This window comes from Mustelus asterias, chromosome 3 (assembly GCF_964213995.1).
Source record: "Mustelus asterias chromosome 3, sMusAst1.hap1.1, whole genome shotgun sequence".
Classification (NCBI taxonomy): Eukaryota; Metazoa; Chordata; class Chondrichthyes; order Carcharhiniformes; family Triakidae; genus Mustelus; species Mustelus asterias.
In genome coordinates, this window is record NC_135803.1 from 4,981,659 (window position 1) to 5,053,747 (window position 72,089).

At 46.1% G+C, this 72,089-nt stretch overlaps 1 protein-coding gene across 1 annotated transcript; it reads right to left on the reverse strand.

The window, feature by feature from the left end:
• Window positions 1-11,080: 11,080 nt before the first annotated feature.
• On the reverse strand, window positions 11,081-56,328 carry slc2a2 (solute carrier family 2 member 2). Its single transcript, XM_078204364.1, has 11 exons — window positions 56,255-56,328; window positions 50,733-50,828; window positions 45,063-45,256; window positions 42,690-42,814; window positions 41,691-41,806; window positions 37,788-37,950; window positions 24,325-24,512; window positions 19,200-19,304; window positions 16,700-16,801; window positions 15,454-15,657; window positions 11,081-12,158 (listed from the first exon to the last, which is right to left on the reverse strand). The coding sequence occupies exons 1-11, from the start codon at window positions 56,288-56,290 to the stop codon at window positions 11,958-11,960; spliced, it is 1,530 nt and encodes a 509-aa protein (XP_078060490.1). The 5' UTR covers window positions 56,291-56,328; the 3' UTR covers window positions 11,081-11,957.
• Between the last annotated feature and the right edge of the window lie 15,761 nt (window positions 56,329-72,089).

A 72,089-nucleotide genomic window follows, 5' to 3' on the forward strand; every position in this document is an offset into this window, starting at 1 on the left:
TGTTTTTCTCTCCATGGAGGCTGCCAGGCCTGCTGAGTTTTTCCAGCATTTTCTATTTTTATATAGACTAGACTTGCATTTCCTGGAAAAGTTAAGTCATAGTTTGATTGAAATCTTTTGGATTTTGGAATGAATTTGTATCTTAGATTAGAAACACTTTTTTTCCGATGGTGCCGGAGTTTAGGACAAGGGAACATATAAGTCAGAGCAAGGCTATTCAGGAGTGAAGTTAAGAAGCACTTCCTCAGACAAAGAGTTGTAGAAATGTATAACTCTACTCCATGCAAACCACTAGATGCTGGACCTCAGTAAATCCCTTAAATCTGATATCGATAGACTTATATCAAACAGGGGTATAACTCTCCAAGCTGAATGGATGGAGTTAATATCCGGATCAGCGATGAGGTCATTGAGTGGCTGAACAAGCTTGAGGAGCTGGATGACCTCCTCCTGTTCCACGTTTTTTGCGTACCTTAAAGTGTTGAAGATGGGTCATTGTCTGTATGAAGTTTGCACATTCTGCACCCCCCCCCCCCCCCACCCACCTCGTGTCTGTGTGGGTTTCCTCCGGGTGCTCCCATTTCCTCCCACAGTCCAATGATGTGCGGGTTAGGTGGACTGACCATGTGAAATTGCTCCTTAATGTCCAAAGATAAAGTTTTTAAAAAAAGTTTATTTATTAATGTCACAAATAGGCTTACATTAACGCTGCAATGAAGTTACTGTGAAAATCCCCCAGTTGCCACACTCTGGCACCTGTTCGGGTACATTCAGGGAGAATTTAGCATGGCCAATGAACCTAACCAGCACGTCTTTCGGACTATGGGAGGAAACCGGAGCACCCGGAGGAAACCCACGCAGACACGGGGAGAATGTGCAGACTCCACACAGACAGTGACCCAAGCTGGGAATCGAACCCGGGTCCCTGGCACTGTGAGGCTGCAGTGCTAACCACTGTGCCACCGTGTGTGTAAATTAAGGGGATTAGCAGGTTGTGTAGATTAGGGGGATTAGCAGGTTGAATACATGAGGTTATGGGGATAGGGCCTGGGCGGGAATGAGTTGGTGCACACTTGATGGGCTGAAAGGCCTCCTTCTGCACTGTAGGATTCTATCATTCTATGATTATGAAAGACCATCAGAGCAATATGTGGAAACCAGAAAGAAATTCCAAGTTAACCATTGAAAAAAATCTAAAAATAGTGACGTACTGTTTTTATTTAATAGTTTTTCACATTTATTTTCCTTCACTGACTGAAACCAGAGACAATGAACATCTTTAGTTCATGTTTAAAGGGGATTGGTTCTCAGCTGCATGACGTTTTTGTGTGCTGGAAACAGCTGGAAAGTCCTGCCATTGACCAATCCTCTCCTTCTCAGTGTTGATCTTTCATGCAATATATTTATATTTATATATATACATAGTACCTTTCCTCAATATATTCGATATTATCCTTTACAGGAAGTCATGGAGTATGGGGAGAAGGGAAACTAGGCGGACACTTCCAAACTTCTCCTACATCCTGCGATGGAGAGAAGATGAGGGTGATGTGGGAATCCTTTGTGAAATTGCACCGTAGGTTCCCAAAGTTGGATAAAATAAGCACCAGCTGCCAACTCCAGCAGCTCTTGCCTCTCAGGTTCCAGATGGGAAACAGCCTTTTTGTTTCAAGATTGTGTTCAGTTAATGCAAAAGACTAAGGTTATGTTTGCTGATTAGTGGTGAAAGGAAAAGCAATGTATCATCAGGCCAAAGTAGAATGGGCCATTGGTTCTGGGGCGAGCAGGTGATATAGTGGAAGAGGAACACTCAGTCTATTAATGAGCATCATTAGTCATTTGCAGATGTTGTTGTGGAGCTTTTTTTTTGCTGATGAAATGTTTGCAGCTTCATTTGAGGCAGTTACACATTAACAAAACAGAGTCCTTAACCTTTTGCTTTATCCTTACTGTGGAATCTCACCAGTGGCATGAAGCAATAAGATGAATAGCTTGTTGCAGGCCAGACCAATACTCACACTGATTTCACAAGTGCCAGAGTTAATAAATCCTCAGGGTGACCAGGGAAATGTTCAGGGAACACAAATGAATGGAAATAAATACAGTGGCACAGTGGTTAGCACTGCTGCCTCACAACGCCAGGGACCCAGATTCGATTCCCAGCTTGGGTGACTGTCTGTGTGGAGTTTGTATGTTCTCTCTGTGTCTGCATGGGTTTCCTCCAGGTGCTCCGGTTCCCCGCTACAGTCTGAAAGACATGCTGGTTAGGTACATTGACCCAAAGAAGCGCTGGACTGTGGCGACTAGGGGAATTTCACAGTAACTTCATTGCAGTGTTAATGTAAGCCTTGTGACTAATAAATAAACTTTACTTTTCTCAGCCAGATTTCCATGCAAATCGGAAACATGCCCATCAGGATTTTCCATCATTTGAAAAATCTATGTTAAAATCTCCTCCTGCAAGTTATTCACGTTTGGAAACCTCCGGAATTGACGAACATCGCAGCATTTGAGGTTGTGAATGGTGGAGTTGCTTTAAACAATGACCTCAGTTTTGGTCAGTATTTAACCCTCAACTGATATCAATAAAATCCAGATGATCTTCTATCTCATCGCTGTTTGTGAGATCTTGCTGTGGACACGCTTTCTCACATTGCAGCACTGAGTGTGCTTGTTACAGGCCAGTCCAACACTCACACTAATCTCCACTAGCATTCCCACAGAAACAACAGCGAGATGGATAACTGTGCGATCCGGGATACCTGGGATAACTTTCTGTCCCAACAAATATTACCATGGGCTGTTATTTAATATCCAGCTGAACAGCCAATGATACCTCAGTTGACTCAGTCCTCCACAAGCACAGAGACAGATATGCATGCAAACACACACACACACACACACACACACACGCACACACACAGACACACACAGACATGCATATGCACACACACAGAGACATGCATGTGCACACACAAACACGTGCACATACAAAGACACACATGTGCACACACAGACATGCATGCACACATACAGACACACATGCACACACAGACACATGTGCACACACATAGACACACAGGTGCACACACACAGACATGCATGCACACACACGCAGACACACATGCACACACAGATCCATATGCACACACATACACACAGACACACATATGCACACATACACACAGACATGCATGCACACACAGACAGATATGCATGTGCACACACAAACATACATGCACACACAAACATGCATGCACACACAGATATGCATGAGCACATATACAGACATGTATGTGCACACACATGCACACACAGTCATGCATGCACACACACAGACATGCATGTGTATAGACAGACACACATGTGCACACATACAGTCACTCAGTCCTTAGGCTTGATGAGTTGTGATCATTTTTTGATGCCACTTTTAAAGCGTGCAGTCTTAAGGGTCCCAGGGCCCAAAAGCTTCAGCTTTGGGGCCAATCGGTCTTCCAATTGCTAAATGCCATTGCAAATTGCACAAGTTTCTCAAAGCCTTTTTGTTCAGGTTTCTGCTCAAACCCATTTGCATTGCGCAGAACATGAAATCTGGCATTAAGCAGCGCAACCGGAGAGTGTACAGAACATGTGTTGTTTCAAAAATAGGTTCCAATCAAATGTATTCCTTGACAAATTTAAGAGTAGTAACCTGGTACAGTTTAATGAATATAAATGCAAAATACTGCAGATACTGGAAATTTCAAATGAAAACAGAAAGTGCTGGAAAATCTCAGCAGAGTCTTACTTCGGTGGTTGGTAAATTGATGGAAAAGGTCCTTAGGGATGGGATTTACGACCATTTAGAAAGATGCGGATTAATCCGGGATAGTCAGCACGGATTCGTGAAGGGCAAGTCGTGCCTCACAAATTTGATTGAATTTTTTGAGGAGGTAACTAAGTGTGTTGATGAAGGTAGGGCAGTTGATGTCATATACATGGATTTTAGTAAGGCGTTTGATAAGGTCCCCCATGGTCGGCTTATGATGAAAGTAAGGAGGTGTGGGATAGAGGGAATGTTGGCCGATTGGATAGGTAACTGGCTATCTGATCGAAGACAGAGGGTGGTGGTGGATGTAAAATTTTCGGACTGGAGGCAGGTTGCTAGCGGAGTGCCACAGGGATCAGTGCTTGGTCCTCTGCTCTTTGTGATTTTTATTAATGACTTAGAGGAGGGGGCTGAAGGGTGCATCAGTAAATTTGCTGATGACACCAAGATTGGTGGAGTAGTGGATGAGGTGGAGGGGTGTTGTAGGCTGCAAAGAGACATAGATAGGATGCAAAGCTGGGCTGAAAAATGGCAAATGGAGTTTAACCCTGATAAATGTGAGGTGATTCATTTTGGTAGGACTAATTTAAATGTGGATTACAGGGTCAAAGGTAGGGTTCTGAAGACTGTGGAGGAACAGAGAGATCTTGGGGTTCATATCCACAGATCTCTAAAGGTTGCCACTCAAGTGGATAAAGCTGTGAAGAAGGCCTATAGTGTGTTAGCTTTTATTAACAGGGGGTTGGAGTTTAAGAGCCGTGGGGTTATGCTGCAACTGTACAGGACCTTGGTGAGACCACATTTGGAATATTGTATGCAGTTCTGGTCACCTCACTATAAGAAGGATGTGGAAGCGCTGGAAAGAGTGCAGAGGAGATTTACCAGGATGCTGCCTGGTTTGGAGGGTAGGTCTTATGAGGAAAGGTTGAGGGAGCTAGGGCTGTTCTCTCTGGAGTGGAGGAGGCTGAGGGGAGACTTAATAGACGTTTATAAAATGATGAAGGGGATAGATAGAGTGAACGTTCAAAGACTATTTCCTCGGGTGGATGGAGCTATTACAAGGGGGCATAACTATAGGCTTCATGGTGGGAGATATAGGAAGGATATCAGAGGTAGGTTCTTTACGCAGAGAGTGGTTGGGGTGTGGAATGGACTGCCTGCAGTGATAGTGGAGTCAGACACTTTAGGAACATTTAAGTGGTTATTGGATAGGCACATGGAGCACACCAGGATGATAGGGAGTGGGATAGCTTGATCTTGGTTTCAGATAAAGCTCGGCACAACATCGTGGGCCGAAGGGCCTGTTCTGTGCTGTACTGTTCTATGTTCTATGTTCTATTTTCTGTCAGCATCTATGGAGAGAGAAGAGAGCCAACGTTTCCAGTCTGGATAACTCTTCTTCAGAGCTGATGAAAGGGTTAGGGTTAGTCTCCTCTCTTCTACATCATGAGATTAAATACTATGTATTTCAGCACAGTCGGGGGAGGGGATGGGATGTGTGATTACTGGAACATGATTGGGAGGTGAACCATTAGTTTTTATTTACTCTCTTTTGCAAGCCAGAAATGATCGATTCTAACATCTCAATTTGAGAAGAGTCGACCAAAAGAGAAAACACTGGAAAATCTCAGCAGGTCTGGCAGCCTCTGTAAGGAGAGAAAAGAGCTGACGTTTCAAGTGTCGAGCTTTGACAAAGGGTCATCTGGACTCGAAACGTCAGCTCTTTTCTCTCCTTCCAGAGGCTGCCAGATCTGCTGAGATTTTCCAGCGTTTTCTTTTTTAGTTTCAGATTCCAGCATCCGCAATAATTTGCTTTTGTTAAGAGTTGACCCCACACAGATCAGGCAGCGTTCCTTCTCTTAGTGCCAATGGCTTTGAATGAAGTCAGCCTAGCTTTACACGCTAAGCTAAGCCAAATCACCAAGGTGTTGGGGTAAATATCGACTGCACTTGCCTTGCCCCCGCTTCACCAGGAACGAACCTCAAACCCTTGACACTTCCACTTAATCAACATGGAAGAAAAAAGAGCGAAATCATCAGATTCTTTGCAGCGATGAGTCAATTATTCACCCGTCTCATTAACCTTTATGGATATAATAATTGATTGTGGTTTATTTGCCCTCAAGTGATTGAACACCCTTGGCTCTTAATAGAAGCAATTATTAGGCAGGTTAGTTAAAAAGCGATAGGAGGCTGAAAGTTCAGGTCTACATAATCTAAAACATTCTCCCCATTGAAGGCAAAGTCCATCACTAATAAAGGGTCAATTGAACATTTCCACATTTTCTACCTGACCAATGTTTGTGGATGATAGGTAACTGCGAGAAACAGTTTCCAAATTAGACAGAGATGTTCCTTTGAGGATAAAATCAAAGCCAATGAGAATCAGGGGATAAACTCTCCACTAGTTAAAGTCACTGGGCCGGATTCTCCAACCCCGTCAGCAGCTGGTCCCGCCGCAGTGAACGGAGGCTTGGCTGAGCGCCCAATTCGCTGTTATTGAATGGCCAGTTAATTCCGGCCACTGGGTGGAATTTACTCGGTCTGCTGGAGCGGACAAGCTGGCAGATAGTTACAGGGAATTACATGGGATTCCACGCATCTGATTCCCAGTGATGGGAAAACTGTTCCGTGCTGCTTGAATGGGGAGCAGCTGATACAGGGAAGTAACCAGCTATAGTGCGATAGCAATTAAGCTTGTTAATGAAGCATTTAAATGCAATTATCCCACCGGGATCTAATGGTGGCTCAGGGATTAAATAAGACTTGCATGGGTTTCCCGTGTCACCGGGCAAACTCTGTCAGACTTTGTAGAAAATGTGGGAATGGTCAATTGACGCTGTGACCAGTGACGGACTTTGCCTCAACAAGCAGAATTTTTTGAGATTATGTTGATTTGAACTTTGAGTTTTCTATCATTTTTTAACTAATCCGGCTAATAATTGCTTCTTTTAGAGCCAGAGCATTTGAAGACAAATAAAACGCAATCAATTATTATATCCATAAAGATTAATGAGACCACAAAGAATCTGATGATTTGGCTCATTTTTCTTCCACGTTGATTAAGTGGCAGTATCAGAGGATTGAAGTCCCTTTGGGATTCCTGGCAAACGTTGGGCATGGTAGGTGCACGGGCTCAGTGCCTGATCGAGGAACGCAGCATCAGGAAGAGAGGGGGAGAGGAGTGGCACGTACTGTAAACGACTCTGTGTCCATGTATCCAACGCCCTTACACCTCTATCAATGGTGGCCTCTACCTGTATTCCCCAACATGCCCCACTCACCCATCCAGGGATCCAGCGGTGACCCTTGGCGAAGGCCCTAGTCTATTACCGGCAGTGGCCTTCTCCAGCATTGGTGTTGCTGGACACTGATTAGCTGTTAGCTCTCAGGGGTGGGATTTCCTCTCTGCTAGAGAATTAATCTCGTGCTGTCCAGGAATGTGCCTGAATACCTGGTAATTGCACCAGATGTCCTGTTAAAAGATGACGTGGGCACCCCACTGCTTCACCAACTGGTAGGTGGGACCCTTGTCATCACAACTAAGTTACTCTTCTTTAGAATAAAGGAAGATGGTTGTGGTGATTGGAGGTCAATCATCTCAGATCCAGGACATCACTACAGGAGTTCCTCAGGGTTAGTGTCCTAGGCCCAACCATCTTCAGCTGCTTCATCAGTGACCTTCCCTCCATCATAAGGTCAGAAGTGGGGATGTTCACTGATGATTACACAAGGCTCAGCACCATTCACAATTCCTCAGACACTGAAGCAGCCCATACCCACACACAGTAAGATCTGGACAATATTCAAGATTGGGCTGAGAAGTAGCGAGTAACATTCACACCACGTAAGTGCCAGGCAACGACAACCTCCAGCAAGGCAGAAACCATTGCCTCCCCCGTGTCTCTTTGTTAAATGTCACAATATGAAAATCAAAGGTCTTGTAGGAAATTCCAGCGATTGACTGTTCAATATATTGTGATCCTGAACCAGACCCCAGATTTGTGGTACGATCCATTTAGAGACCAGTAACCTTTTGTTTAAAAAAGATAACGTTTGAGATCCCAGGTACTTACTAAGAGAATAAAGCCACAAGATTCCATGGGTTTTGAACAAAAAAAATAAATTTTACAACACAACGTCCGAAAAGCAAAATACTTCACAATATCTATCTTATACTCAAGCAATCAGAACTAACATGAGGAAAATATTAATTAACAGGCAAACCATGGTCAAATGCATCACTCTGCATAATGAATAGCAGATGCCACCAAAAAAGATCGTTTGCATTTATCAGCTATCCACTCAGACATCATTATCCACTGTGAGATACACAATCTCATTAAAACTCTGTCTGCCTCAACAACTGCTTATTTTCAAGGGTTTCACTATGAGGCTAGGTTCCCCTGAATTCCCAAGTCTGCACTCCAGCATTGACTAAAGAGTACAATTCCAGCTTTTCAACCGTGTCAAGCACATCACTGCTTCAAAGTGTTTCCTTTGCCCCCAATGGTCCATAGCACATAATTGCTGATTTTTCAATTCATCTACACTGCCCTCACAACCTATCGCCTATCAACACACCTCCTCACAGCTAACAGCATTACTTTAGCTGTATGGAACTTCTTCTCTTATGCCTGACTCACTCTCTTACTAAAACTGACTGACCCTTGAACTGCAATAAAAACGTAAAGTCCTGGAGAAGTTCAGCAGGTCTGGCAGCACCTTTGGAAAGTTAACATCTTGAGTCCACAATATAACTTCTTCAGAACTGGAGAAAGGTAGAATTGTGATGGGTCTAAGCTATTGAAAATTGGGGCAGGAGAGGTGGAGCAATATAGAAAGTCAAGAATAGGTTAGAGAGCAGGAGAGATTAAATAGCAAAGATGTCATGGAACAACACCTTATCCTCCTAGTCTGAAGATAAGGTGCTGTTCCTCCAGGCAGTTTATAGCCTTCTGGACTCAACAATGAGTTCAATAACTTCAGATCATGAACCTAGTCCTCAATTTTGAATGTGCTCCCCTCAAGTGCCACTCTGTATCTAGTTCTCATATTAGCACTTTCAGACAGTGCTGACTCCTTTTTCTGCTATTAACACTTTCTGCTATTTTGCTTTCAGACAGTGCTGACCTTTATCCTGCTATTAATACCTCCTCTGTACCAAAGCTTTCATCATTGATACTATCATTACCATTCCCTTTGTGTTGTGTTCCGTGAGCTCTTTGTCACTGAATCTCTCCTGCCCTCTGATTTATCCCTGACCTTCTATTCTGCTCCATCTCCCCTTTCCCAACAGAACAAAACCCATCACATTTCTACCTCTCTCCAGTTCCTAAGAAGAGTCATATTGCTCTCGAAACGTTAAATCTGTTTCTCTCTCCACATGAGAATTCCAGCTATTTCTGTTTTTATTTCATACTCTTTGTATTTTGCTTTTAATTTAGACCCTTGAACTTTGAACTGATCTGTGTGACTGGTGAAAAGACTCCAAAAAGGTCCCGGTATCAAATGTTACAAGTATTGGAATATCAGATATGTTACAACCTGTACAGATGCTAGCTTACAAAACACACAGGGACAAAATTGATTTCATGATAATATTAACAATTTAGTTTTTTTTAAATTATGCATTGGTTCTTAAAAAAATACTTGACAGGTTCACGGGATTTCAATCCTTCCTTGTATAATACAAATCTCTGCTCAGCAGATGACATTGATTGAGAGGCAGACAGTCAGCAATATGTTCCTCCATGGATTGGCTTCCATGAATTGTTCACACACAATAACATTTAATTCCACAATGCTGCTTCCTCATCACAAGGGTCCAGGAACCCGGAGCTACCTCTTCACCTTGCCATGCCCTACCCTACCCAATTCCATGCCACGCTCCCTATAAGTGTAACCTTTGGGACTAATTAACCCTAAACATCCCAAAATGGCAAAAAATTGGATGGGAGCGATGATGAACAATGGATTCAGGACTGGTGATTGACACAACTCCAGAGGACAGTATCAGCCTATGCTTCTTTTGATTGCTTCAAGCAACCTGGAACCCCAGGACGTCCTTTGAGTGAAAATTCTGTCAAAATCCTAATTTGCAGTGTTTTCAGCTGTCAGGCAAAAAAATTATTTAAATAAATTAACAAATACCGGTGGTTTATTTAATTCAGAAATATCACATTAGTGATTCTCCACCTATGATCTCCTCCAGCGACTTGCACTGTTTCATTAACTCCCGTTCAGACCACGACAGCAGCAGCTGAATGATCTCAGCTGGGAGGCAGGTGGAAGCAGTTCACATTGCTCTAAATGACCTATATTTGGCAGTCAACGGTAAAGCAAAGATGCTCACCACGGATCTCGAAGCAAGATGCTCACATGGATCCAGCAATATCGCTGACATGGGCTTCCCCCTTTCCCAATATTTACTTGAATTTGGCACCAAGCCCAGGGGATTGCCATGCATTCAGCAAAAGTGATGTAATCAACCAATGGCAAGGAACCAATTTCATTGAAATATTCTCACAGTCGGCAAATCAGGAAGTTAAATTCACCAATTATCCTTCATTGTAACATATTATATTAAAATATTATATTAAAAGCTATGGAATTCTTACCATAAATGTTATCTAATGCAAATATAATACTAGTGTTCTAGGTTGTTCAGCAGTAGTTGTGACTTTTAGCCTTGTTAAAAAGTTATTAGCAAGGTGTAATTTCTTTGTAGGTTAATAACATCAAGATTACAGATTTTAAAAGTGCAGTTTTCATTAATTCAGTGATTTCTAAAGATAACCATTCACCTTTGTGCACGTGCAAATGGCGGGTGTCAGTTTCACAGGGTACTGATGGTACCATTAAAACATACAAAATCTCTGCTAATGTTAATCGTAGGTACAATTTTAGAACAATACTGTTGGGTAGATAACATTGACTTTGAAATTATTTGGTAATAATGCACAGATGGGCATGAAATTCAATTTGGGTGAGGGGGGGATCACAATTTGGGTGGCAGTGAATCATGTGCCCGCTATACATGATGCCAGCATTAGCCATTGTATTGAAATCACTGTAGAAGGACAATCACAGTAAGAAGTTTAAGAACACCAGGTTAAAGTCCAACAGGTTTATTTGGTAGCAAAAGCCACATCAGCTCCGAAAGCTTGTGTGGCTTTTGCTACCAAATAAACCTGTTGGACTTATACCTGGTGTTCTTAAACGTCTTACTGTGTTTACCCCAGTCCAACACCGGCATCTCCACGTGAAGGACAATCAGGCAGCCTGTAACGCTGCTGGTTGCAGTCCCCTTCCCCAGGTTCCATCCCCAAAGACCTTATTGGTGCAAATGAAATGATTCCTTCATTCTAGCAGTATCACTGATCCAGTCAAGGTAAAAGGGTTCATTTCTCCTTTAGTCCAATGGGCTAATTAATGTAATTCATACAAGTATTCATCCGCTAATTCCACACAGAGTAATCTCTTAGCTGTGGCTCAAAATCACCATGAATATCCTCTCCGCATTTCATTGGTGATTTGATAACTGATTGGATTATTCTCGACTTTGCCTCAAAAGGACGTTGAGTTTTCTCCCTGTGTCCAGTGCCTTTAAGTGAAAGTGTTCAAGGAAAACAGAGAAAAAGAAATTGATGATGATCCTGCCAGGCAATTGGCAGTGGTGTGCAGCGGATTCTTATTCAATTCTTCCAGACTCCAGAGCAATCATGGATGGGTGGCAAGGTCGCCTCAATCTTCTCTCCCCGGGCAGGTTAGGATGGGATGTAAAGATAACCCAGACCACATTGGGACCCTGCCCACAATGGAATCCTCTTCACACTGGGATCTAGCTGATACCAGGATCCAGTCCACACTAGGATCCGGTTCACACTGGGATCCAGTCCACACTGGGAAATCTGTTTTACAGTGTGCTTTCACTTAGCTGTTCTTCGAACAATACCAGCATGCATTGCGGATTATTCCGGTTCCCCCTAACAGTGACGAAAGAAAGAAAGCAATTTTCCAACAATGCACGTCTCACTATGAGCACCTTGTTATACATGGTTCCTGTTCCAGTCTTAGCTTGAATACTTTCACCTCAACTTGCACAGCAGCAAGGCTCAGCATCCCCTCTTTCCCCTCATCCACCCAGTTAGGCCTCTGTGCTACCCAAATGTTCAAGTTCAGTAGCAGAAGCTTTCGAAGGCCGTGATGAGGATTTCTTGCGTCGGAATCCTTGCACAATCTGTTCGAACGTCTTGCCTTTTGTCTCGGGCACCTTGAAGTACGTGAACAAGGTGAAACCAAAGAGAAGCCCAGCAAAAATGACAAACACGTAAGGGCCACACAATTCCTGTTGAGAGAATGTGCAAAGAAAGTCTTAAAAAGAGGGGGCGGTCAATCAGCTCAATCACATCAAGTCAAACGCAATTCCAATTTAGTATTTCCGTCACAGACTAACAGGAGTTCCCAACACAATACAGGCCATTCAGCTTATGTCTATGCTAGCTCTTTGCTGGAGTAATTACTACTAATCCCATTGTCCCACTCTTTCCGCAAAGCGCTATATCAATCCCAAACTAATCCCAGTGCGCTGCTCTCTCCCCATAGTAAGAGTTTTAACAACACCAGGCTAAAGTCCAGCAGGTTTATTTGGTAGCAAATGCCATTAGCTTTCGGTTATTTGCCATTTGCTACCAAATAAACCTGTTGGACTTTAACCTGGTGTTGTTAAAACTCTTACTGTGTTTACCCCAGTCCAATGCCAGCATCTCCACATCATGACTCTCCCCATAGCCCTGTATCGACACTGAAACTAATCCCACTGCCCCGCTCTCTCCCCATAGCCCAGTGTCAATCCCAAACTAATCCTACTGCCCCGCTCTCTCCCCATAACCTTGTATCAATCCCAAACCATTTTCCTTGAACTGTTTTCATCCCATTGACCCTTATGTTTCAAACATGAATCCAACTTTTCTTTGCAGGTGCAATAGTTTCTGCTTCGACCACTCGCTGTGACACCTGAGGAGGAATATTTTCTGGGGAGTGGGGGTGAGCTGGGAGTTGGCTCTGGATCGATGGGACCAATTACCTTCCTCAGTGCTGCAATTATTCTAGGATTCCAAAGTATTCCTTGCTCCGACAACCCTCTGTGTAAAGAAATATCTTAACTGCCATCTCACACTGATACAGAGAATTTAATGTTGATGAACCCTCACTACAGAAGCTGCAATTTGAGGAAGGACTTCTTACTCTTTACAACCTGTGACAATCCTTTAATTCTCCTGCCAGCCTTCTCTGCTCCAGACAAAATAATTCTAGTGTCACAAGTCCTTGACGTTGATAGTTTCTGATCTGTGGCTCATTTTGGTGATTGTATGTTTAAGTTTTTAATTGGGTTTGAATGGATTGGTAGTGGCAGAGAGACACTGGCAGATTACACCTGATCACACCCAGTTTTCCACTCATCAGAATCTCCTGCCCAATTGAGTTAGGTCAGACACATGTTACACCTGTCCAATATGGAGCGAGGTGGGGCGGCACAGCGGCACAGTGTTTAGCACTGCTGCCTCACAGCGCCAAGGACCCGGGTTCGATTCCTGGCTTGGGTCACTGTCCGTGTGGAGTCTGCACATTCTCCCCGTGTCTGCGTGGGTTTCCTCCGGGTGCTCCAGTTTCTTCCCGCACTCCAAAGACGTGCTGGTTAGGTGCTAAATTCTCCCTCAGTGTACCCGAACAGGCAGCGGACTGTGGCGACTTGGGGATTTTCACAGTAACTTCATTGCAGCGTTAATGTAAGCCTACTTGTGACACTAATAAATAAACTTTACTTCACTTTTTATTTTACTTTAGGCTGGAATTCCCACATTTGGGGTGAGGGATCTCAGTTAAAGGCATAGTGGATTCTTTGGGCATCATTTCCACCGAACATTTCCAGTGAAAATTGATACAATGAGATCTACCAAAGGCTTCCACAGATGTGAATGGAGAGTAAATCTCAATGGATTATAAAACATTTCAGTTTGATTGTGTCAGAATCCAACCGACAAGATAGATTAAAATTGCACCCTCACTTAAAGTTAAAAGTAAAGTTTATTTATTAGTGTCACAAGTAAGCTTACATTAACACTGCAATGAAGTTACTGTGAAAATCCCCTAGTTGCCACACTCCGGCGCTTGTTCGGGGTACACTGAGGGAGAATTTAGCATGGCCAACGCACCTAACCAGCATGTCTTTCGGAATGTGGGAGGAAACCGGAGCACCCGGAGGAAACACACGCAGACACAGGGAGAACATGCAGACTCCACACAGACAAGACCCAAGCCAGGAATCAAACCCTGGCGCTGTGAGGCAGCAGTGCTAACCACTGTGCCACCATACAGCCCCCTTATTTCAGTTTTGGCAATTATGGTCACTACTGTTCTTGCTTTTCACCCAGTCCACTCAATAAAAGTCATTCTTTGTTTGCTACAGTAATACATCACTACCCCAACTTACACCAACTCTGATGAGTGGTGATTCAGACTCGAAACGTTGGTTCTATTCTCTCTCCACAAATGCTGTCAGACCTGCTGAGATTTTCCAGCATTTTCTGTTTTTGTTTCAGATTCCAGCATCTGCAGTATTTTGCTTTTACCCCAGTTGCTATTCACCCATCATCCCTACACTCATCAACCTACGGAAGTAACACCTTGATTTTAAAATTCACACCTGCTTCTCCTAATCCCTTCACAGTCTGTCCCCTCTCTATCCCTGTATCCGCCTCCAGTCCCACATCCTCTGAGAGTTCTCAGAAATCCAGCCTCTCACACATCCCTGGTTTTAAAGAGAAGCTGCATCTTCAGCTACCTGGACCCTAAACTCAAAATTTCCTCTATAAACATCGCTGCTTCTCCACTTCGCTCCTTTAAGATGCTTGTCTCTGACTAAAGGCGGGATTCGCTCCAATTAAGGGAGGGATTCATTCTGACTAAGGGCAGGATTCGCTCCGAGTAAGGGCGGGATTCACTCTGATTAAGGACGGGATTTGCTCTGACTAAGGTTGGGTTTTCCTCTTCCCCCCTGCGGTGTGTTCCTTGGCAGCGGGAGGGTGGGATCTTCTGGTCCCTCCACTGCTAATGGGATTCCCCACTGATGGGTAACCCACAGCGGGGGTGTGCCGTCGGTGGGACTGGGAGATCCTGGTGGCGGGAATGTCGGCAAAATCCTGCCCTAAGTTTTTGCGCATCTGTCCTAATAGCTGCTTAAGTGGCTCATGTCAATGAGTTTGAGTAACTGCCTTGTGAAGCATTTTGGGACGTTTTTGCTCTGTTTAAACCACTAAATGAATGAAAGTTGTCGGCTGGAATCTTACCAACGTTCACGCCAGTGGGATTGTCCCATGACGCTGCAGGGAACAGAGATTTAGCTGGCTGTCAAATTCTCCGAGTTCGCTGCAGTGGGAGCGTAGCATGAATGGCTGGTAAGATCATGGCTAATGTGTTTGAGTTTAGAAGTGCCAGATTTTAGCGTGGCCTTAAGGGTGTCAGAAAACCTTGACATGTGAAAGTGAGCACTAGAGACCCCCAACCGTGTGAAGAAAGGCACAATCTGAATTATTCCTCACAGGATGGCATTTGGAGCAAAAGCAGCTTGTAAATCTCCTTACCGCGATGTAAGGGAAGCACATTCCCACGATGAAGTTACAGGTCCAGTTACAGAATCCTGCGATGGTTATAGCAGCTGGACGTGCCCCCTGACTGAACAGTTCAGCTACAATAAACCAGGGGATTGGGCCAGGTCCAATCTCAAAGAAGGCTACAAAGGTAAATATGGCCGACATGCTCAGGTAGCTCATCCACACGAATGAATTCTGAGGGAAGGGAGAGAAGACGTTGAGAATTCAGGAGGCAACAAACGGCACATCATCAAGATTTACAAGATTCAAGTTACAACTGAGAAATTAGAACTCACTGGAAAGTCTGAACAAGCTGGGGCTCACCTCTCTGAAAGAAAAAGGCTGAGGGGGTGACCAGATGGAGGTCTCTATGGCAATGATAAGGTTTGCTGATGTAAACACAGTGAAGATGTGCAACCAGAACTAGAGGCCATAAGCTAATCACTAATAGATACAGCAAGAAGTTCAGGAAAAACTTCATTGCCCAGAAGTGGTGACAATGTGGAGGGTGGGGGAAGGGGAGAGGAGACCATGAGGAGGAGGAGGAGGGGCAGGAGGGGGGAGGAGGCAGGAGGAGGGAGAGGAGGGCAGGAGGAGGAGGGGGAGGGGGAGGAGGCAGGAGGAGGAGGGGGAGGAGGCAGGAGGAGGGAGAGGAGGGCAGGAGGAGGAGGGGGAGGAGGCAGGAGGAGGGAGAGGAGGGCAGGAGGAGGAGGGGGAGGGGGGAGGAGGCAGGAGGAGGGAGAGGAGGGCAGGAGGAGGAGGGGGCAGGAGGCAGGAGAAGGGAGAGGAGGGCAGGAGGAGGAGGGGGAGGAGGCAGGAGGAGGGAAGGAGGAAAATTCTGACAAACATTTAGAGCCCCGGGGATGGGAGGTTTCTATCTCATGGAGCCAGGTGTTTAAAGTTAAAGTTTAAAGTTTAAATGTCACGAGTAGGCTTACATTAACACTGCAATGAAGTCCCCTAGTCACCACACTTCGTCGCTTGTTCGGGTACACTGAGGGAGAATTTAGCATGGCCAATCACCCAACCAGCATGTCTTCAGACTGTGGGAAGAAACCGGAGCACCCGGAGAAAACCCACGCAGACATGGGGAGAACGTGCAGACTCCACACAGACAGTGACCCAAGCTGGGAATTGAACCCAGGTCCCTGGTGCTGTGAGGCAGCAGTGCTAACCACTGTGCCACCATGATGTGTTTTGATGTAAATGATGGATTTTGTTTCTCAACCTTACTCACCTGGAAAACCAGCCCAACAGTCATTATAACTGCACAGCAACACATCCCGGCTAGACCCATCATGTACAGCGAGCGGCGCCCAGCACGTTCTACCAGGAAGACCTAAAGAGACACACAGATCAGAGCAATCCCTCCAGTCACCAAGCCCCCAGCTACACTGCTGCTGCTCACACACATTGATTCATCCAGCCACATCCTGGGTGCTGAATGTGGATCTCTTTATCCACCGTGTCCATATATCCGGCAGATCACCTCTCCTCCTACTCAAGCCGATGGCTCATGCTGAGGGATACCTCCCGATATACCAAGACCTGATAAATCCTAGAACAGAGAAATAGTAGGAGGCTATTCAGCCCCTCAAACTCAAATTCAATGATCATACCTGATCTGTCGCTTGATCTATCTATTTACCTATCTTTGCCCCATGTCTCTGTGCAGCCAACAAAAATCCATCTATCTCAGACTTAAAATCTCCAATTTACTTTCCACATCCACAGCCATGTTGGGTGAGGGTTCCAGAATCCCATCACCCTCTGGCTGAAGAATTATTTCCTGATATCATTCCCACAAAGCCTTGTTCGAATTGTAATATCCACACACTCCCAGTCAGAGGAAACAGTTTCTCTACCTACACTTTTGGATCTGTTAGAACTTGACATTTGAGTCCAGATCATTAACATTAGCAAGCTACTCAACATTATTCTTATTCTTTGGTGGAATGTGAGTGTTGCTAATAATTCCAGCATTTATTACTCCTGAGTAATTGTTCTCAAGAAGGTTGTGGTGAGCTGATCTTATAACACAAACACATCTTCTATTTTTCCCTTCCTGCTAATGCTTCCAACTATTGCTGACTCTCAGTCTATTTGTTCAATTCAGCCTTCACAAAATGTTCCGATCTTAAACGCTAAGTGATCAGAATAAACAAGCAATCAGAAATTATTAACTTGCTCCACCCTGAAAGCCAAAAACCACACTGCAAAATACTGCTAAGGCTGAAAATCTTCAAATAAAATTAGAAAACGCTGAGAAAAACTCAGTGTGTCGGCAACATCGATAGAGAGAGGGGAGATAGGTTTAATGTTTCAGCTGCTGTTCTCCCCTGATGTCCACTATCTATAGGGAGTCTTTGATCAGTATTCACCAGGGACAGTCTCAGCTGATCGTGTTTCTCAGGGTCACCGGGATTAACTGTAGATCATTGAACATTGCTCACACTGAGAACAGCAACTTCTGCACAGACTGACAATGAGACCTGGGACATTCCTGATCTGCGCTGGCACCCACTCAACAATTTGATAGTGTCTGTAGCATTAAAATATTGGCTGAGTTGGTCGTGTTCATGCCCGTCATGGGCTGAATCATCTTAGAGGAGCTGCAATGAAGGTTCGCAACATTGATTCCTATGATTAAAGAACAATCTTTTTTTTAAATTAATTCATGGGACATGGGCGTCGCTGGCTGGCCAGCATTTATTGCCCACCCCTAGTTGCCCTTGAGAAGGTGGTGGTGAGCTGCCTTCTTGAATCGCTGCAGTCCAAGTTCTATGGGTTGACCTACAATGCCGTTAGGGAAGGAATTCCAGGATTTTGGCCGAGCGACTACGAAGGAACAGCGATATATTTCCAAATCAGGATGGTGAGTGGCTTGGAGGGGAACTTGCAGGTGGTGGTGTTCCCATGTATCTGCTGCCCTTGTCCTTCGAGATGGAAGTGGTCGTTTCCTATGAGGAAAGTTTGGGTGGAATTTTCCCGTCCCGCCCACCACGGGAATCATAGTGGACGGGACACGGACCATGCAAAGATCTCTTGACCTCGGGCAGAATTTTCCAGTCTTGGAGCGAGTGCGACCGAAAAATTCTGCCCTTAGTGTCTGATGAATATTTAATAATTGGAATTCAAACAGACGATAGTTGTACTCATGGAAACTTACAACATTTTTGGAGGGTTTGATAGAGTAGGTACTCAGAGCCTCTTTCTCCAGACTGGAAAGTCTAGCACTTGGGGTTACAGCTTCAGGATAATGGACCAGCCACTTTGGACTAAGTTATGGAGAAATTTCTTTACTTAGAGAGCCGCAAATTTGTTTGCGAAACATTTGTGAATGTTTCATCGCAGACAACGTTGGATGCTCACTCAGTGGGAAATCCAGTCTGAGGTCCCAGTGGAGTACTGAGGGAGTGCTGCACTGTCAGAGGTGCTGTCTTTCAGATGAGATGTTCAACTGAGACCCATGACACTATTTCAAAGAAGAACAGGGGAGTTCTCCAAAATTAATCCCCCAAACGAGATCACTAAACACAGATTATCTGGTTATTATCACATTGCTGTTTGTGGGATCTTGCTGGGCACTAATTGCCTGTCATGTTTCCTACATTAGAACAATCACTGCGCTGCAAAAGTATTTCACGAACTGTGAAGCCTTTGGTTGTAACAGGGGCTGACAGAAAACCTTGTCTCTCTTTTATTCATAAAGATCCCAAAAGATTCTGACTACTTACAGAAATCATGGTGAAGATGATGTTGACCACTCCAACTCCAATTGTGGCATAGACTGGGTGCAACAGGTTGGCCTGTTTAAAAATAGCTGTGGAATAGAAGAATATCTAAAGAGAATAAGAAGAGAGGATTGTTACAATGTGCAGAGAGCTAGAACATCCAACTGGCTTCCCATGAGTTGAGATTACAATCCTGTGTCCTAGAACAAAGAACAAAGAAAATTACAGCACAGGAACAGGCCCTTCGGCCCTCCAAACCTGCATCGACCATGCTGTCCGACTGAACTAATACCCCCTACTCTTCCGGGGACCACATCCCTCTATTCCCATCCTATTCATGTATTTATCAAGACGCCCCTTAAAAATAAGATCTTAATTTCCTTCGCTTGAACTCACTCACTGGACAGTGAAGTCAGACAGGAATCAAACAGTCATACAGCACAGAAAAAAGCCATTCGGCCCATCATGCTTGTGCCAGCTCTCTGAAAGACGGGGTGGCACGGTGGCACAGTGGCTAGCACTGCTGCCTCACGGCGCCAGGTACCCGGGTTCGATTCCTGGCTTGGGTCATTGTCTGTGTGGAGTTTGCACATTCTCCCCGTGTCCAAAGATGTGCAGATCAGGTTGATTGGCCATGCTAAATTGCCACTTAGTGTCAGGGGGAGAAGAAGGGTAAGGGGATAGGGTCTGGGTGGGATTGTGGTTAGTGCAGACTCAATGGGCCAAATGGCCTCCTTCTGCAGTGTAGGGATCCTATGACTCTCTTTTATGAGACCTATGCATTGAGTCCCACCTTTTTTCCCATAGCCCTGCAACTTTTTCCCTTTCATAAATGTATCTAATTCCCCTTTGAAAGTTACCGTTGAATCTGTTTCCAGCACCCTTTCAGGCAATGCATGACAACAGACTGGGTGAAATGAAATCTCCCTCCTTGCCCCTTGGTTCTTCTGAGAAGACTATGTGATAAGGGTTGTCTCGGATTTCACAAGGCTAAGGAAAGATTCTCCGGGTATTCAAGTCCCAATGCCGCTGCGAGTGAGAACAGAGAATTTGGCACTCAGCCAAATCTCCATTCACTGCAGCGGGAACGGAGAATCCCAGCTGTGGGTGAGGCTGGAGAACCTGGCTATAGATGTTGAAATTAAATTGCTCCTGTCTAACTGTGTCGATCGAATCCAATCCAATCAAAAAGCCTGGCCTGTTTTAAAGTTGACCCGAAAGGCAACTAAGAGAAAGCAAAATGGAATTGGGTCAAAAGTTTGACCGGGAAAATTGAATGTGTGGAGAAGTATTCAAATTAAAGTAGAAAATAAACCAGACAGAGAAGAGAGAAGGTAATGCAGACAGAGGAATATAATGGAAAGGAGAAGGAGGTAAGGTGAGCGGAAATTAAGTGTTTTTTAATGGATAATGTTAACTTTTGGCAATATTACTGTAGTAAAGAAACCCAACATTTGAATAACTTGACTCAGGTCACATGAGTGCTTACCTGACTGCCAGGGTGAAGGTGTGGTCCAGCCGTGGTTTATAGAGTAACATGACACCCCAGACAACTGAGTCCAGAATTTCACAAATACACCTGGTGCTTTACTGAGGACTGAGCTGCCAGACGCTCAGTAACATCTTTTCAACGAGACCCTGTCTGCCCTGTTAATGTAAATGATGATGTGGAGCTGCCGGCGTTGGACTGGGGTAAACACAGTAAGAAGTCTAACAACACTAGGTTGAAGTCCAACAGGTTTATTTGGTAGCAAAAGCCACTAGCTTTCGGAACAGGCTGTTCCTTCGTCAGGTGAGTGGGAGTTCTGATAACAAACAGGGCACAAAGACACAAACTCAATTTACATGAATAATGATTGGAATGTGAGTCTTTACAAGTGATCAAGTCTTAAAGGTACAGACAATGTGAGTGGAGGGAGCATTAAGCACAGGTTAAAGAGATGTGTCATGGTGCATTGGGGAAACCATGCAGACGCTACGACAACGGATGAATGAACACCGCTCGACAATCACCAGGCAAGACTGTTCTCTTCCTGTTGGGGAGCACTTCAGCGGTCACGGGCATTCAGCCTCTGATCTCTGGGTAAGCGTTCTCCAATGCGGCCTTCACGACACACAGCAGCGTAGAGTCGCTGAGCAGAGACTGATAGCCAGGTTCCGCACACATGAAGATGGCCTCAACCGGGATCTTGGGTTCATATCACACCATCTGTAGCCCCCACAACTTGCCTGGATGTGCAAACTCTCACTAGCTGTGCTGTCTGGAGACAATACACATCTCTTTAACCTGTGCTTAATGCTCCCTCCACTCACATTGTCTGTACCTTTAAGACTTGATCAGCTGTAAAGACTCACATTCCAATCATTATTCATGTAAATTGAGTTTGTGTCTTTGTGCCCTGTTTGTGATCAGAACTCCCACCCACATGACGAAGGAACAGCCTATTCCGAAAGCTAGTGGCTTTTGCTACCAAATAAACCTGTTGGACTTTAATCTGGTGTTGTGAGACTTCTTACAATGTAAATGATCCCATGGCTGAGGAGCAGGAGAGTTCTCGCCACATTGTTGGGTGTGGATCAATACAAGGTGGACAGTTCCCATTGGTAGCTGATTGCTGGGCTATTTCAGAACAACCACACTGACGGCATGGTGGCACAGTGGTTAGCGTTGCTGCCTCACAGCACCAGGGATAGGAGACTGCCTATGGGGGCAATGGAGAGGGAGCATAACTTTGTATCTAACCCCATGCTGTACCTGTCCTGGGAGTATTTGATGGGGACAGTGTAGAGGGAGCTTTACTCTGTATCTAACCCCTTGCTGTACCTGTCCTGGGAGTGTTTGATGGGGACAGTGTAGAGGGAGCTTTACTCTGTATCCAAGCCCATGCTGTACCTGTCCTGGGAGTGTTTGATGGGGACAGTGTAAAGGGAGCTTTACTCTGTATCTAACCCCGGGCTGTACCTGTCCTGGGAGTGTTTGATGGGGACAGTGGCGAGGGAGCTTTACTCTGTATCTCACCCCATGCTGTATCTGTCCTGGGAGTGTTTGATGGGGACAGTGTAGAGGGAGGTTTACTCTGTATCTAACTCCGTGCTGTACCTGTCCTGGGAATGTTTGATGGGACAGTGTAGAGGGAGCTTTACTCTGTATCTAACCCATGCTGTACCTGTCCTGGGAATGTTTGATGGGGGACAGTGTTGAGGGAGCTTTAATCTGTATCTAACCCCATGCTGTACCTGTCCTGGGGGTGTTTGATGGGGACAGTGTAGAGGGAGTTTTACTCTGTATCTAACCCCATGCTGTACCTGTCCTGGGAGTGTTTGATGGGAACAGTGTAGAGACACCTTTAATCTGTATCTAACCCCGTGCTATACCTGTCCTGGGAGTGTTTCATGGGGATGTGTAGAGGGAGCTTTACTCTGTATCTAACCCTGTGCTGTACCTGTCCTGGGAGTGTTTGATGGGGACAGTGTAAAGGGAGCTTTACTCTGTATCTAACCCCGTGCTGTACCTGTCCTGGGAGTGTTTGATGGGGACAATGTAGAGCGAGGTTTTCTCTGTATCTAACCCCGTGCTGTACCTGTCCTGGCAGTGTTTGATGGGGACAGCGTAGAGGGAGCTTTACTCTGTATCTAACCCCGGGCTGTACCTGTCCTGGGAGTGTTTGATGGAGACAGTGTGAGGGAGCTTTGCTCTGTATGTAACCCCGTGCTGTACCTGTCCTGGGAGTGTTTGGTGGGGACAGTGTCAAGGCAGCTTTACTCTGTATCTAACGCCGTGCTGTACCTGTCCTGGGAGTGTTTCATGGGGATGTGTAGAGGGAGCTTTACTCTGTATCTAACCCTGTGCTGTACCTGTCCTGGGAGTGTTTGATGGGGACAGTGTAGAGGGAGCTTTACTCTGTATCTAACCCCGTGCTGTACCTGTCCTGGCAGTGTTTGATGGGGACAGCGTAGAGGGAGCTTTACTCTGTATCTAACCCCGGGCTGTACCTGTCCTGGGAGTGTTTGGTGGGGACAGTGTCAAGGCAGCTTTACTCTGTATCTAACGCCGTGCTGTACCTGTCCTGGGAGTGTTTGATGGGGACAATGTAGAGCGAGGTTTACTCTGTATCTAACCCCGTGCTGTACCTGTCCTGGCAGTGTTTGATGGGGACAGCGTAGAGGGAGCTTTACTCTGTATCTAACCCCGGGCTGTACCTGTCCTGGGAGTGTTTGATGGAGACAGTGTGAGGGAGCTTTGCTCTGTATGTAACCCCGTGCTGTACCTGTCCTGGGAGTGTTTGGTGGGGACAGTGTCAAGGCAGCTTTACTCTGTATCTAACGCCGTGCTGTACCTGTCCTGGGAGTGTTTGATGGGGACAATGTAGAGCGAGGTTTACACTGTATCTAACCCCGTGATGTACCTGTCCTGGGAATGTTTGATGGTTTTAACCTGGTGTTGTGAGACTTCTTACAATGTTTGATGGGGACAGTGTCGAGGGAGCTTTACTCTGTATCTAACGCCGTGCTGTACCAGTTCTGGGAGTGTTTGATGGGGACAGTGTGGAGGGAGCTTTACTCTGTGTCTAACCCCATGCTGCACCTGTCCTGGGAGTGTTTGATGGGGACAGTGTAGAGGGAGCTTTACTCTGTATCTAACCCATGCTGTATCTGTCCTGGGAATGTTTGATGGAGGACAGTGTTGAGGGAGCTTTACTCTGTATCCATCCCCATGCTGTACCTGTCCTGGGAGTGTTTGATGGGGACAATGTGGAGGGAGCTTTACTCTGTATCTAACCCCGTGCCGTACCTGTCCTGGGAGTGTTTGATGGGGACAGTGTAGAGGGAGCTTTACTCTGTATCTAACCCCGTGCTGTACCTGTCCTGGGAGTGTTTGATGGGGACGTGTCGAGGGAGCTTTACTCTGTATCTAACCCCGGGCTGTACCTGTCCTGGGAGTGTTTGATGGGGACAGTGTAGAGGGAGCTTTACTCTGTATCTAACCCCGTGCTGTACCTGTCCTGGGAGTGTTTGATGGGGACAGTGTAGAGGGAGCTTTACTCTGTATCTAACCCCGTGCTGTACCTGTCCTGGGAGTGTGTGACAGTGGTGAGCAGTCACCAGTAGTGATGGTATTGTTACTCACCGCATTAATTCCGGAGAATTGCTGAGAAATGTGCAGCATCAGGGCAACAATGATGGGTTGTCGGTAGCTGGAAGAGCGGAACAACTGCATCACTGTCATCTTTTTCTCTTTCTGGATTTCCTCTTTCTCCTTCTTCATCTCTTCAATGTGCTGCTCAGTGTCAGATGTCCCCAGTAATCGCTCCAAACCTGGTGAGAGCCAAATGAATGCATCATCCAGGTCAGTACAGAGGACAAGACAGATCTACAAATCCGTAAATATTGGCCTCAAGGATGGGGCGAGAACTCCTCTGCTCTCACTCAAATATTGCCTTGAGGGCTTTTACATTATGTGCAGGTGTAGCCTCCATTTAACACCTCACCAGAAAGATGGCACCTTTAATGGTGCAGCACTCTCTCAGTGGACCTGGAGAATGTCGGTGTAGTTTCTGGAGGGGGACTGGACCCCACAAGTGGGACGGAGTGGCACAGTGGTTGGCACTGCTGCCTCACAGCGCCAGGGACCCGGGTTCGATTCCTGGCTTGGGTCACTGTCTGTGTGGAGTTTGCACATTCTCCCCGTGTCTGCGTGGGTTTCCTCCGGGTGCTCCGGTTTCCTCCCACGGTCCGGAAAACGTGCTGGTTAGGTGCATTGGCCATGCTAAATTCTCCCTCAGTGTACCCGAACAGGCGCCGGCGTGTGGCAATTCAGGGATTTTCACAGTAACTTCATTGCAGTGTTAATGTAAGCCTACCCGTGACACTAATAAATAAACATAAACACAATCTTTTGATTCCGAGGCAAGAGACAATAATATTATTTGCAGAAGAGAAGGGAAGCTCTCTCCTGTTCCCTGGGCCAACTCTCAGATTAAATAAGCAGGGGCTACTCTGTCATGATCACATTGTTGTTTGTGGGAGCTTGCTGTGCACAAACTGGTTACTGCATGTTCCTTCATTACAACAGGTACCAGGCTTCAAAAGTGTGGCAGATGCTGTAATACACGTTGAGGGTGTGCAAGACACGATAGAGATGCAGGTCTTTCTATATTTTATGATCAGAGGCTCTGGAATTTCCTCAGTCAGAACTGAGATCCATTTTTAAACTGTTTTCCGTATTTTAATGATTGAAGATGTTTCTGAGATGTTATTCACGGAATTTGAAAAGGGGATTTGTGCAGAGCTGAGGTGAGCCACCCTGTTACTTTGGCCTGTAATACAAACTATGCCTGCGTTTTGCCTCCTATTAAGTGACTCCCTTTACTGAGTGAAAAAGATACAAATTGCTTCACACAAAGCTGGGGTTACGCTGGCATTACATCAGGATGACCTACCCGACTTGTTTAAATACAAATTAGAGCAGGTAGTTCAGCATCTGGGAAGATCAAAACCAGGTGAACCTGTGTGGCAATCGAAAAACCGTCATCCAACTGAAAATTAGAGACGAGCTTTCGCTCTGTGATTGTCATTTTCTGCCTCTGAATTAGAATGCTCGGAGCTCACAATTGACATCAAGAGGAATACTAGTGTCTCATACCCAATGGATAGAACATAGAACATAGAAAAAATACAGCACAAACAGGCCCTTCGGCCCACAAGTTGTGCCGGTCATGTCCCTACCTACCTCGGCTTATATATAGGCCTACCTATAACCCGCAATCCTATTAAGTCCCATGTACTCATCCAGAAGTCTCTTAAAAGACCCTATCGAGTTTGCCTCCACCACCACTGACGGCAGCCGATTCCACTCACCCACCACCCTCTGAGTGAAAAACTTACCCCTGACATCTCCTCTGTATCTACTCCCTAGCACCTTAAACCTGTGTCCTCTCGTAGCAGCCATTTCAGCCCTGGGAAAAAGCCTCCGAGAATTCAACCGATCTATACCTCTCAACATCTTGTACACCTCTATCAGGTCACCTCTCATCCTTCGTCTCTCCAGGAGAAAAGACCGAGCTCCCTCAGCCTATCCTCATAAGGCATGCCAACCAATCCAGGCAACATCCTTGTAAATCTTCTCTGCACCCTTTCAATCGTTTCCACATCCCTCCTGTAATGAGGCGACCAGAACTGAGCACAGTACACCAAGTGGGGTCTGACGAGGGTCTTATATAGCTGCATCATTATCTCCCGACTCCGAAACTCAATCCCTTGATTGATAAAGGCCAGCACACCATACGCCTTCTTAATGACCTCCTCTACCTGTGAGGCCGATTTTAGAGTCCTATGGACCTGGACCCCAAGGTCCTTCTGATCCTCTATGCTGCTAAGAGTCTTACCCTTGATATTATACTCCTTCATCCCATTTGACCTGCCAAAATGGACCACTACACATTTATCTGGGTTGAAGTCCATCTGCCACTTCTCCGCCCAGTCTTGCATCCTATCTATTTCATGCTGCAGCTTCTGACATCCCTCCAACCTATCCACAACACCACCAACCTTCGTGTCGTCGGCAAACTTACCAACCCATCCCTCCACTTCCTCATCCAGGTCATTTATGAAGATGACAAACAGCAAGGGTCCCAGAACAGATCCCTGGGGCACTCCACTGGTGACCGACTTCCATTCAGAAAAAGACCTATCGACAACCACTCTCTGCCTTCTGCAGGCAAGCCAGTTCTAGATCCACAAGGCAACAGCCCCTTGGATCCCATGCCCTCTCACTTTCTCAAGAATTCTTGCATGGGGGTCCTTATTGAACGCCAATGTGGGTCAAATTCACCACTCTCCCTGCCCCTCTTCCACTCATTTTGTTTGGCTAAGGAGCTCATAATATTCCCCCCATCCCACTCCCTGCCGCTGCAGATGCCAACCCTCCTCGCGAGAAAGATGGCACAGTCCTGGAAGAAGTGTTGATCTTTGGTGATCTGTCAGACTGTTACCCATCCTCTGGATCCTCCATTCTCTAAGGGAAGATTGTCAAGATATGAGGGTGCTGCACTGTCAGGTATGCTGCCTCTGGGACAAGCGGTTAAAGCAAGACCATATCCTGTGGCACCATTTGACGAAGAACAGGGTAGTTCTCCACAATGCCTTGGCCAATATTAATCCCTCAATCAGCATCCCAGGGAACAGGTTATCTGCTCTTTACCCTGTTGCTATTCTTGTGAGCTCGATGTACACAAACTGGTTGCTGTATTTCTTACATTCCAATCATGGCTACACTTCAAAACGTATGTCATTGATTGCAAAGTGCTTTAGGGATATCCTGGGGTCACAAAAGGTGTTGTAAAATTACAAGTCTTTCTGGTTCTTGTGCTCGCTTGATATCACAAGGCGGAGACATAAAGGCACTCGCAAATACAGGGAAATTCAGCCACGCACACACAATAAAGTGAAACCAGATATCAGATTCAACACTCATTCAGCCCAACCTCTGCTCTGCCTTGGACAAGCCTCCCAACTCAGCCAATCAGAGCTGAGAGCACAGCCTGTCAGAGGTACCAGTGACCAATCACAAACAATGACAGATTATCCTAAATGCACCCACTCAACCCGGATTCTCGTCATTGCCATGGGAACCATTCCCAGCCCAAATTTAAAGTTATAAAACAAAACTCTGCGAGACTATCTTGTGTTTATGGATTGTTGGGGCTGATTTGTAAATATTCAGAGACTGCACTGAGCTGTTTCTCGATGTGTTCAAGGGCTGCTCCTCACTCCAGTCCCAACCAGTTTGTTCTTCCTCATTCTCCCCTCTCTTTCAGTGGTAACGTGGTCCCTTTAAGGCGGCAATCCGTTGAGGGCCACATGATCAGGCCGGACCCTATGGAGAGACTGCACACAGAGTTGAGCCAATCAGGAGCGAGGGCGTGGGTCCAGGAATCTCAGTTGGAGCCAGCAAGGAGAAAGCAAAGGTGCGACTACTCACAGTCTGTAACCCACAAACTTACAGCCTGGTGAGGAGTCTAACATTGCCTGATGCTCCAGATGTGGGGGCCAGAATCTTGCTGACATTTACGCGGGCGGGTTCTATGGGCCCTCCAACGGCGCACCCCTGCCGTGGGTTTCTTGACGGTGAGGGATGAATTAAACAGGACACCCCAATGACAACAGTAGGACCGTATGATCCTGCCACCAGTGGGCAGTGTACTTCCTCCTGCCACTGCCAAACAAATCACGAAGGGAAGGAAAATCCCACCCAAAGTTTTGACCAGATAGTGGAAATGGTCAAAGACCATCTTAATCCCAATCTTCAATCATCATGTAGAGATATAAATTTCATCCTACTTTTAGGGAGGCTCTGGGTTCATGGCCAGATTGGGAGGTATTCAGGGCACTGTAAATTTGGTCCAGCTTTAGAGGAGATGTTAAGAGACCATTTGGTCTGCGGGATCAACAGCCCCACAAAACTGCTGGCCGAGACTAAAATCTCTTTCGAAAAGATATCCACATAATCTTTTTCGAAAAAGCCTTCTAAACCTGAGAAAAAGCCTTTAGGAAAAGCTGTGGAGGTTGTCCAGGTGACTGAATGCACTGAGCAGGGTGTAAGTGAATTACAAGATGTTCCCAACAAGGTGACTCCTTTGTGGTGGGAAATGGCTACTGCGAGAAACGGCCTGATGAAGAGATGGATTCTTCCCACTTCCTGATACTGGGGCTGAATGTCTTGTACCCTTCCAACACCAGCTATGTGAATACAATTCTGGGTTGGTAACTGGGTGCATCTTGCTCTACACAACTTAGAGAGATTCCATGCAGTGAACTTAAACCCCGAATCAGTGGGCAATTGCCAATCCTCTATCTCCTGCCCTTTACCCCCTCCAGCCCTCAATAAATCACACCATGAAATCCAGAGAGTTGTGGACAATCTGAGTATAGATGCAAACTCTAAGCAACAGCAAATCTTGCATTTACACAGTGCCTTTAATGTAGCCAAACATCCGGCATTTCACACTTGACACCGAGCTACATAAGGAGATAATGGGTAAGATTCTAAAAGGTGGCAGGAGCAGAGGGACCTGCGTGTATATGTGCATAAATCATTGAAAGTGACAGGACAGATAGAGAGAGCAGTTGATAAAGCACATAGCACTCTGGGCTTTATTGATAGGCATGATGTGGAGAAGAAGGGGCTTGGAGCTCTGAAAGCTTGTGTGGCTTTTGCTACCAAATAAACCTGTTGGACTTTAACCTGGTGTTGTTAAACTTCTTACTTTATTAATAGGGGCATAGAGTACAAGAGCAAGGAGGTTATGCTGAACTTATACAAGACAATTGTTAGACCTTAGCTGGAATATTGTGCACAATTCTGGGCATCTCACGAGAGGAAGGATGTGAATGCATTGGAGAAAGTGCAGAAGAGGTTTACAAGAATGGTTCCAGGGATGAAAATGCTGGTTATGATGACAGATTGGAGAGGTTGGGCCTGTTGTCCTTGGAGAGAAGAAGGCTGAGAGGAGACTTGATAGAGATGTTCAAAATCATGAAGGGACTGGACAGAGTGGACAGGGAGAAACTATTCCTGCTTGTAAATGGATCAAGAATGGGAGAGAAAAGATTTAAAGCGATTTAGAAAAGAAGCAAATGAGATGTGAGAATAAACTTTTTCACACAGTGAGTTGTTTGAGTCTGGAATGCACTGCCTGGAAGTCTGGTGGAGGCATTCAAAAGGGCATGCGATGATTATTTGAATAGAAACAACATGCAGGGGCACAGGGAAAAGGCAGGGGAATGGCACTAAGTCATGATGATCATTTGGAGAGCCAGTACAGACATGGTGGGCTGAATGGCCTCTGTCTGCACCACAAGAACTCTCTGATTCTGTGATATGAGGGCAGCCAAATTAGGTTTTGAACAGGGTGTTAAAGAGGAGTGTAGAGGGAGAGAGGTTTAGGGAAGGAAATCTGGAGCTTATAGGCCCCAGGCAGCTGAAGGGACGGTCACCAATGGTAGAATAATTAAACCTGGAGATGCTCGAGAGACCAGACTTGGAGGAGTGCAGGGATCTTGGAGGGTTTGGGGGCTGCAGGAGAAATAGAGAGGAGTGAGTCCTTTGAGGGGTTTGAACAGAAGGGTGAGAATTTTAAATGGAGCTGCTGCTTAATCAATAGAGGTCAATACAGGTCAAACAAACAGTGAACCAGAGGGCTGATAGGTCAACAGGACTCAGTGTAAGTTCGGAAACAGGCAGCAAACGTTGGGTGAGCTGACGTTTACCGAGGGTGTTAGTGAGAGGCTGGCCAGCACTGCATTGGAATAGTGGAGCCTGTTACCGAATCCTCGAGGAAAAGGGATATTCCAATAGGTATAAGTAACTTTCCTTTAATGTGAATTCAATCTATTTGGGCAACTTCATGCTTCACTCACTGCTTAAGAAGACTCTGCTGATGGAGTGAGTTCAGAGAATGGACCAATACAGTCCCTGGGTTAGAGATCAGCAGCTAACGCTGAGATCTCACAGAGGGAAGATTCTGAAGCTAGACTCTCCGGTACAACATTTTCACCCTGAGGGGACAATCTTCACAAATTCTTTCACTTAGCAGCTGCTAAATTCACTTCTCATCCTGGATCATTTAATGTTCCACATTAGGAAAGGCTTACACATTGACTTCATATCGATTGACTGATACGAGCGGGTGTACACACACACACACACACACACAGATTGTTACAGATATGCTCACACACACAGACACATACACTCTCTCTCACAAACACACACAGACAGATTTTCACACACACACAAACACACACTCTCTCATACACACACACACACACTCACACACACGCTCACACACACAGATTCTCACACAGACAAACACACTCTCTCACACACACACACACGTTCAGACACACACACACGCACATATACAGGCACACACAGACAAACACACACTCACTCACGCACAGACATACGCACACACATACACAAACATTCACTCAAACACACAAAAACATAGACACATACTGACATACACACACATGCATAGACATACACACACACTCTCACACACGCAGATACACGCAGACACACACACGCATAGACATACACAGACACACACAGACATACACACACGCATGAACATACACAAACACATATGCATAGACATATACACACACATATACACACCGACATATAGACAAGCAGACACATCGTACACATACATGCACACACACACACAGGCACACACACAGACATATACACACGTATACACACACACACACACATATACACACATACACACACACAGGCATGCACTGACACACAGACACACACGCACACACACATGTACATACACAGACACAAACATAGACAAACACAGACACACACACATAGACATATACACACATACACACACAGACACAGACATACAAAGATTCACAGCCTACAGGCCCACCACACAGACGCATAGACACAGGGACTCACAAACATGGACTGACACAAAAATCAGACACTCACAGAGTGGGTCAAACAGAAGTCATAGATCTAAAGAGAAGATAAGTAACTTTTTTCACTCAGAGAATTGGATCTGGAAAACTCTGCCGACACAGCTGGTTGAAGATTATTTCAAAAGTGATTGTTACAGGGAATTGGTCAGGAACATGGGTGTGAGTAACTTGAATGGACAAAAAAATAAGGGTGTGGTAATAAATACAACTGCTGTTTCAAAGAGCCAGTATCGGCACAATAGGCCAAATTGATTCCCTCTGTGCTGTACATGTTTACTTTACAGGTCTACACAGTTAACAGGATGTCTTATCCACTGGGAAGACACAAACTGAAAAAACTAAGCTCACCCTTGTCTTTAATCCACACACAATTACTGATACAATCATAGAATCATAGAATCCCTACAGCGCAGTATGAGGCCATTCAGCCCATTGAGCCTGCACTGACAGCAAACCCACCCAGCCTCTATCCCCATAACCCCAAGTATTTCCCATGATAATGCTCCTCACACACATTCAAACATTGATCAGACATTCTAGCTTTCAAACTAGGAGTGTGGATTCATAACTGAAAGATCAAAGGTCAGCTTTGACAACACACTGACGCCCCAATGGGCTGAAGCTGCACTTTGGGATGGAGGCCAGGTGGGAAATAGTCAGGAAACAGAGAGCTGCTCAGATCATCCTCCCCCCAGCGTCTTCCAGGCAACACCTCCCACGGTTTAACCTCAACATTCAATTCAAAACATCGCTTTGTATTGTCAGTAAAACAAAAGGCTGATGCCTGTGCGCATACAGACACAAATACTTCCACATAACAATTGGAACTAAATGCCAGATTAAACAGCTGTTGCCCCACCTCTGCCGTGCCTCTGACAAGGCCCCTGTGCTTAGCCAATCAGAGCTAAGAACATGGCTTGCCAAACACATTGGTGACGAATTACAAACATAATCCTTCTCCAGTGACGCACCTGAAAGCACTCACTCAACCCGGATCCATGTCAGCACCAAACCACACCAAACGGTTCAAAATAAAACTCTTTTGTGGAGGAATATTTTGAGTTTACGGATTGTTTGGGCTCTGATTATCGTTAATAAAGGTTCAGACACTGCTCCGGCCTGTTCCTCTGTGTGCTGAAGGCCTTCTGTTCATTCTCACGGGTCACAGGTGTTCCTCCACATTCTCCCCTCTCCTCCCACTCCCCCAGGGTGCTGACTCACAATGCTGTACAATGCCCGCAAGTCACTGCAGCCTCACCCAAATAATCAACTGTCAGATCCCTCGACAGAAACTTCCTCTTTTTGATTTGATTTGATTTATTATTGTCACATCACAGAATCACAGAATACTACAGTGCAGAAGAGGCTATTCGGCCCATCGAGTCTGCAGTGACGCATGAAATGCCCACCTAATCCCACTTGCCAGCACTTGGCCATAACCTTGAATGTTATGACGTGCCAAGTACTCATCCAGGTACTTTTTAAAGGCTGTGAGGCATCCCGCCTCCACCACCCTCCCAGGCAGCGCATTCCAGACCCTCACCACCCTCTGGGTAAAAAAGTTTTTCCTCAAATCCCCCCTAAACCTCCCACCCCTCACTTTTAACTTGTGTCCCCTCGTAACTGATCCTTCAACTGAAGGGAACAGCTACTCCCTATCTACCCTGTCCATGCCCCTCATAATCTTGAACACCTCAATCAGGTCGCCCCTTAGTCTTCCCTACTCCAACCCAAGCCTATCCAACCTCTCTTCATAACTTAAATGTTCCATCCCAGGCAGCATCCTGGTGAATCTCCTCTGCACCCCATCCTGTGTGTTCACGTCCTTCCTGTAATGTGGCGACCAGAACTGTACACAGTACTCCAGCTGTGGCCTCACCAGAGTTCTATACAACCCTATCATGACCTCTCTGCTTTTGTAATCTATACTCTGATTGATAAAGGCGAGTGTGCCATATTCCTTTTTCACCACTCTATTTACCTGCCTTTCCGCCTTCAAAGATCTGTGGACAAACATGCCAAGGTCCCTTTGTTCTTCGGAACTTCCCAGTTGGACTTTAACCTGGTGTTGTGAGACTACTTATGGAACTTCCCAGTGTCAGACCTTTCATAGAATACTTCCTTGTCAAATTACTCCTTCCAAAGTGCATCACCTCACACTTTTCAGGGTTAAATTCCATCTGCCACTTAGCCACCCATTTGACCATTCCATCTATATTTTCCTGTAACACAAGACACTCAACCTCACTGTTAACCACCCGGCCAATCTTTGTGTCATTGGCAAACTTACTGATCCTACCCCCACACATAGTCATCCATATCATTTATATAAATGACGAACAATAGGGGGCCCAACGCGGATCCCTGCGGTACGTCACTGGTCACTGGCCTCCAGTCATTAAAGCAGCCGTCTGTTACCACCCTCTGTCTCCAACGCTAAGCCAATTATGAATCCACCTTGTTAGATCACCCTGTGTATCCCATGTCATCCCTTCTTAATAAGTCTCCCATGTGGGACTTTGTCAAAGGCTTCGCTGAAATCCATGTAAACTACATCAACTCCACTACCCTCATCTATACACTTGGTTAAGAAACATAGAAACATAGAAAACTACAGCACAAAACAGGCCCTTCGGCCCCACAAGTTGTGCCGAACATATCCCTACCTTTTAGCGCTCCCTATAACCCTCCATCCTATTAAGCCTCATGTACTCATCCAGGAGTCTCTTAAAAGACCCTATTGAGTTTGCCTCCACCACCACTGACGGCAGCCGATTCCACTCGCCCACCACCCTCTGTGTGAAAAACTTCCCCCTAACATTTCCCCTGTACCTACACCCCAGCACCTTAAACCTGTGTCCTCTCGTAGCAGCCATTTTCACCCTGGGAAAAAGCCTCCGAGAGTCCACCCGATCTATGCCTCTCAACATCTTATATACCTCTATTAGATCTCCTTTCATCCTACGTCTCTCCAAGGAGAAAAGACCGAGCTTCCTCAGCCTATCCTCATAAGGCATGCCACTCAATCCAGGCAACATCCTTGTAAATCTCCTCTGCACCCTTTCAATCTTTTCCACATCCTTCCTGTAATGAGGCGACCAGAATGCTCAAAAATCAAATAACCTCCCTCTGAAAAAACCATGCTGACTATTCCTGATCAAATCTTGCCTCTCTAAATGGAGATGGATTCTCTCCTCCAGTAGTTTCCCAACCACAGACATGAGACTCATTGGTCTGTAGTTCCCTGACTTGTCTCTACAACCTTTCTTAAATAGTGGGACCACATTAGCTGTTCCCCAAACCTCTGGCACCTCCCCGATGGCCAGAGAGCAATTAAAAATTTGGGTCAGAGCCCCTGCAATTTCCTTCCTTGCCTCCTGCAACAACCTGGGACACAATTCATCCGGACCTGGAGATCCACTTTTAAGCCCTCCAATACCTCCAATACCTTGTCACTCCGTTCACATGTATACAGTGAAAAGTATTGTTTCTTGTGCGCTATACAGACAAAGCATACTGTTCATAGAGAAGGAAACCAGAGAGTGCAGAATGTAGTGTTAAAGACATAGCGAGGGTGTAGAGAAAGATCAACTTAATGCAAGGTAGGTACATTCAAAAGTCTGATGGCAGCAGGGAAGAAGCTGTTCTTGAGTCGGTTGGTGTGTGACCTCAGACTTTTGTATCTTTTTTCCGACGGAAGAAGGTGGAAGAGAGAATGTCCAGGGTGCGTGGGGTCCTTAATTATACATATATAAGGGGCATCACATCAGAGACTGATTCGAAATCCACTTCCCCTTACCCCATCCCACACCTTGCATCATTTGCTAGCAGGGGTGCGGACAATGCTCATTATTCAATGCATTTAGATTGGGCAATTTCCCCACCTGTTCACTGGATCAGCAATCCAGAGGCCCAGGCTCTGGAGACATGGGTTCAAATCCCATGACAGCAGCTAGTGAAATCTAAATTTAATCAATAAATCAGTAATTAAAAAATACTGGTCTCAGTAACGGTGACCATGAAATGGTGGCACTTGCTTAGCAGTAATCTGTTTACTGAAACTCATCTAGGATTCCCCCAGGAGAATTCAGCTCCTGATCTCATTGCAGCCTCAGTTCCAGCACGGCCAATACAGCTGAACTCAAGTGTAAGGTAAGACTTGCTGCCCCTGATGTCAAGGCAGTGCTTGGCATCAGGGGGAACCCCCCCCCCCACCTCCACCCCCCCACCAGCAACAAATCCCCTCCTCCCCCACCCAACTAATTGGAGTCATTCCTGGCAGAAAGGAAGATAGTTGTGGTGATTGGAGGTTAATCATCTCAGCTCTAGGACATCACTGCAGGAGATCCTCAGGGCAGTGTCCTGGACCCTACCATCTTCAGCTGCCTCATCAATGACCTTCCGTCATAAGGTCAGAGGTGGGATGGTCACTGATGACTGCACAATGTTCAGCACCATTCGCGACTCCCCAGATATGAAGCAGTCCATGTCCAAATGCAGCAAGACCTGGACAATATCCAGGCTTGGGCTGATAAATGGCAAGTAACATTTGTCCACACAAATTCAGGCAATGACCATCACCAACAAGTGATAACCTAAGCATCGTTCTATTGCTCAACCCCCCACTATCAACATCATGGAAGTTACCATTGACCCGAATTTGACCTGGACTATTCATATAAATACTGTGGCGACAAGAGTGGGTCAGAGACTAGAAATTCTGTGGTGAGTAACTCAACTCCTGACTCCCCAAAGTCTGTCCACCATTTATGAGACACAAGTCAGGAGTGCAATGGGATATTGTCCACTTGCCAGAATGAGTGCAACTCCAACACTCAGGAAGTTCGACATCATCCAGGACAAAGCAGCCCGCTTGAATACTACCCCTTCCATAAACATTCAATCTCTGCACTGCCTTCACTGTCACAGGGTCCAATTCCCTCCCTGACAGAACTGTGGGTGTGGCGACAGAAAATGGACTGCAGAAGCTCAGGAAGGTGTCTCATCACCACCTTTTTAAGGGCAATTAGGGATGAGTAACAAATGTGGCAAGACAGCGATAACCACATCCTGTGACAGAATTTAAAAATCAAGCACTTCCTGCCCCGACCAAGGCAATCTCATGATTCAAAAACATAGCAGATGTCAGATCATAAAGGTCAATTCAACTGATGAGAGGCCAGTGACCAGCATGGGCACAATGGGCTGAATGGCTTTCTTCAGGTATTGGAGGCTGCATGTTAGGATGGCAGATTTGTAAGAAATGCAGTCTCACTGACTGGATCTCAGGGTGGAGGCCATCGTACCCTGGGTTAACTGAACGCAACCATCCACACCCAAATCCTTGTTCATTTCTTCCTCTGCTCCCCACATCCAGTCACTGCCTTTGGGGATTCGACTCTGGGAAAATCTCCCAAATCTCACCACTTATATTCAGTTCCAAAAGGGATGCACTCATTTCAAAAGCATCAGAATGTCCAACTGAATACTGAGGGAGCACTCCCTCAGTACTGACCCTCTGACAGTGCGGCACTCCCTCAGTACTGACCCTCTGACAGTGCGGCACTCCCTCAGTACTGACCCTCTGACAGTGCGCCACTCCCTCAGTACTGACCCTCTGACAGTGCGGCACTCCCTCAGTACTGACCCTCTGGCAGTGCGGCACTCCCTCAGTACTGACCCTCTGGCAGTGCGGCACTCCCTCAGTACTGACCCTCTGACAGTGCGGCACTCCTTCAGTACTGACCCTCTGACAGTGCGGCACTCCCTCAGTACTGACCCTCTGACAGTGCGGCACTCCCTCAGTACTGACGCTCTGACAATGCGGCACTCCCTCAGTACTGACCTTCTGACAGTGCGGCACTCCCTCAGCACTGACCCTCTGACAGTGCAGCACTCCTTCAGTACTGACCCCCTGACAGTGCGGCTCTTCCTCAGTACTTGCCCTCTGACAATGCAGCACTCCCTCAGTACTGACCCTCTGACAGTGCAGCACTCCCTCAGCAGTGACCCTCTGACAGTGCAGCACTCCCTCAGCAGTGACCCTCTGCTGCACTCCCATGTACTGCTCTGTGCATACTGTTCACTCACTCTTTCTCGCAGCTTCTTCTTTTCCGAGTTTGATGTAGAGGTAGCGAGGGCTCTCAGGGCAGAAGGGCAGCAGGATGATTTGGAGAATGGCCGGCAAGCCGGATAGGCCCAAAATGCAAGGCCACAATCGGTCATTACCCAGCAAGAAGTGCAAACCAAGCACCTACAGGAGAGAGAGAGACAGAGAAGAAAATAACTTGCATTTCTACAGCACCTTTCACAATCCCAGGTTGTTTGTAAATCTTTCACAATCAGTCAATAAAGAACATAACAAACAGGCACGGTGGCACAGTGGTTAGCTCTGCTGCCTCATAGCGCCAGCGACATGGGTTCGATTTTCGGCTTGGGTCACAGTCTGTGTGGAGTCTGCACATTCTCCCCGTGTCTGCGTGGGTTTCCTCTGGGTGCTCCGGTTTCCTCCCAGACTCCAAAGACGTGCTGGTTAGGTGCATTGGCCGTGCTAAATTTTCACTCAATGCACCTGAACAGGAGTGTGACGACGAGGGGATATTCACAGTAACTTCATTGCAGTGTTAATGTAAACCTACTTGTGACTAATAAGTAAACTTTTTTAAAAAACTTAGGAGTTGGAAGAGGCCACACAGCCTCTTGAACCTGCTGCTCCGTTCACCATGATCATGGCAGATCATTGCCCTTAGCTCGAGCTTCCTGCAGGATTCCGATATCCCTTAATTCCCTTGGTATTTACATTATACCCATCTCTGTTTTGAACATGCTCAGTGACTGAGCTTCCACAGCCCTCTGAGGTAGAAAATTCCAAAGGTTCACCACCCTCTGAGTGAAGAAACCTTGCCCTATCTCAGCCCTAAATAATCGACCCAATACACTGAGACTTCAACTGCGTTTCATTAATCACCTCCAACGATACCCAGGTCCCTCTTGCTTTACACATTCTCCACCTTCTCACCATTCAATGAAGTATTCATAGAGTCATAGAATCATAGAGGTTTACAAAATGGAAACAGGCCCTTCGGCCCAACTTGTCCATGCCACCCTTTTTTTTTAACCACTAAGCTAATCCCAATAACCCACGTTTGGCCCATATCCCTCTACACCCATTTTACCCATGTAACTGTCTAAACGCTTTTTAAAAGACAAAATTGTACCCGCCTCTACTATTACCTCTGGCAGCTTGTTCCAGACACTCACCACCCTCTGTGTGAGAAAATTGCCCCTCTGGACCCTTTTGTATCTCTCCCCTCTCACCTTAAACCTATGCCCTCTAGTTTTAGACTCCCCTACCTTTGGGAAAAGATATTGACTATCTAATTGACCTGTGCCCCTCATTATTTAATACACCTCTATAAGATCACCCCTCAGCCTCCTACACTCCAGAGAAAAAAGTCCCAGTCTATCCAGCCTCTCCTTATAACTCAAACTATCAAGTCCCGGTAGCATCCTAGTAAATGTTTTCTGCACTCTTTCTAGTTTAATAATATCCTTTCTATAATAGGGTGACCCCGGAACTGTACACAGATTCTGCACTGTAAGGATTCTATTCATTTTTTTATTGTTCTGATCAAAGTGGGTAACTTTGCTGTTTGTCACTTTGGGCCATTACTTCCTCCGAGAGGTGTCGACTGCTGCTCTGTACTGGCTGACCTGCTCTAAAACCTGTCACTGTCTGTCTCGCCCGACCCTCCTGACTCAGGCCGGCTGAGATTCAGGCAGCAGGGTCCAGGGCTCCAGCATGAAGCATAAAAGCAGTGGAGTGAAGGGGAGACACACCCCTTTTTTACAGCTGTAAAGCAGATAAGCTTAAATTTCCCATTGAAAAAAAAACAGGCCAGGGTGGAATCCAAAGCCAGAATCTTACCGTCTCGCCCGCCATGGGAATCGCAGCGGGTGAGGAGCTGCCCATGGGAAGGTCCGTTGACCTCAGGTGGGATTTTACGGTTTCAGGATGAGCGAGGCTGTAAACTCCTGCCCACAGTGTCTAAAGTTAGTGGATGGAATCGGGGTGGGGGGAGTGGAGGTTCAATCATGGACAAGGAATCTGGGGTGGGTGGTGGAGTTTGGGCTTGTTGGGGTTCAGTGGAGGTTGGATGTGCTGGTTAGATGGACTAGGCATGGTAGGTGTGTGGGGTTGCGGGGATAGGATGGGGGCAGAGGGCCTGGATAAGATATTGAAGAGGTGCAGACTCGATGGGCTGAATGGCCCTTTCTGCACTGTCAGGATTCTATGATTCTCTGATGCTGTCACTGATTGTCTTACCTCCCTATCTAACAACAGCTGACTGAACAAATTCCCGTGAGGATAACTGGGACCCTCCCACGCCAACTGAGTTAGTGATACATCGTTCAGTGTACATCGGTTGGGTAAATGCACTGTGCCCTCACCCCTACCACTGTCCACGCCCTGCCCTTCACCAAAACCGCCCAGAAGAAACCCACAGTTCAAACACATGACAGGAAGCTCGCTCACAAAGATCAATTTAACTCTGGGGGCAAAGGGCACAGGTGCATGAGGCTAAATGTCTTCCTTCCGTGCTGCCAGATTCCATGATAGTTCAATAATTTCCTATTACAAAATACTGCAGGAACCTCTACATGAATCAATGGTTTGAGTCGGTCCACCATCACTTCCTCGAGGGTAACTAAGGGATGAACAATAAATGCCGACCTTAACGGCAATGTTCACATCGTGAGAACAACTAAGGCAAAATAAATTGTAATGGCTCCTTTCTCACTGTGAGATCTGTGTGGACTGTGCGTTAGAATTGAGAGGGATGCCTTAACAATCTTGATAAAAACAGAAAGAATTGGATAAACTCAGCAGGTCTGACAGCATCTGTGGAGAGAGAAACAGAGGTAACGGTTTGGATCTAAATGATCCTTCCACAGAACAGTTCTGTTTTTCGCTCAGATTTACAGAACCCACATAATTTTGCTTTCATTTTAAACAATCTTGATGATGATGTGGAGATGCCGGCGTTGGACTGGGGTGGGGCACAGTAAGACGTCTCACAACACCAGGTTAAAGTCCAACAGGTTTATTTGGAATCATGAATTTTCGGAGCGCTGCCCCTTCATCGGGTGAGTGGAGAGGTAGGTTTCCCAAACATGGCATATATAGGCACAACTGCAAGATAATGGTTGGAATGCGAGTCTTTTCAGCCAAGTTTTGCGTGCATGAGGACGGCCTCAACTGGGATCTTGGGTTCATGTCACACTATGTGTAACCCCCACCATTTGGCCTGGACTTGCAGAATCCTGCTAACTGTCCTGGCTTGAGACAATTCATACCCCTTTAACCTGTGATTCTCCCTCTCTCCACTCGCATTGTCTGTACCTGTAAAGACTTGATTACCTGAAAATATTCGCATCCCAATCATTATCTTGAAATTGTGTCTTTGTCTATACATGCCCTGTTTGTAAACCTACCTCTCCACTCACCTGATGAAGGAGCAGCGCACCGAAAGTTCGTGATTCCAAATAAACCTGTTGGACTTTAACCTGGTGTTGTGAATCTTGATGATGGTTGCTGCTCCTGTTCAAATCCCATAGCGGGCACAAGGTTTATTACAATTTAGAATCATACGGCAGAATTAACAGACTCACTCCTCCCAAAACCATAAAATCCTGCCTGAGGTCAACAGCCTTTCCATGGTCTGCCCCTCGCCCGCTCCAATTCCTGTGGCGGGTGGGCCGGTAAAATTCCGGCCATAGAATCATACAGATATACAGCACGAAGACAACTTGTCCATGCCAACCTAATCACTAGGGATGGGCAACAAATGCTGTCCAGCCAGCGATGCTCATGTCCCATGATTGAATAAAAAAAAGATTTCCTTAACTGAACTATTCCCATTTACCTGTGATTGGCCCATATCCCTCTAAACTTTCCTATCCATGTACTTGTCCAAATTTATTGCAATTTACCTGGCTGAGGAGGATACCAACCACGACGGCTAATTGGTGCATGGTGCCCATTGCTCCCCGCAAACTGGTGGGTGAGATCTCCCCTATGTACATGGGCACCAGTCCTGTAGATATCCCTAGAAAGGGGTTGAAAGAGAGGTTGGTTGGTTTTCCATGAACGTTCAAACAACAATTCAAACCCACAAGTTAAAGGATCCTTTTAATGAAGCTCATGCCAAGGTCAACATCAATGTAATGAAAGGATCCACATGTCAACTCATTGCTACAACAGCAATGTCCAAACTGATTGCATCTATAGACCGATAAGGAATGTTTAAGAGAAACATACACTTTTTTATAAAGCTTTCTCTCCCCTTTCCCCAGACCGCACAATGAGGTAAGGTTTCAATCTAATGGTCAAGATGTAAACAGGCATTATATTCAGCCACCTTTATACAAACCCCCATGCTCCCCGGATTTATCTCGATTCAGATGGAAAGAAATAAGAACTTGAGGTTTTCCTCCGGGTGCTCCAGTTTCCTCCCACACTCCAAAGATGTGCAGGTTAGGTGGGCTGGCTATGCTAAATTACCCCTTAGTGTCCCAGGATGTGTGGGTTATGGGGATTAGTGGGGTAAATATGTGGGGTTACAGGAATAGGGCTGAGGTAGGATGCTCTGTCAAAGGGTTGGTGCAGACTTGATGGGCCGAATGGCCTTCTGCTGCACTGTAGGAATTCTATGATATGAAGCGGAAGATGAGAACATTTCCGCTTTTCCTTCTGTCTCACCCTACTCGGTCTTACACAGTTCATGCCTAATCTTTTCATCTTTATAAGTTAAAAACAAAATGTAACATCTCTGGAGTAAAGTGACATGTCCTCTGGACATGCAGCAAGTTCTCCTCACACCCAACTGACAATGTGTGGAGATTTTGAGGAAATCTTCAAAGGTGATACAGAAATTGCCACAGTTACTGCTGGTCATGGAAGAAAAAGTGCCCAAAATGTTAATACTTTACCACAATAAATCCCGGTGACAGCTCGCCCTGCGATGATGAGGATGTGCGATGGGCCCAGCTTGGCAATTCCCATTAAGAGGGCACCAACTATTGCAAAGATATTCACAACTAACATCGCCTTCAGTCTGCAAAGAGAATCAAGTTTTAAAGTTACTTCTTTCAATGTCATCCCATTCATATAACCCTTCACAAAGAGAATATTACTTGATAAGTGATGAAACTGGGTGTCCACATTTGTTTTTTGTTATTAGTGAAATGTGGGTCAAAGGCCCATTTCCCTCCTTAACCGGATTGTGGGTCAGCCCAGAGCACATGGACTCCAGCATTTCAAGAAGGCAATTCAAGGGCTGCTAGAGATAGGCAATAAACGGTGGCCAGCTGGCAACGTCCATGTCCCATGATTGAATTAAAAAATAGAAATGCAAGTCACCACCGAGGTTTGCCTGCAGCAAGGGTTTCTCATGGAACCATGCAGTGTAGGAGGAGGCCATTTGGCCCATTCTGCCTTTGCTTGAAAAAGCTTTGAAAGAGCTATCCAATTAGTTCCAGTCTCCCACTCTTCTCCCAAAAGCCTGCAAAGCTTTCCCATTGAATCTGCTCACTGTCTTTTCAGACAGCGCATTCCAGATCATAACAAGTCAACGTGCAACGTTCAAATTCTCTCCTGGTTTCCTTTAACTTTTATCTCAAATCTGTGTCTCCCACTGACCCTCTCACCAACAGAAACAGCATCTTCTTCCTCACACCATAAGAAACCCTCATAATTTTGAACACTTAAATCTTCCCTCAGAGAACAATCAAAGGTTAGATAAGGCAAGACATTAAGACAAGTTGAACCAGAATTAGCGGCAAGTTGACACCAAGATTTGTATTTAAGGATCTACAGATTGTGGGAAGCAAGGGAGAGACCACAAGAGAAAATGCTGGAAAATCTCAGCAGGTCTGGCAACATCTATAAGGAGAGAAAAGAGCTGATGTTTCGAGTCCAGATGACCCTTTGTCAAAGCTCATCTGGACTCGAAACGTCAGCTCTTTTCTCCCCTGACAGATGCTGCCTGACCTGCTGAGATTTTCCAGCATTTTCTCTTTTGTTTTCAGATTCCAGCATCCGCAGTAATTCCAGCATCCGCAGGGGTGGCATCGTGGCACAGTGGTTAGCACTGCTGCCTCACAGCGCCAGGGACCCGGGTTCGAATCGCGGTTTAGGTCTCTGTCTGTGTGGAGTTTGCACGTTCTCCGAGGAGAACGTCTGCGTGGGTTTCCTCCGGATGCTCCGGTTTCCTCCCACATTCTGAAAGACGTGCTGGTTAGGTGCATTGACCCGAACAGGCGCCGGAGTGTAGCGACCAGGGGATTTTCACAGTAACTTCATTGCAGTGTTAATGTAAGCCTTACTTGTGACAAATAAATAAACTTTTAACTTTTAATTTGCTTTTATAAGGGAGGGACCATAATGCGCTCCTGGGAAAAAATGTCTCTGCCTCAATGTCATGAGGACATTGAGAACAGGGAGACACAAGGAGAATTTATTTGGATCTCAGGAGGAATCGGAGAGAGATTTTCAGATCATTGCCAATCCTAATGTGAATACAACAGAGAAAGAAAGATTGACAGAGAAATGCTGGGAATGTCCTCGGGTGCCTCCTGATCCTTGCTGGACCCTCAGAATTCCCTGAGTGGGTTTTTCACCATGCTCATGCTGGCAAATCAGTAGAATCCCTGAGGAAATTCCCAATAGGGGAGTTTGGTGAGGAGAGAGCAATCATCGGTTCTGTAACAAGCTTCTCTCCTTCTTAAGCAGTGAGAGAGGATATCAGATGCTGCCACCAGCTATCTAATATTAGTGCTGCCCAATTCTGTAGGGGCATTCACTGGTCTCCACAATATCCCATTTTACACATACTGTGCCCTGGTTCTCAGGTGGGCAGCAGTAATTGAAAGCTGCTTCACTGCTTTTTTTAGTGATCATTGACCTGATGAAAAAGATGGGAAACAAATGTTTCTAACATTCCACCTTTCTATCACCTGCTTCAAATTCCTCCTTCTCTGCCAGCCTCAGATTCAACCAAGGCAATTAGTGTTGGTTATTTAACCACAGAAGCATCACCTAAATCTGACCTTTGACAGGCTCACTATCCAGCAAGGAACCCAGGGAAAATATTTCATTCCTCCCTTGCTCGATGGGCTGAGGCCATTTTGAAATATGTTACATGGATTTGAGCGATGCTATTTCTGTGGAGTAGTCATGGGTAATTTTGGAAAGAGGGTCAAAATTATAATTAGTTCAATCTGGTGCTGTTCAGTTCAAAGTTGTCCTGATTTTCTTTTCTGCCTTCCTAGCTCAGTCCAGTGGTGATTGATCTAGTTCCGTACCTGCCCAACGTGTCGGCAAGATAACCAACAAAGAAGGAGGAAATCATTCCCCCAATGCAGAAGATAGAGACAGATAAAGTCCAGTAAATGGTGACGCTGTGATGTTTGACTGTTTTGGTTCCTTGCGTGAGATTCCCAGCCATTGTCTCGTTCTGGGCGACATCGAGGACATGACCATAATGTTTCTCAATAATCTGGAGAGGATGAGAAAGCCACAATGACATTGTTTTCCCCATTTACACCTCCTCTAGAACACATTCTGCTTATTTATTTGTCTTGTTACTATCTCCCTTTCCCTTGAACCATCATTCACCTCTCCTACCGCTCACCCTATCACAGATCTTCCCTTTTGTCATTTCCCCCTCCTTCATTGGAAATATCAAGAGCTCTGGCAAAGGGCCGTCTGAACTCAAAACGTCAGCTTTTTTCTCTCACAGATGCTGCCAGACCTGCTGAGATTTTCCAGCATTTTCTCTCTTTTGGTTCCCCCTCCTTCATTCTTTGACTCTGCACTTGTTTAAAGCCCATTTCTCTCTCTCCTTATCCACTTCTGACGGAAGATCATGAACATGAAACATTAAATCTGGGTGTAATTTCCTGTGCTCCCTGCCCCGCCCCGCCACCTCCCTCCACCCCGCAGGATCTTCCAGTCCCATTGATGTCTGCAGCGTTTTGCATGGCTCGCCCAGCCCACCATTGAGGAACCCACCACGGGATGTCGCCTTCGTTGGGGCCAGACGATTCTGGCAGCAGGAAGGGTGAGAAAATCCCACCCATTAACTCTGCGCTCGGATATTGTCTGACCCACTGATAACTGCCTGAATGACCTGTTTATAATGTATCTGAGCGAGCCACATTGACCCTTTCGAGTACAGAATCTCCCTAATCATCGATCGGATCTTCGTATTTTCTGATCTGCGCGGGATATTTTTACTATTCCCTGTCACAAAGTCATTCCTTACAGTTGCTGTATCTTGTTTGGATTTGCACCTTGCTCAATGCAACAACTTTCTCTGGCTTCTTCAGTAACACCTCCCAAATCCCCCAGCTTCCACTAACCGAGATAGACAAGCAGCATTGGAAATACTTCTAAGTCCTCCTCCAAGTCAAACACACCATTCTGACCTGGGCATTTATTGCCAATTCCTTCAGTGTTGCTCAGCGAATACCCTGGAACTTCCTCACTAACAGACCAGTGAGAGAATGCCAACCCCTCCCAACTGACCGCTCCCTCGCCCCCACATCCCCATCCCCTCACTCCTCAATCACCCCTCCACCCACCACACACAAACTGCAATGATTCAGGAGGAAGATCCATTGCCTTCTTAAGATAAACTCGGGATGGGGAATAATTGGTCATTTTACAAGCAAAGCCCACATATTGCACAATCTTGCTAGTTTACTTTGGTTACAGCACCCTTCATGTACCACTGAGATAATTCCAGGAAGAAAGAGTGAATTTGTATTTATATAGCACCTTTCTCCGCCTCACCATCTTCAGGCAGTGAATTGTGTTTTGAACGTTGTAATGTAGGAAATACAGCAGTTAATTTGTGTACAGCAAGCTCCCATAAACTGCAATCATGACTATCATAGAATCCCTACAGTAGAGAAGGAGGCCATTTGGCCCATTGACTCTGTACTAATCACAACCCCACCCAGGCCCTATTCCCGTAACGCCATACATTTACCCTGCTAATCCACTGACATTTGGGTCAATTTAGTGTGGCCAATCCACCTAATCTGCACATCTTTGGACTGTGGGAGGGAACCGGAGCACCAGGAAGAAACCCACACAGACATGGCGAGAATGTGCAAACTCCACACAGACAGTGACTGAGGCCGGAATTAAACTCAGGTCCCTAGCGCTGTGAGGCAGCAATGTTAACCCCTGTGTTACCGTGCCGCAAGAGACAATCTATTTTCTTGGTTTCTGTTTTTGGTTGAGCAATAAGTATTGGTCCAGGACATTATGGAGAACTCCCCTGCTCCTCTTCCAAATGGTGCTTGCTCTGTATTGGGTGGACATGTTTCAGTAATTCTCCTGAGTGTCTCACAGTTTCACCCTCAGGTCTTTCAACCTCAGTAAGAAAGTATTCTTTCTTCCTGTGTGGTGTACTTTACACATTATGAATAGCCTCAATAATAAGGTTATTCATGAAGGCTCTGTCTTCTCAACCTTGCCACTTGCCTGAGGTGTGGTGATCCTCAGGTTAAAATCACCACCAGTCAGCCCTCTTCCTCAAAGGGGGGAGCAGCGTATGGTCTTCTGGGACTGTGGTGACTTTACTCTTTACCTTTCTAATTTACACAATCTAAAGAGGTGTATTCTCCTTTGGATGAATGGGGGTGCCAGATGTCAATGTAAGCTATGTGATTGCTCAATCTAATTCAAGCTAGTTTGCCACAAGCAATTAAATGCAACTCATTACTACTGACTGCCCTCATATGAATCAACGGTTGATTAAAAGAATTGCTGAGAGCAATGAAATGTTTTTCAGTAACTCTCAGTTCACAGAACGGCAATGACCAGTGGAACATGCAATACTACAGAAGGCTGAGTAACATCTTAAAAATTATACTTTCCAGCCAGAAAAATCCCTGAAAGAAATCCATCAGCCACTTACATCAACCACCTTCCCAATCTAGGAAGCTGAGGGAGGGAATCATAGAATCCTACAGTGCAGAAGGAGGTCATTTGGCCCATTGAGTCAGCACCGACCGCAATCCCACCCAGGCCCTATTCCCACAGCCCCGATGTATTTACCCTGCTAACCTCCCGACACTAAGAGACAATTCAACATGGCCAATCAACATGACCCGCATACCTTTGGACCGAGGGAGGAAAACGGAGCACCCGGAGGAAACCCACGCAGACACGGGGAGAACATGCAAACTCCACACAGACAGTGACCTGAGGCTGGAATTGAACCCAGGACCCTGGCGCTGTCAGGCAGCAGTGCTAACCACTGTGTCACCGGAGTGGGGGAATGGGGGCTTTAGAGAGTGGATTCAGGAAGCGGAGGGATCAGGAGGTTGACGGGGGGGAATGTGGAGGAAGAGATGCCTGAGAAGGTTGATGAGAAACTGTGGGGGAGGCAGGAGGGGATGGTGCTGGGGGGGGCGGGTGGGTGCTCAGAGGCAGAAGCAGGAAACTGAGAGCTTAAAGATCGATTGTGTATTTGGGTATTTGGGAGCGTGAGGCCAAATGATCAAGAGTCATGAGGAGCTGAGTGGCGTTGACGAGGTTGGGAAGTGTGCCTAGGCCAGAGGTGTGTGAACATGCCATCTTAGAGGGATACAGCACCACAATTATTCACACACTGGTGGCTGCACTCGCCAAATCTCTCAGAGGATCCTTTGCTTTAAAACCAACAAATGCCTCATTTAATAGCCAGCTGAACCTATCAATGTGTTTTTTAAAAAACCGACGGATGTCAATATTTATCTTAAACTCTATCAGCAGCTGGTATGCCCATATCATAGAATCAGAGAATCATAGAATCCTATAGTGCAGAAAGAGGCCATTCGGCCCATCCTGTCTACACTGCCAACAGTCCCACCCAGGTCCTATTCCCATAAACCCATGTATTTACCCTGCTAATTAATCTCCCTGACACTAAGGGGCAATTTAGCATGGCCAATCCACTTAACCCTCACATCTTTGGAGTGTGCATCCACAGTTTGGAATCCACACTTTCAAAGAGATATAGGGCGGGATTTTATGGCCTCGCTTGTCCCGAAACCGTAAAAACCCGCCCGAGGTCAACAGACCTTTCCATGGCCCAGCCCTCGCCCACTTCAATCCCCGTAGCGGGCGGGATGGTAAAATTCTGACCAGTTTATAGAGAGAGTGCTCAGAGGAAAGAATGGAAGGCTTGAGGGGAATACCTTTTGAGGAACGTTTAAGAATTCTTGGATTACATTTTTAAAGAAGCGAAGGCTGATTTTTGATTTAGTTTAAGTTTATAAATTGATACGTTGCATTACTACCTCTAAGCCCGAAAAGTTCTTTATTCACAATTACAGTATTTTGCGTGGTCATCAGTACAAATCTTTCCCTACACTTGATCTCACTCCACCCTAGCTATGACTGTAACACTACATTCTGCACTCTCTCCTTTCCTTCTCTATGAACAGTATGCTTTATCTGTATAGCGCGGAAGAAACAATACTTTTCACTGTATGCTAATACACGTGACAATAATAAATCAAATCAAATCAAACTACAGAAATTTGGTTCATGACTTGATAGTCACAATTTTTGTTTCACATTGGATTTTTGATATTTGCTTTGTCTGATTTTGATGTGAATGTTGAAAAGTTAGTGACTTTTGCTTGTCAGTGTGATTTCCATTGTCTGTTGCTGTTGTTGATGTTTTTAATGCTGTGCCCATGTGTTTTGCACTGTATGGCCACAAAGACAAATAAATGTTCCAGTCAGAGATTTGTGGATATTTCAAGAATTAAGGGATGTGGGGATAAAGTGGGATGTGGAATCAGGTTAAAGATTAACTTGTTAAATGGTGGAGCAGACTCGAAGGGATATTGCCATTTAAACTGCTCCCGCTTTTCATTTCTCCTTTTTCCCCATGGCCCCTTCATGGATCTGGTTAATTTGATGAATCACTGGATGATACAGCTCAGCGGAAGCCATTGGACCCATCGGGGTTGTGATGGCTCAAGCCAACACTCCGCTGTTGTACTGAGGGTGTGTTGCACTGTCAGAGGCGCAGATTTTCAGATGAAATATTAAACAGAAAGTTCCCCTCTGCCCTCACAGTGACCCTATAGGATCCTACAACACTGCTCGAAGAAGAACAGGGAATGTCCCCAGACTGGCAACAACACAATTTTAACATTCTCAACCTTTTTTGCAAATCCCTCTTTGGTCTCACTTTTCCCCAACTCTGTAATCCCCAACAACCCAACAAACCTCCCAGATCTAATAAAAGCAAAATGCTGCGGAAATCTGGAATAATAACAGAAGGTGCTGAATAAACGCAACAAGTCTGGCAGCGTCTGTGGAGAAGGAAGCATACTTAACATTTCAAGTCCATATGACCCTTCTACAGAACAGAGTCACCGTGCTCCTCCAGTTCTGGCACCTACATTCCTGATTTTAGCCTCTATACAAGTGGTTGCTGTGTCTTCAGTTGCCTGGACTCTAAACTCTGGAATTACTTTCCAAAACCTCTTAACCTCTCTGCCTCTCCAGCTTTATCACACTCCTTAAGACCTACCACAGTGGTCAAACATTTGGTCATCTGTTCTAGTATCTTTGTAGGTGGCTCATTCTCAGATGTTGTTTGATAATGCTCCTATGAAGCATCTCGGAAAGTTTTACCGTGTTAAGGATACTATCCGAATGAAACTTGTTGTTGACCATGCCCTGGCCAATGCTTAACCCCTCAACACATGTCTGTAAAAAGACCAGATTCCCTGGTCATTATCTCATTGTTGCTTGTGGGATCTTGCTGTGTGTAAATTGGCTGCTACAATTCCTCCATTACAACAGGCATGACATCACATTTGTTGTAAAGTGTTTTGGGAGATTTTGAGGTTATTGAAGTGCTACAGAAATACAAGACTTTGTTTTTGTAAACCAACTGGTCAGTGATCCAGGGTGAGACAGTCGTTAACTACAGTGGGTTTAGGGGACGGTCTTACCTCCTGGGGTGCATTAATCACTCCAAGCCCGTAACCAAACTGTAGTGAGCCAAGCACTGCGGTGAAGACAGCAAAGAGGAGCAGCCCCGTTAGTTCCTGAAAGCAGATAACAGAAGACCACAAATTAGACCAGTCTGCTCACGAGAATCTGCGACCAACGCAATGATCACTGAAAAGCCTTGAACAGGAGGCTGGTGAGGAGGGAAGGTGTGAGGAGTGAAATTGGGAAAGGAGGTAAGGAATGAATGAGGGGAGGGATTGGCAGGTGAAGAGAAGGGTTGGGAGGTGAGGAATGAGGGGAGGGCTTGGGAGATGAGGGAATGAATGAGAGAAGGGATTGGGAGGTGAGGAATGAGATCTTGGATTGGGAGATGAGAGAACGAATGAGGGAAGGAATTGGGAGATGAGCGGAGGAGATGGGAGGTGAGGAATGAGAAGGAGATAGGGAAGCGAGGGGAGGGTTTGGGAGATGTGGAATGAGGGAAGGGATTGGGAGAGGGAGTGAGGAATAAGAATCATAGAAACCCTACAGTGCAGAAAGAGGCCATTCGACCCATCGAGTCTGCACCGACCACAATCCCACCCAGGTCCTATCCCCATATCCCCGCTAATCCCTCTAACCTATGCATCCTGAGACACTAACGGGCAATTTTTAGCATGGCCAATTAACCTAACTCGCACATCTTTGGACTGTGGGAGGAAACCGGAGCACCCGGAGGAAACCCACGCAGACACAGGAAGAATGTGCAAACTCCACACAGACAGTGACCCAAGCCGGGAATTGAACCCAGGTCCCTGGAGCTGTGAAGCAGCAGTGCTAACCACTGTGCTACCGTGCCGCCCCGAGGGGAGGGAATGGTGGGGGGAGAGACAATGAATGAGATGCAGAACAGGGAGAAAATGGGAAGAGGACAAGAGAGAGGGAAACTGGGGTGAGGGACTGGAGGTTAGTGGAATGGGGAGGGGATTGTGAGGGAAAGGGAAGGGGTGAGGGTTAAGAGTGGGTGGGCGAAGTCATTTAGGAATAGGATGTGGATGGAGAAACTCTCCAATTGAAATCCGCCTGATGTTCTGACGTCACCATGAATAGACATGCAATCTCACCAGTAAATCTCTCAAACTCCAACATGTGGTACAGTATCAGCTCAAAAACTCAGTCATGTAATTCAGGCTCACCCCTTGGCACTCTACTGAGGGGGGACTGAACTACTTCGAGCTAGACATTACCTTTCCAATGTCTCAATAAACATTCCTCCATCAACCAATACAGAGTTAACTGGTTCTGCCCTTCAAGACCATGTATGGAATCTTGCTATGTGCTTTATTTCACAACAAACCTAAGCGTTATTGATAAACACCTTGGGGCAGTTTACTGTGTGAACAGTGCTATATAAATGCAAGTTGTTGTTGTAGTGAGACAATAGCAATGTATTAGTTAAGGTTTCTCCCAAATACCAGGTGCGGAAGGGGGGATGTGAGGAAAATCTTTACCCAGAGGGAGGTGAGGGTCTGGAATGCGCTGCCTGGGAGAGTGGTGGAAGTGGGATGCCTCACATCCTTTAAGAAGTATTTGGATGAGCACTTGGCACATCATAACATTCAGGGCAATGGGCCAAGTGTTGGCAGCTGGGATTAGGTGGGAGTTCAGGTGTTTCTCACGTGTTGGTGTGGATTCAATGGGCCGAAGGGCCTTTTCTGCACTTTGTGATTCTGAGATTCTGTGATTCTTCACCATGAACACTCTGCTATAGCGGCCTCTGCTGATAACACAGCGGGTTAAGCAGGAAGCTAAATAATTTGCCAATGAATTAAATGAACTGTTTGATTACAGGAGGAGGGATGGCCATCTATGTTGACAAAATCCACCCAAGACTCACTTAAATATTTAAGAAGCATGTGTCATCAGCCAGGCAACAGAGAGTGTTCAACGCTGAGAAAGGTTCGAGAATCTCACTCTAACTAACAGTGTCTAAACTGTGCCATATCCATGGAAGTTTCAAGATTTTAAACTTGACAGAATCTCAGGCAACACTTCATCACCTCTGGGCCAGGAAAAATATGATGTGGAGATGCCGGCATTGGACTGGGGTGGGCACAGTAAGAAGTCTCACAACACCAGGTTAAAGTCCAACAGGTTTATTTGGCAGCACGAGCTTTCGGAGTCTCAGGTTCCTTCTTCAGGTGAGTGAGGACTTGTGTTCACAAACAGGGCATATACAGACACAAAATCAATTTACAAGATAATGGTTGGAATGCGAGTCTTTACAGGTAATCAAGTCTTAAAGGTACAGACGATGTGAGTGGAGAGAGGGTTAAGCACAGTTTAAAGAGGTGTGTATTGTCTCCAGCCAGGACAGTTAGTGAGATTTTGCAAGCCCAGGCAAATCGTGGGGGTTAGAGATAGTGTGACATGAACCCAAAATCCCGGTTGAGGCCGTCCTCATGTGTGCGGAACTTGGCTATCAGTCTCTGCTCAGCGATTCTGCATTGTCGTGTATTGTGAAGGCCACCTTGGAGAACGCTTATCTGAAGATCAGAGGCTGAATGCCCGTGACTGCTGAAGTGTTCCCCAACTGGAAGGGAACACTCCTGCCTGGTGATTGTCGAGTGGTGTTCATTCATTCGTTGTTGTAGCGTCTGCATGGTCTCCCCAATGTACCATGCCAGGGGAAATAGTCAAATCTCCCACCAGCACCGCCCCTGGCCAATCACTGCTCACAGACCCATGCTGGGTCTGTAGTGACAGTGTAACTCAGCCAAATTAACCCTTCCTACTCCATTGCCCACCAATACCGTCTATCTGGATAAAGGATCAGAGGGCAGGCAACACCAATCAAGGAACATGGTCATCTGTAAGTACTGATGCACTCCCGGGGACCCTTGAGAAATTTGATTTGATTTGATTTGATTCATTACTGTCACACTGTATTAACATACAGTGAAAAGTATTGTTTCTTGGGAGCTATACAGGCAAAGCATACCGTTCATAGAAAAGGAAAGGAGAGAGTGCAGAATGTAGTGTTACAGTCATAGCCAAGGTGTCGAGAAAGATCAACTTAATGCAAGGTAGATCCATTCAAAAGTCTGACAGCAGCAGGGAAGAAATTGTTTCTGAGTTGGTTGGGATGTGATCTCAGACTTTTGTTTCTTTTTCCCAATGGAAGAAGGTGGAAGAGAGAATGTCCGGGGTGCATGCAGTCCTTGATTAGGCTGGCTGCTTTTCCGAGGCAACAGGAAGTGTAGACAGAGTCAATGGATGGGAGGCTGGTTTGAGGGACTGGGCTTCATTCATGACCCTTTGTAGTTTATTGCAGCCTTTGGCAGAGCAGAGCCATACCAAGCTGTGATACAACCAGAAAGAATGTTTTCTATGGCGCATCTGTAGAAGTTGGTGAGAGTCGTAGCTGACATGCCATATTTCCCTAGCCTTCTGAGAAAGTCGAAGTGTTGGTGGGCTTTCTTATCTATAACATCAGCATGGAGGGACCAGGACAGGTTGTTGGTGATCTGGTCACCTAAAAACTTGAAGTTCTCGACCATTTCTACTTCATTCCCATAGATGTAGATAGGGGCATGCCCTCCACTACGCTTCCTGAAGTTGATGACTATCTCCTTCATTTTGTTGACATTGAGGGAGAAATTATTATGGTTGCACCAGTTCACCAGATTCTCTATCTCTTTCCTGGATCCGTCTCATCATTGTTTGAGATCCGATTCAAAAGGATGGTGTCGTCAGCAAATTTGAAAATTGAGTTGCATGGGAATTAGGCCATACAGAGACACAAAAATAAAGACACACTCCCCAAGGACCCCCTGTAATACTGAGACTCCCTGAGGACCCCCTGTAAACACTGAGACTCCCTGAGGACCCCCTGTAAACACTGAGACTCCCCAAGGACCCCCTGTAAACACTGAGACTCCCCGAGGACCCCCTGTAAAAACTGACACTCCCCGAGGACCCCCTGTAAATACTGACACACTCCCCAAGGACCCCCTGTAAACATTGAGACTCCCCGAGGACCCCTTGCAAATACTGACACTCCCCGAAGACCCCCTGTAAATACTGACACTCCCCGAGGACCCCCTGTAAATACTGACACTCCCCGAGGACCCCCTGTAAATACTGACACTCCCCGAAGACCCCCTGTAAATACTGACACTCCCCGAAGACCCCCTGTAAATACTGACACTCCCCGAGGACCCCCTGTAAATACTGACACTCCCCGAAGACCCCCTGTAAATACTGACACTCCCCGAGGACCCCCTGTAAATACTGACACTCCCCGAGGACTCCCTGTAAACACTGACACTCCCCGAGGACCCCCTGTAAATACTGACACACTCCCCGAGGACCCCTTGCAAATACTGACACTCCCGAGGACCCCCTGTAAATACTGACACTCCCCGAGGACCCCCTGTAAACACTGAGACTCCCCGAGGACCCCCTGTAAATACTGACACACTCCCGGAGATATTCTGTAAGTCATAGAATCATAGAACCCTACAGTGCAGAAAGAGGCCATTCGGCCCATCGAGTCTGCACCGACCACAATCCCACCCAGGCCCTACCCCCAAGTGCTGACACACTCCCTGGGGATAATCTATAAATACTAACACACTGCGGGGGACTCTGTATAATGACCAGCGAGATGTTAATATTTACTGGTAATTATAGTTAATTTGTCAATATTTATATTCCTGAGGCAGGGATGTCTAAAACATGCGTCATCAAAGAAATCGTTCCGAGTCTCCGTTGATAAATGCCAAAATGTAGAAAGGATTTGATTGGGATGGGAGTGAGACTCACTCAGGTATGTGACAGTGTAGGCTGGGAGTCTCCACATTAAACAGCCAAGAAACTCACATGGATTAATCGATGCCTTCTCTCTTTCTCTCTCTGGGTAAACTTCCCCATTCCAGTGTGTCTTTAACCGGTCTTTCCTGTGTTTTACTCGGGGAAATCACACCTTCATCACCCTCATCACTCACAATCACCTTGCTCTGAATCAGAACGATGCCGATGCCAACCCCATTGTGAAGCTTTGAGCCAGGCTGACAGGAGGGCAGTGCTGAGGGAGTGCCGCACTGTTGGCGGTGCCCACTTTGGGCATCAGATATTAAACTGAGGCGCAGTCGGACCTTCTGGATGGATTTATAAAACCTCCGCCAATATTTCTCCAGCGACTATTTATTGGGAGCTTACTATTTTTGGCTGCTGTACTTCCTACAATACAACACCTCATGAAGCACTGGCACCTGTAAGGCGCTACAGAAATTCTGGGTCTTAGTTTTATTCCACTTTGGGGGATCTCTGAGGTGGTCCTGCAGCCAGGGATGGGTTATTAGGGAGGCTGGAGGTGAGGCAGGGCTTGGATGTAACTGACACCTGCTCAGTTCCAAAGATTCCTGTGAAATTGAGTAAGTTCCGCACATGTCACCAGGAGCCTTGGCTACAGCAAAGGCGCAGCAGTGCCCTGAGACCCCGCAGACAAACTCTCTCTCTCACACTCACTCACTCTTACCTTCCCCGGTTTCCTGTCCCCTCTGAGCTTCCCCATCTCCGGTGCTGAGGAATCCCAAATGGTGAAAGTCCCAGAGGCGATACTGACACTGTCACCTGGATCCTCCCTTTTAACTGACGTGGGTTTCACAGTTTAAAGGATCCGCCCCAATATCTAACAAATTCTTATCGAGCCAAAGATGTCGATTAACTCGATTTAATCGGATTGTGAGATGGGAAAGAATCCATTCCTCTCTTGCCTGGAAATGGATTCTATTGTCCAAATTCTATCAATGTGAGAGAGTCTTAATTCTGTGTTTTATCAGAATGTGAGTGTGGGCGAATTATTTGTGAATGTGTGCGTAAGTATATGCGTGCTAGTGAATCAGTTCATGTATGATAAAGTTTGTTTTATTAGTGTCACAAGTCATCTTACATTAACACTGCAATGAAGTTACTGTGAAAATCCCCCAGTCGCCACACTCTGGCACCTGTTCGGATACACTGAGGGAGAATTTAGCATGGCCAATGCACCTAACTAGCACATCTTTCAGACTTTGGGAGGAAACTGGAGCACCCGAAGGAAACCCATGCAGATACGGGGAGAATGTGCAGACTCCGCACAGATAGTGACCCCAAGCTGGGAATCAAACTTGGGTCCCTGGTGCTGTGAGGCAGCAGTTCAGTGAATCAGTGTGTGTGCATGTGTGTCTGAGTGAGAGCTGTAGGAGAAAAACTATTAGAGCTGGGTGTGAGTCCTGTGTAGGTGTGTGAGAAAGGTAAATGAGTCTGCATGTATGTGTGTCTGAATGTCGGTGAGCTAGGGGAGGTTGTGAGAGTGTATATCTGTGAGTGTGTGTATTTATTAGAGTCCCTCAATATCCTATACAGTGGATACTGAGGGATTGGGTCAGTGGATTCTGAGCGATATTGACAACGAATATTGAGGGATATTGGACAGCAGTTAATGGGGGAAATGGGACAGTGCATATTGCAGGATATAAAGCAGTGGATATGGAGGGAAATGAGAGATGTATACTGAGGGATATGGACAGTGGATAGTGAGGGATATTGGATAGTCGATACTGAGGGATATTAGGAAGTGGATAGTGAGGGATATTGGACAGTGGATACTGAGGGATATGGACAGTGGATACTGAGGAATATTAGGAAGTGGGTAGTGAGGGATATTGAACAGTGGATACTGAGGGATATGAAACAGTGGAGACTGAGGGATATGGGACAGTGAATATTGAGGAATATTGAACAGCAGATACTGAGGAAAAATAGAACAGTGAATACTGAGAAATAAGGTACAAGTGGAGACTAAGGAATATGGAACAATGGATACTGAGGCATATGGGATAGTGATGCTGAGGAATACGAGACAGTGGAGACTGAATGATACGGTACAGCAGATACTGATGGAAATGGGACAGTGGATACTGCGGGACAAAAGACACTGGAGACTGTGTGAAATGGCACAGCAGATACTGAGGGAAATGGGACAGTGGATACGGAGTAAAATGGAACAGTGGATATGGAGGGATATCGGACAGTGGATACCAAGAAATATCAGACAGCAGATACTGAGGGACAAGAGGCACTGGAGACTGAGTGATATGGGACAATAAAGTATTAGAGAAATGGGCCAATGAATACTAAAGGAAATGGGACAGTATATACTGAGAGATATGGCACAGTGGATACTGAGGGACATAGAATAGTGGAGACTGAGGTAAATGGGACAGTGGACATTGAGGGAAATGAGATAGTGCATACCGAGGAATTTTTAATAAATTCATTCGTGGGACATGGGCATCGCTGGTTGGCCAGCATTTATTGCCCATCCCTCATTGCCCTTGTTCAATGTGTTGAGAGTCAGCCACATTGCTGTGGCTCTAGAGTCATATGTCGACCAGACCAGGTAAGGACAGCAGATTTCCTTCCCTAAAGGACATTAGTGAACCAGATGGGTTTTTCCGACAATCGACAATGGTTTCATGGTCATCAGTAGATTCTTAATTCCAGATATTTTTTATTGAATTCAAATTCCACCATCTGCCTTGGCAGGATTCAAACCCAGGTCCCCAGAACATTAGCTGAGTTTCAGGATTAATACTACGAGGCCATCGCCTAGACACAGTGGATGCTGAGGGATAATAGACACTGGAGACTGAGTGGTATGGTACAGCAGATACTGAGGGAAATGGGACAAGACTCTGAGGGAAAGGGGACAGTGGATACTGAGGGATGTGGGACAATGGATACAAGGATATCACAGTGGAAATAGAGGCATATTGAAGAGTGGATACTGAAAGATATCAGACAGCAGAAAATGAGGGACAAGAGACTCTAGAGGTTCCGTGATAAGGGGCAGTGAATATTAATGGAAATGGTACAGTGGATACTGAGGAATATCAGACAGTGGATACTGAGGAATATAGAATAGCAGATATTGAGGGACAAGAGACTCTGGAGACTGAATGACATTGGACAGTGGATACTGAGGGACATGGGACTGTGAATACAGAGGAAAATGGGACAGTGGATACTGAATTATATGGGACCATGGATACTGATTTATATCAGACAGTGGGTACTGATGGTAATGGGACAGTGAATGGTGAGGGATATCAGGCAGTGGATATGGAGGTAAATAGGACAGTGGATAATGAGGTATATCGGATAGCGGATATAGAGGAAAATGGGATAGTGGATACAGAGGGATATCAAACAGTGGATATTGTGGGATATGAGATAGTGATTGTTGAGGGAAATGGAACAGTGAATATTTAGTGATATGAAACTATTTCCTCGGGTGGATGGAGCTATTACAAGGGGGCAAAACTATAGGGTTCATGGTGGGAGATATAGGAAGGATGTCCGAGGTAGGTTCTTTACTCAGAGAGTGGTTGGGGTGTGGAATGGACTGCCTGCAGTGATAGTGGAGTCAGACACTTTAGGAACATTTAAGCAGTTATTGGATAGGCACATGGAGCACACCAGGATGATAGGGAGTGGGATAGCTTGATCTTGGTTTCAGATAAAGCTCGGCACATCATCGTGGGCCGAAGGGCCTGTTCTGTGCTGTACTGTTCTATGTTCTATGAGACAGTGGATATTGAGGGAAATGGGACAGTGAATATTTAGTGATATGAGACAGTGGATATTGAGGGAAATGGGACAGCAGAGACTGAGAGACGTGGGATCATGAATACTGAGGTATAAGAGATAATGGATATTGAGAGATATGGGACAGTAGGTACTGCAGTATATTGAACAGTGGATACTGATGGATATGGGAAAGGAAATACTGAGGAAAGTGAGTGCGGAGAATAGAATGCAAATGAACGAGTAGCAGTAGACAGAGGAAGCTTTGTCACTGGGAACATGAACTGTCCCCCATCTATTTTTCCTCAATGCTCCCACCCCCTTATCAAACATGTACAAACCCCCCCAGTACGGCCCGGGTTGTCTCTGAATAAAGACATTGATACGCTCCCCTCTTACATTCCCACTGCATCAAAAGCAGCATTGCTACTCCAGGTTGGCTCAAAGTAAATCTTACATTTCCACGGCATCTTTCACAGCCTCAAGACATCCCAAAATGCATCACAGCCAATGAAATACTTAGGAAGTGAAGAGCTTGTTGTAGGAAAAGGAGCAGCCAATTAGCGGAGAGCACCCACAAACAGGACCATTAACCAGAGTGAGGAACAAATATTCTACTGGCGAGGACATTAGCGAGAAATCATCTGTTTCTCTTTGAAAGAGTACCTGTGGGAACTTTTATATTTCCCCCTGAGTTGATAAAAGATGACTTCACTTAACCAGTTGCCCAGAAGGAGGCCAGGTTGACCAGCCTGCTCTCTCTCAGTGTCACACCGTGGTGGCAGTCAGATTTGAGGGCTCGAGCTTTGGAACTGGAACTGTCAGCCTTGGTGTTTGTGTTGATACCCTAGAGTGGTCCGTGGATGCAGAACCTCGTGGTTTAAGTGACCAATGTGTTGCCAACTGGGCCATGGCTGATGCACCAAAAAAATCTAAAATAAAAAGTTAGCACCAGTAATGATGAGCATGAAACTGCTGAATTGTCATGAAAACCAATCTCCTTCACTAATGCCCTTCAAGGAAATCTGTCACCCTGACCTGGCCTGGCTTATATGTGAGCACAGCAGTGTTGCTGACTCCTAATTGCCCTCTGAAATGGTCCAGCAAAACACTCAATTGTATTCAAGAAGATGGCTCACCATGACCTCCTCATAGGGCAATGAAGGATGGGCATGTCTCCCAGCCCTGGAATATCCACACTCAGTAAGAAGTTTAACAACACCAGGTTAAAGTCCAACAGGTTTATTTGGTAGCAAAAGCCACACAAGCTTTCGGAGCTGCAAGCCCCTTCTTCACCTGAAGAAGAGGCTTGCAGCTCCGAAAGCTTGTGTGGCTTTTGCTACCAAATAAACCTGTTGGACTTTAACCTGGTGTTGTTAAACTTCTTACTGTGTTTACCCCAGTCCAACGCCGGCATCTCCACATCATATCCACACTCCCCAGCAATGCAACATGTCCACATTACTGAACAGAAATGGAGGATATTAGCTATGAGGAGAGCTTGAATAAACTGGGATTGTTCTCTCTGGAAAGATAGAGACTGAGGGGCGACCTGATAGAAGTTTATAAAATTATGAGGGGTATCGATAAGGTGAACAGTTGGAAGCTTTTTCCCAGGGCAGAAATGACAATTACAAGGGGGCACAAGTTCAAGATAAGAGGGGAAAGATTCAGTGGAGATGTGCAGGGGAAGTGTTTTACACAGAGGGTGGTGGGGGTCTGAAATGAACTGCCAAGTGAGGTGGTTGAGGCAGATACGTTAGCGACATTTAAGACTTATCTTGATAGACACATGAACAGACGGGGAATAGAGGGATGCAGATGGTTGGTCTAGATAGGATAATGTGATCAGCGCAGGCTTGGAGCACTGAAGGGCCTCTTCCTGTGCTGTACTGTTCTTAGTTCTTTGTTCACTGGAATATATCCATGCAGCAAAAGAGCAGCATCTACATGTGCAGGGTGTAATGTGTAATGTTTAGGATTTGTAGGGATTGAAACAGGAGGATAAGAATGATAAAGTTGTGATGTTGAGGAACTGGAAGTCAAAGCCAATCAGCAAGGCCAGAAGTGAAGGTGAATCAAAATAGTGAACAGGTTTCGGTGTGGGGTCAGATACAGGTGGCAGGATTTCGGATGATAGCTGAAGTTTATTGAGTGCGGCGGATTGGAATCTCAAACAGCATTGCAACTGCCAAGTCTCAAGGTGACAAAGACATGGATGTGGGTTTCCGTGGTGGATGGACTGAGAAACAACTAACCTGGGCGAGATTGATTCAGAAAGCATGTTCTCGGTGGTGGGGGAATCCAGAACTTGAATTGTAAAATCATACAGTGCAAAAGGAGGCCATTTGGCCCATCGAGTCTGCACTGACCACAATCCCATCCAGGCCCTAGCCCCATAAACCCATGCATTTACCCTGCTAGTCCCCCGACACTAAGGGGCAATTTATCCTGGCCAATCCACCGAACCTGCATATCTTTGGACTGTGGGAGGAAACCGAAGCACCCGGAGGAAACCCACGCAGACACAGGGAGAATGTGCAGACTCCCAAGTGACCCAAGCCGGGAATCAAACCCGGATCCCTGGCAATGTGAGGCAGCAGTGCTAACCACTGTGCTACTATGCTGCCATTACTAGGGGTCACAGTTTGAGGATAAGGGGTAAATCTTTCAGGAATGAGGTGAGGAGAAATTTCTTCACCAAGAAGGTGGCAAATCTGTGGAATTTACTACCACAGAAAGTAATTGAGGCCAAAATGTTGTGTGATTTCAAGAAGAAATTAGATATAGCTCCGGGGGCTAAAGGGATCGAGGGATATGGGGGCAGGGGGAGGAGGGATCAGGATATTGAATTTGAAGATCCGCCATGATTAAAATGAATGGCGGAGCAGACTCGAAGGGCTGAATGGCCTCCTCCTGTTCCTATTTTCTATGATACTGGCTGATGGAAAAGAAGGTGTTTAACTCTCCAGCAAGAAAATGTTTCACCCAACGAGGTCATGGGACAAAAAAATAAATGCTCAGACCAGGGTAGGACAAACAACAGGGCACAAAGTCACACTTTATTATAAATAAGTGATGTGCTATCAATCCCCATTATGCTGCCTCTAAATCATTTATTTCTGAAGAACTCAGAATTGATCTCGTTACTCGCTCAAACGAAGTGCTTGCAGCTACACTGATCGAGTGAGTGCTGAACCTCTTATCCTGTTTTGAACATTGATTACTCAACAATGGTCTGGAGCACAAATAGCTGCAGAATCAACAGGGCATTTATAACTGGTTAGACATGGACAAAGTTCATCACCAGGCACAGGAACTGAGTAACATTCAACTATGTAAGATTCAGACCAGTGCTGTGTAATCTCAGTTAATAACATTAATACTTTAATATTATTAACCTACTCCCTCTCTGCTTTCCCAATGCCAAACATTTTAAAATGATGTTTCAGTACTGTCCAAGGTTGTAGACAGTGCCACTGTCTGAACAAAGCACAAAGTCTGCACACAGGTTTAAAGGGTTAAATTCTGAGCGCAGGTTTGATAAATTTAGCTTGCATTCTTCTGAGTTTCATAGATTGAGGGGTGATCTCACTGAGATCTCCAAATTCATAAAGGGTATTTGATGGGGTAGAGAGACATAAGAACATAAGATCTAGGAGCGGGAGTAGGCCATCTGGCCCCTCCGCCATTCAAAAAGATCATGGCTTATCTTTTTGTGGACTCAGCTCCACTTACCCGTCCGCTCACTTTACCCGTCTGTTCCTTTACTGTTCAAAAATTTATCACCTCCATTGGGATTGTCCAGAAATTGGGGTTGAGCCTCAGTCATTCAGGAGTGAAGTCAGAAAGTGCTTCTTAACACAAAACAGTGTGGAAGTTTCAGTCCCAAAAGACCGTGGATCTTGGTATTTGATTTAAATTTTTACATACTGAGATGTATGGATTTGCAGAGAGTCAGGTAAATTGGGGTACAATAATGTCATGATCTAACTAAATGGTGGAACATGCTTGAAGGGCTGAATAGCTAAGGGAAGGCCATGGTGGGGTGGTATTGTTACTGAACTAATGATCACAGAGACCCAGAGTAATGTTCTGGGGACTCAGGCTCGAATCCCATCACGGCAGATGGTGAAATTTGAATTCAATGTAAGTCTGGAATTAAAAGTCTAATGATGACTGTTGCGAATCTGTTGTCTTTACCTGGACTCCAGACTCACAGCAATGTCATTTATTGGCAACAAATACTGGCCCCAGACAGCAATAAATAAATACAAAATTCAGAGGGGCATTGTCTCCAATATTTCTGCTAAGATATCCAAGCCATGAACAAGCAATGTTCCCTTTAAGACATGCACGTGTGGATATGCATTGATTTGAATGGGATCGTGCTGTGCAGAAATGAAAGAGAACATTGATTGACTCCTAAGAACTCCATTGGCTCCCTGAGTCAACTGCATTGACTCTTGTCATCATCCTTGTAGTTCTCCCTGGAACCTTTCTAGGCTTCATAGGATCATAGAATCCCTATAGTACAGAAGGAGACCATTCGGCCCATCAAGCCTGCACCAACAACAATCCCACTCTATCCCCGTAACCCCACATATTTATCCTGCTAATCCCCCCCAAATGAGGGTCAATTTATCATGGCCAATCAACCTTACCCAGACATCTTTGGAGTGTGGGAGGAAACTGGAACACCCGGAGGAAACCCACGCAGACACGGGGAGCACATGCAAACTCCACACGGACAGTGACCCGAGCCGCGAATTGCATCCGGGTCCCAGGCGCTGTGAGGCAGCGGTGCTAACCACTGTGCCACCATGTCTCATCCCAGTTATATTTTCTGTTTCTCTGACTCTCATTCCACTGCTGTAAGCTGGTATTTATCCCCACCTTTCTCCCAAGCTCACTTCAATGTTCCACCCACATCCCTTTCCTTCAAAAGCTTCTTAAAAACCCATCTTTTCCAGGGTGCTCTTCATTCTCCCACACCTTGACGGATTCCTGGCCAGTATTGGCATTATCTCCTTTATAAGCTGACACGCACAATTAATATCAGGAGCTTTCACATTGTGAATTGGCCGCACTGGTTATGTGTGCAATTTTAATTAAATGATATTTGTAATAAATTAATCCCTAGATCTTGATATGGAAATCTTGGAGTAATAAAGTTTAAACCAGTTAACTAATAATCAGATATAGAACATAGACATAGAACATAGAACATTACAGCGCAGAACAGGCCCTTCGGCCCACGATGTTGCACCGACCAGTTAAAAAAAAAAACTGTGACCCTCCAACCTAAACCAATTTCTTTTCGTCCATGAACCTATCTACGGATCTCTTAAACGCCCCCAAACTAGGCGCATTTACTACTGATGCTGGCAGGGCATTCCAATCCCTCACCACCCTCTGGGTAAAGAACCTACCCCTGACATCGGTTCTATAACTACCCCCCCTCAATTTAAAGCCATGCCCCCTCGTGCTGGATTTCTCCATCAGAGGAAAAAGGCTATCACTATCCACCCTATCTAAACCTCTAATCATCTTATATGTTTCAATAAGATCCCCTCTTAGCCGCCGCCTTTCCAGCGAAAACAATCCCAAATCCCTCAGCCTCTCCTCATAGGATCTCCCCTCCATACCAGGCAACATCCTGGTAAACCTCCTCTGCACCCTCTCCAAAGCCTCCACATCCTTCCTGTAATGTGGGGACCAGAACTGCACACAGTACTCCAAGTGCGGCCGCACCAGAGTTGTGTACAGTTGCAACATAACGCTACGACTCCTAAATTCAATCCCCCTACCAATAAACGCCAAGACACCATATGCCTTCTTAACAACCTTATCTACTTGATTCCCAACTTTCAGGGATCTATGCACACATACACCTAGATCCCTCTGCTCCTCCACACTATTCAAAGTCCTCCCGTTAGCCCTATACTCAACACAACTGTTATTCCTACCAAAGTGAATTACCTCACACTTCTCCGCATTAAACTCCATCCGCCACCTCTCGGCCCAACTTTGCAACCTGTCTAAGTCTTCCTGCAGACTACGACACCCTTCCTCACTGTCTACCACACCACCGACTTTGGTGTCATCAGCAAATTTGCTAATCCACCCAACTATACCCTCATCCAGATCATTAATAAATATTACAAACAGCAGTGGCCCCAAAACAGATCCCTGAGGTACACCACTTGTAACCGCACTCTATATCGCCAACTAACATTTAATAAAAAGTTATGAAACATATTTCCTTCTAATCCTTGATATGCGACATCTTCCAGTCAGGCACCTAGCTCTCATTCTGCTTCATTTTTCCATTTCTCAAGTTTGGTTTCATCCCCTATCATCCTCGGTAACTGTAACTTTCCCCCCTCATCCTCCTCAATCTCTTGCCTCGACCACACCATCCTCCTCTTTTGTTTGTCCTCTGCAGTCCAGCTCAATGTCACTTACTTCATTTGGATCCAATCTAACTTATCCAATTGTAGTCAACACACCCTCACACTGGTTCCTCTCCAGTCCTGGTGCCTTTCCCTAGATCCTTTGTCCTCTCCTCTTTCTCATCTACACGCTGCTCCATAGCAACAAACACGGGCTACCCCACATGTATGCCGGCAATGACCAGCTCTCCCCTCCAGCACCTCTCCTGATCCCTCCTCAGCCTCTGCTTGTTCACACGCCTTAGCCGACATTCAGTCCTAAAAGGGCCACAATGAACATTGGAAAGACTGGAGCCATCTTTGTCCATAGAAATAAACTTTCCCCCAAGTCCACTGCTCATCCTGAACACTGTCTGAGACTGAACCAGGATATTCATAGCCTTTGCACTCCATTCAAAGAAAGACTTTTGTATCTATCCCAAAGTGGTTTACAGCCAATGCAGTACTTTCTTCTTTAAGTACACTCACCGTTGTACCTAAGAAATGTGGCAACAAATTTGTGCACAGCAAGCTCCCATATGCAGCAATGTGCGAATAAGCAGGTAATCTGTTGGTAATATTGTTGAGGGGTAATTATTGATCTCATAACACCAGGAATATAAAACATCCTAAGCTGCTTTATTTGAGCAGTATCTGCAAAAATCTGACACTGAGATACATAAGGAGATACTTATAAGATATATATAAGGAGCTTTTGCACGGTGGCACAGTGGTTAGCACTGCTGCCTCATAGTGCTAGGGACCCAGGTTCAATTCCGGTTTGGGTCACTGTCTGTGTGGAATCTGCACCTCTTCCCCGTGTCTCCAGTTTCCTCTCACAGTCTGAAAGACGAGCTGGTTAGGGTGCATTGGCCGTGCTAAATTCTCCCTCAGTGTACCCGAACAGGCGCCGGAGGCGATTAGGGGATTTTCAAAGTAACGTCATTGTAGTGTTAATGTAAGCCCTATTTGTGACACTAATAAATAAACTTAAACTTTTGTAAGACGCTTGGTCAAAGAATCGGTGCAGACACGATGGGCCGAACGGCCTCCTTCTGCACTGTAGCAGTTCTATGGTTTTATGGACAGATGGCCAACAGCCTGAGCAAAGGGATAGGTTTTAAGATGTAGGAGGGAGAAACAGGGAGTTATAGGGAGGGAATTGCAGAGCTTGGTGCTCAGGCAGCTGAAGACACAGCTGCCGATGGAGTGGTGGCACGATGGAAATCGGGGGGGGGAGGGGGCGGAAGGGCAGAATTGGAACTGCACAGAAGTCTCAGGGGGTTATAGAGGCTGGAGAAGGTTACGGGAGATAGGGAGGGGTGAGGCCATGATAGGAATTGAACACAAAGGTGGAAACACTGGGAATGTTTCTCTCAATTATTTTTGGCTGAGATGAGATTGTTTTTTCAAAGGAGTTAAAAACTCCACAGAACAGTGGAGAGTTTTCGAGATTCAGCTGCTAGCTTTACACAGCACTAAATATGTTTGGGTGAGTTCATAGAATCATAGAATCCCTACAGTACAGAAAGAGGCCATTCGGCCCATCGAGCCTGCACCGGCCACAATCCCACCCAGGTCCGATCCCCACAACCCCACGTATTTACCCGGCTAATCCCCCTGACACTAAGGGGCAATTTAGCATGGCCAATCAACCTAACCCACACATCTTTGGACTGTGGGAGGAAGCTGGAACACCTGGAGGAAACCCACGCAGACATGAGGAGACGCCACACAGACAATGACCCAAGGCTGGAATTAAACCCGGGTCCCTGGAGCTGTGAGGCAGCAGTGCTAACCACTGTGCCACCGTGTCGCCCCAGAGTTATGACAGGAATCTCACCCCTGGGTTAGTTGGTAGGCTCAAGCTTCACTCCAGATGTTTAAGAACTTGGGGAGATAAAGAACAAAGAACAGTACAGCACAGGAAACAGGCCCTTCGGCCCTCCAAGCCTGTGCCGCTCCTTGGTCCAACTAGACCAATCGTTTGTATCCCTCCATTCCCAGGCTGCTCATGTGACTATCCAGGTAAGTCTTAAACGATGTCAGCGTGCCTGCCTCCACCACCCTACTTGGCAGCGCATTCCAGGCCCCCACCACCCTCTGTGTAAAAAACATCCCTCTGATGTCTGAGTTATACTTCACCCCTCTCACCTTGAGCCCGTGACCCCTCGTGATCGTCACCTCCGACCTGGGAAAAAGCTTCCCACTGTTCACCCTATCTATACCCTTCATAATGGAATGTTTGGTGGATGTGGTCTATATGGACTTCAGCAAAGCGTTCGATAAGGTCCCCCATGCAAGACTTCTTGAGAAAGTGAGAGGGCATGGGATCCAAGGGGCTGTTGCCTTGTGGATCCAGAACTGGCTTGCCTGCAGAAGGCAGAGAGTGGCTGTGGAGGGGTCTTTCTCTGCATGGAGGTCAGTGACCAGTGGAGTGCCCCAGGGATCTGTTCTGGGACCCTTGCTGTTTGTCATTTTCATAAATGACCTGGATGAGGAAGTGGAGGGATGGGTTGGTAAGTTTGCTGACGACACCAAGGTAGGTGGTGTTGTGGATAGTTTGGAGGGATGTCAGAAGTTGCAGCGAGACATAGATAGAATGCAAGACTGGGCGGAGAAGTGGCAGATGGACTTCAACCCGGATAAGTGTGTAGTGATCCATTTTGGCAGATCCAATGGGATGGAGCAGCAGTATAAAATGAAGGGTACCATTCTTAGCAGTGTAGAGGATCAGAAGGACCTTGGGGTCCGGGTCCATAGGACTCTTAAATCGGCCTCGCAGGTGGAGGATGCGGTCAAGAAGGCGTATGGCGTACTAGCCTTCATTAATCGAGGGATTGAGTTTAGGAGTCGGGAGATAATGCTGCAGCTTTATAGGACCCTGGTAAGACCCCACTTGGAGTACTGCGCGCAGTTCTGGTCACCTCATTACAGGAAAGATGTTGAAGCCATTGAAAGGGTGCAGAGGAGATTTACAAGGATGTTGCCTGGATTGGGGGGCATGCCTTATGAGGATAGGTTGAGGGAGCTTGGTCTCTTCTCCCTGGAGAGACGAAGGATGAGAGGTGACCTGATAGAGGTTTACAAGATGTTGAGGGGTCTGGATAGGGTGGACTCTCAGAGGCTATTTCCAAGGGCTGAAATGGTTGCTACGAGAGGACACAGGTTTAAGGTGCTGGGGGGTAGGTACAGGGGGGATGTCAGGGGTAAGTTTTTCACTCAGAGGGTGGTGGGTGAGTGGAATCGGCTGACGTCGGTGGTGGTGGAGGCAAACTCGTTGGGGTCTTTTAAGAGACTTCTGGATGAGTACATGGGATTTAATGGGATTGAGGGCTATAGATAGGCCTAGAGGTGGGGATGTGATCGGCGCAACTTGTGGGCCGAAGGGCCTGTTTGTGCTGTGGCTTTCTATGTTCTATGTTCTATGTTCTATAATCTTGTATACCTCTATTAGATCTCCCCTCATTCTCCGTCTTTCCAAGGAGAACAACCCCAGTCTACCCAATCTCTCCTCATAGCTAAGACCCTCCATACCAGGCAACATCCTGGTAAACCTTCTCTGCACTCTCTCCAATGCCTCCACGTCCTTCTGGTAGTGCGGCGACCAGAACTGGACGCAGTATTCCAAATGTGGCCTAACCAGCCACATGAGATTAGGAATAGGGGGAGACCATTCAGCCCCTCGAGCCTGTTCTGCCATTCAGTTAAATTGTGGCTAATCTATACCTCAATTCCATTTGTCTCCATTCATTCTGTATACCTTGGTAACCCTAAGTAACAAAAAACAATTAATCAATTTCGGTTTTGAAAATTCCAATGAATTCCCCAACATCCACAGACTTTTAGTAGGGAGTGAATCCCAGGTCCCACTGTCCTTTGTGTGAGAAAGTGCTGCCCGACTGCAGGATATATCACACGCTGACACTTGCGTGCATGCTGAGCGTGCACTGCACACTTGGATGTGTCATCTTCCAGATGAAATGCTAAAGCAAGATCCTCTCTGCCCAGTTGGGAGGATGTCAAATCTCACGCCATCATTAATGAGCAAAGAGCTTTCCAAACCCTGGATAATGAACAGATCAGCTGTTCATTTATCTGATTGCTGGCAGTGGGATCTTGCTGTGCAGTAATTGGCTGCCCAATTTCCCCCCATTGCCATGGTGAGCTCTCTAAAAAGTGCTGAATTTGCCGCAAAGCACTTCGGGACATACTGAGGTTGGGAAAGGCGCTATAGAAAAGCAAGTTTTTTTTTGTCTTTTAAACCTTGTTAAATCTTTACACAGGGGTTGTAACAAGTGTGTGATTGTGTGAAAAGCAATTTCACGCTATTTATTGCAGCACGGTGGTGCAGTGGTTAGCACTGATGCTTCTTTGGACACTGAGGGACAATTTAGTATGGTTAATCCACCAACCTGCGCATCTTTGGACAGTGGGAGGAAAGAGGAGCACCCAGAAGAAACCCACGCAGACACGGGGAGAACGTGCAAACTCCACACAGTCGCCCAAGGTCAGGATTGAAACCAAGTCCTGGGCGCTGTGAAAAGTTAAAGTTTATTTATTAATCACAAGTAAGGCTTACATTAACAACGTAATGAAGTTACTGTGAAGTTCCTCTGTATTTTCATTGCATTGTTAATGTAAGCCTTACTTGTGACTAATAAATAAACTCACTTTTCACAGCGCCCGGGACCCGGGTTCAATCCCGGCCTTCGGTGACTGTGTGGAGTTGGCACATTCTCCCCGTGTCTGTGTGGGCTTCCCCCGGGTGCTATGGTTTCCTCCCAGACTCCAAAGATGTGCAGGTTAGGTGGATTGGCCATGCTAAATTGCTGCTTAGCGTCCAAAGATGTGCAGGTTATGTGGATTAGTCATGCTAAATTGCCCCTTAGCGTCGAAAAATGTGCAGGTTGGGTGGATTGGCCATGCTAACTTGCCTCTTAGTGTCAGGGGAACTAGCAGGATTAATACGTGGGTTACGGGGATAGGGCCTGGGTGGGATTGGCTCGATGGGCTGAATGGCCTTCTTCTGCACTGCAGCGATTCTATGATTCTATCGGAGTTGTGTTCACTGTGATTTCAGACATGGACTGGTCTGAACAGTTATCACACTCTCAGTCCGTGGCAGATTTTGAACATTAACTGACCCTTTGCCTGTCAGCGAAGTCAAACAGATAACCCAGGCTCGAGAAGAACTGGAATGATCTGGAACATTCTACAACTGGTTATTCTTTAAACTTCTTTTTGTCAACAAGTGCATCAGGTGCAACTGAACTCGATTGACAAGGGGAACTGTCCTGACAGGGTAGGGAGGTTATTCAAGAAGCTCTTGATCCAAGAAGAAGAATCTCTAGAAATCATAGAAATCATAGAAACCCTACAGTGCAGAAGGAGGCCATTTGGCCCATCGAGTCTGCACCGACCACAATCCCACCCCACATATTTACCCGCTAATCCCTCTAACCTACGCATCCCAGGACTCTAAGGGGCAATTTTTTTTTAACCTGGCCAATCAACCTAACCCGCACATCTTTGGACTGTGGGAGGAAACCAGAGCACCCGGAGGAAACCCACGCAGACACGAGAAGAATGTGCAAACTCCACACAGACAGTGACCCGAGCCGGGAATCGAATCCGGGACCCTGGAGCTGTGAAGCAGCAGTGCTAACCACTATGCTACCGTGCCGCCTCTATTCTAATGGGGGTGTCACACACAAAGTGAGATATGTTACACAGCGAGACTGTTGAGAAGGTTTGATAGAAAACCGTTCTCCACCAGTTGCTGTCCCTTTAACTCTCTGATCGAACAGGTTTTGCAGACTCAGTCAACCAAAAGTTCAATATTCCCGTGTGTTAATATTTCCTCCTGCTCTCCTTCCTATTTTACCGTTTCTGATAGTTTGGCTGTTAATTTAGTAATTGCAGTTTGCATAATTCTTTTGCTCCCCTTCTCCAAGTTCAGATTTTTGCTGACTATTTGGTTCACTGTATTGAGGGCGGTTTGTAACTGTAGTTCGGAATGTATTCCAGCTGAAGGTGTTCTCTTTTCTTTCGAAAATTGGGCAGCCCGGTGGCACAGCGGTTAGCACAGCTGCCCCACAATGTCGGGAACCTGAGTTCAATTCCGGCCTTGGGTCACTGTCTGTGTGGAGTTTGCACATTCTCCCCGTGTCTGCGTGGGTTTCCTCCGGGTGCTCCGGTTTCCTCCCACAGTCCAAAGATGTGTGGGTTAGGTTGATTGGCTGTGCTAAATTGACCCTAATGTCAGGGTAAATGTATGAGATTATGGGAATTGGGATCTGGGTGGGA

Excerpts from the sequence above, each read along its gene's own strand:
- slc2a2 (XM_078204364.1), bottom strand. The coding sequence starts at position 56,290 with ATGGGGAAGCTCAGAGGGGACAGGAAACCGGGGAAG. Across the intron at positions 19,305-24,324 it reads AATTCTCCGGAATTAATGCG|ATATTCTTCTATTCCACAGC; the intron begins GTGAGTAACAAT and ends TATTCTCTTTAG. Across the intron at positions 15,658-16,699 it reads CTGTTGGGCTGGTTTTCCAG|AATTCATTCGTGTGGATGAG; the intron begins GTGAGTAAGGTT and ends CCCTTCCCTCAG.